Source organism: Melitaea cinxia, chromosome 3 (assembly GCF_905220565.1).
Source record: "Melitaea cinxia chromosome 3, ilMelCinx1.1, whole genome shotgun sequence".
Classification (NCBI taxonomy): domain Eukaryota; kingdom Metazoa; phylum Arthropoda; class Insecta; order Lepidoptera; family Nymphalidae; genus Melitaea; species Melitaea cinxia.
Window position 1 is genome coordinate 14,168,979 of NC_059396.1, and position 53,616 is coordinate 14,222,594.

The 53,616-nt window shown below is 33.5% G+C and overlaps 5 protein-coding genes across 8 annotated transcripts in view; 3 read left to right on the forward strand and 2 right to left on the reverse strand.

Moving 5' to 3' along the window:
- Positions 1–7,699: 7,699 nt before the first annotated feature.
- LOC123669548 (rab3 GTPase-activating protein catalytic subunit) lies at positions 7,700–31,171 on the reverse strand. The gene is made up of 4 exons (XM_045603148.1): positions 29,837–31,171; positions 29,548–29,732; positions 8,986–9,241; positions 7,700–8,907 (listed from the first exon to the last, which is right to left on the reverse strand). Exons 1-4 carry the CDS (start codon positions 31,076–31,078, stop codon positions 8,146–8,148), a joined length of 2,445 nt encoding a protein of 814 aa, XP_045459104.1. The 5' UTR covers positions 31,079–31,171; the 3' UTR covers positions 7,700–8,145.
- LOC123669549 (leucine-rich repeat and immunoglobulin-like domain-containing nogo receptor-interacting protein 1) lies at positions 17,218–28,465 on the forward strand (the record flags this gene model as incomplete). Its single annotated transcript, XM_045603149.1, has 5 exons — positions 17,218–17,258; positions 25,561–25,696; positions 25,795–27,348; positions 27,452–27,992; positions 28,061–28,465. Coding segments are annotated over 5 exons (2,532 nt in total), but the record flags the coding sequence as incomplete, so codon positions are not given.
- A 665-nt stretch (positions 31,172–31,836) lies between the features above and the next one.
- LOC123669209 (protein FAM92A) lies at positions 31,837–38,321 on the forward strand. 2 transcript variants are annotated; one of them, XM_045602835.1, is made up of 8 exons: positions 31,837–31,903; positions 32,313–32,472; positions 32,853–33,002; positions 36,146–36,370; positions 36,488–36,526; positions 36,595–36,714; positions 36,982–37,092; positions 38,216–38,321. In XM_045602835.1, exons 2-8 carry the CDS (start codon positions 32,323–32,325, stop codon positions 38,273–38,275), a joined length of 855 nt encoding a protein of 284 aa, XP_045458791.1. In that variant the 5' UTR covers positions 31,837–31,903; positions 32,313–32,322; the 3' UTR covers positions 38,276–38,321. The 2 variants fall into 2 exon arrangements, with proteins under 2 accessions (XP_045458791.1, XP_045458792.1); XM_045602836.1 differs by lacking the exon at positions 36,488–36,526.
- A 1,606-nt stretch (positions 38,322–39,927) lies between these two features.
- Positions 39,928–41,606, reverse strand: LOC123669552 (heat shock factor-binding protein 1). 2 transcript variants are annotated; one of them, XM_045603154.1, is made up of 3 exons: positions 41,509–41,606; positions 41,070–41,253; positions 39,928–40,876 (listed from the first exon to the last, which is right to left on the reverse strand). In XM_045603154.1, the coding sequence occupies exons 2-3, from the start codon at positions 41,166–41,168 to the stop codon at positions 40,724–40,726; spliced, it is 252 nt and encodes an 83-aa protein (XP_045459110.1). In that variant the 5' UTR covers positions 41,169–41,253; positions 41,509–41,606; the 3' UTR covers positions 39,928–40,723. The 2 variants fall into 2 exon arrangements, with proteins under 2 accessions (XP_045459110.1, XP_045459109.1); XM_045603153.1 differs by having other exon boundaries at positions 41,505–41,606.
- An 8,273-nt stretch (positions 41,607–49,879) lies between these two features.
- The window catches only part of LOC123669550 (cell division cycle protein 23 homolog), a 3,948-nt gene continuing 211 nt past the window's right edge, over positions 49,880–53,616 (forward strand). The window contains exons 1-7 of one of the 2 annotated variants that reach the window (XM_045603151.1): positions 49,880–50,465; positions 50,611–50,959; positions 51,131–51,310; positions 51,633–51,797; positions 52,084–52,330; positions 52,706–52,892; positions 53,364–53,616. The exon at positions 53,364–53,616 is cut by the window's right edge and continues 4 nt beyond it. In XM_045603151.1, the coding sequence (XP_045459107.1) occupies positions 50,034–50,465; positions 50,611–50,959; positions 51,131–51,310; positions 51,633–51,797; positions 52,084–52,330; positions 52,706–52,892; positions 53,364–53,594 (1,791 nt within the window). In that variant the 5' untranslated portion in view covers positions 49,880–50,033 and the 3' untranslated portion in view covers positions 53,595–53,616. The remainder of the gene's footprint in view (positions 50,466–50,610; positions 50,960–51,130; positions 51,311–51,632; positions 51,798–52,083; positions 52,331–52,705; positions 52,893–53,363) is intronic. The other variant, XM_045603150.1, reaches the window with a different exon arrangement.

Consider the following 53,616-nt stretch of genomic DNA (forward strand, 5'->3'; position numbering starts at 1 on the left):
AAACAAAACAATAAAATAAAAATTAATTGAAACGGTGTACTGATTCATAAGTAACCGAAACAACATAGTCAAGAACGACTTCAATAAACATCTCTTGTATGTGGAGTTTGGTATAATCTTCTGTTTGAGTAGATACGCTTATGAATTTCAAAATGTCATAGAACTTCTAGATATTGGTTTCGTCAATAGGACAAATAGGTAATATTAATGTTTGATATACTTAATAAGAAATTGGTTTCAATGGTTTTATTTTTTATTTTATTTTTTTGTTTGAGTATACATATGAGTTAATTTTTTTATTTTTTGAATAGTCCGTTGGCGCAGTTTGTAGTGTCCCGCTTTCTGTTCCGCGCGTTGTGGGTTCGATATTTATATATGTATTATTTGTATATATATTTGTCGAAAAAAAATATTTAGCTATATCAGTCGGCTATTACCTATAATTTAAAACAAGAATTTACTTGCTTACCTTAGGAACAGACGAGCATGTGTGTATGTTATAGATATTTTATTTTTTCATTTAAATACTGATAATAGATTTATGTACGTATAAATACATAACAGTAAAATAATTGCTTAAAATCATAGGACATATAAAAACGGAAACAATTTTTAATTTGAAAAAATATATCGCCATCTATATGGTTATTGATTCCTTTAATATTTTCACTATATTTAATTCACAAATTCTTCAATAAAAGATCCCGCAGTAAACGCTGAAGTATAATTTTCATGATAATTTATTATCAGGCACATACAATTAACTCATGCATAAACATCGATCGTTTGGAGGGTCAACAAATTATGTCTATTTTATCTTTAAATATATTATATACTCACCTATATTGATAGCACCCGACAGCCAAAATCTCTGTAGGGATGAATCATTCCGGTATCTTGAGCCATTAAATAATTCAATAAATCACTGAATTTACACAAAAACAAAAGAAAAATCAGGTATATCCACTTATCATAACTGTAACCAATCGATAGTCACGGCAATCACTGAATAATTTAGTTTGATGGCTTATGCAAAATTTGATTGATTCGTTTTTAAAGAATTAGAGTATAATCACAAAACCCCAGAGGGCCAGGAATCGACCAGGCGTCCCGCCGCGCCACTGAACAAAAGCTGTGAGGCTCCCGGCCCGCGTCGCTGCGCGCATGCGCACTTCGACTTCGCGACACGCTATCGCAACAACGTATCCCGGTGCTCCTATAATTTCCTAATTTTTACAGTACTTATGTGGTCACGTAAAATTCCTTAATGAAGACACCCGATAGATCCTATAATTATATTCCTATCCGTATTGGAATCAAACGTTACACCTAACTATTCGATAGTCCAGTGGATAGTTGTATGTTGAATATAAACTAAGAGATTGTGGATTCGAATACAAAGGACTAATGATAATTCTATATTATCAGCAGGTAGTGCTGAAATATTCACTGAAATGTCGGTATCCTTATGATAAATTATATATAATTTATTAATTAATTATTAACAAAACTCTTTATAAAAACTTCAGACGTAGCTAAACAATTTTTTCAACACTAAATAGTCGACTGTGATTTAAATTTTACAGAGTGTGCATTATTATAAAAATAGTAAAGTGTTTGTCAGCTCCAATACGCGGTTTGAGTTTAACCCTTATGAACGACTACTAAGATATTTATAAATTAAAATACTTTATTAAATTAAAAAATAAATTAATTAATTAAAATTTTAAATAATTAAAACAACAATAAAACTCTAAAATCAAAACAGAATTGACGCTTGTTACTCATGTCAGTACAGTCAATGCTTGTAAACTGTTATAGTCTAAGATACGAACTAAACGTTATCTTCGCCCATCTACTTAGTGGATAAAAATTGACTAATTATCTTCTTTAGTATGTTAAAGATAAATCCCGAAAAAAAATTGCTAGAAAATTGCTGACCAGACTATATTATATTCGGCAACCGTTATACTCAAACTAGACTTTTTGCAGGCAACCCTATGTCAGCGTATTTGCAATGAAACAGCGCTCGTTTTGATGTAGGATTTATTTATTAAACAAGTGAGTGAAAGTAAATAGAACAATATTAAATAATTTACTGTTTATACCTGCCAACCCAGTACTTATGCCAGGAAAACAATAAACAACCCAACGTTTGTATTTTCTACAAAGTGTCGGTTGGTGTTAAATTTACTCTTTAAACTTGTAAATACAATTTAAAAAAAATCAATTTTTAAATTTTGAATTAAATATGGCCTGGTCAGGATTTTTTATTTAACCCTTTCGAGATTATTTTTCTAACATACCCTTTTAGTTAGAATAATCAGGAGAATATTGGCCGCATCGACTGAGCTGAAGTAACGTCATATTATTTTATCACTTTTTATATTTGATTACATTTATATTTATGGTATATTTCGTTGTATTATATTGTATTACAATTCATTATATTATGCTACGTTGTATTCTATTATTTTATTATATTACTATCGGACCCAGCAGACGTTGTCCTGCCTGGAAAACAGCTGCCGAATTTGATAACTTATGTACCGATAACAGCGCCACCTAACGGGTCCAATTGAGGAGATAATAGCTGACATATCTTCCAAGTTAGACAAAATTACACATGCTTACAAAGTTTGATAAAAATTATTTCAGTAGTTTCGGAGCTACATACAGATAGCAGCGCCACCTACCGGGTTCAATTGAGATAAAAACTACCATTTCTTCCAAGTCAGACCAAATTACAGATGCTTACAAAACTTGATAAAAATTGGTTCAGCAGTTTCGGATTTACATACCGATAGCAGCGCCACCAACCAGGTCCGATTGAGATAAAAACTACCCTATCTCCCAAGTTGGACCAAATTATAGATGCGTACAAAATTTGATAAAAATTGGTTCAGTAGTTTTGGAGTTGCATACCAATAGTAGGCCACCTATCGGGTCCAATTCAGATAAAAACTACCCGTCTCCCAAGTTGGACGAAATTACAGATGCTTAAAAAATTTGATAAAAATTGGTTCAGTAGTTTCGGAGTTACACACATTTAAAATTTCCATTGTTAACGCCCACCCCCGTAATCCTTCTTGGACATGAGTTATCCTAAAATCCGCTCATCGATCATTTCTACATCACATATAGGAGATACGTACCAAATTTGGAGTCGATAGTTTAAAAAGAGGAATTTTCCATTGTTAACGCCCCCGCAACAATATAATAGGTAATGTGAAATAGCTAGTTAATACCATTTTTACTGTATGTAAATTAAATTAAAATGCGGTCTACGAATAAGATCAATTTAATGATTAATAACTTACGTAAAATGCGCCCTAATATATTATTAAACATGAACTTCATTGTTTAAATTGACTTTACATTTTAGTTAGAAAACGTTTGTATGGGAAAAAGAAAAGGGCTGTAAACCTACACACCATACTTTCTTGCACATTGGTACCAAGGTTGGCTGGTAAAAAATGCATTAGCGTTAAACCCGCCTTTTGTACATTCTGTATTAGTGCATTTATTGTACAATAAAGAATTTATTTAATAATAATAAAATAAATATAAAATAATTTTTTATTTATTAAGCAGATGGGCGAAGTTCGTCTCTAGTCCACAGCTGGACGTAGGCCTCTTTTAATGCTCGCCACTCCATTCGGTCCTGTGCCCTCTGAATCCAGCGGCTTCCCGCTGTTTTCTTTTGGTTATCAGTCCACCTGGTTGGAGGGTGGCCTGTGCTTCTTTTGCCGAGACGTGGTCGCTGTTAGAGAATCTTTCCTCCTCATCAATTGTCGGTTTTCCTAACAATATGGCCTGCCCATTGCCACTTTAGTTTGCAGATTTTTAGAGCTATGCCGGTGACCTTTTTTCGTCTACGAATTTTATCGTTTCGGATTTTGGTGCGTAGCGAAATACCCAGCATAGCTCTCTCCATCACTCGCTGAGTGACCTTGAGCCGATGGAAAATTCTACCGGTAAAAGACCACGTCTCAGCGCCATAGGTCATCACTGACAGCACACACTGCTCAAATACCTTTGACTTCAGGCACTGCGATATATTGGACGAGAAGATACTTTGTAATTTCCCGAAACTCTGCCCAACGGAATTGGATTCTACGAGTTTCCTCTCTCTCAAAGTTGGACTTACCCATACAGATCAGTTATCCCAGATAGATGTATTCGTCGACAACTTCGAGAGTAGCGCCGTCACCAACGACGGGTATGGGTGTTACATGGGTATTAGACATAATCTTCGTCTTGTCCATGTTCATCTTAAGACCCACCCGTTGTGAGGCGCTATGGAGGTCACCTATCATAGTGTTGAGCTCCTCTAGGGACTCTGCCAGGATTACTATATCATCGGCAAATCGAAGGTGTGTGAGGTGTTTAAACACGTCTTCCTGTCAGCGACAAACAGACTTGGGGATATAACATCCCCCTGTCGAACTCCGCGCGGTAGTGGAATAGGTTCAGTGCTTCCGTCGTGTACTCGGACTGTCACGGTAGCGACTTTGTATATAGGTATACTTTAACACCACGATATACCGGTAGTCAATCTGGCACCGCTGGAGAGACTAGCACCGCCAGTGGCGTAGTTACAAAGAGGCAAGGCCTCCGCCTTGGGCAGTGCTCCGGGGCCCCTAAGCTCAGGGGGCACCTCGGACTCCGACATAAAAACTGTAAATGGAACTAATGAAAATTCCTCCCACATTCGGAATATAAATAAACCAGATTCCATGAACGCAAATTTAATAATGGTAACTTATCTGAAAAATTACAGAGGAATTCCCCAGCGTGTTTCAACATGCAAGGCGGGACCTATAAGAAATACTCGGAAAATAAAAAAAGATTTTGAAAAACTATCTTCAATTATCGATTACAAAACAGGAAAGATATATATATAAAGTTACTTTTTTCAATAATGTACTAGACACAATAATAACTAAGTCAAATGCTTTTTTATTCAATTCAATTCTCCAACAACTTTCTTCCGAAGCCTTGCATCTGATGCGGCGGAGACACGAGTTGCCCACTGCTCAAGCAGCTTCGCCAGGACAGAAGGCTCTCTGCAAGAGGATACGGAAACTTGTACGCCGAGACCTCCGTTGTTAAAATACCAGAGATAGATTACTACTCTTATTGAGCAGAATAGGGGGTTAAAAGTTTTCCAAAGACCATTGGGGAGAAGCCTTCTTACGCAGTGAGTCGACTGTATTACAATTCTGGAGTATGTCAAATTCGGACTTCGACGAAGACGGAACCGACCATTTTAAATAGTTTAGTTGGGGGCCTCGTTTATATTTTGCCCCGGGGCCTTTCGTTGCCTAGCTACGCCACTGAGCACCACTCAGGTCTCGATAGAACTGAAGGCTTTCTCATAGTCCACAGAGGTACGCAATACACAGCGGCAGATTATACTCCTCGGTCTTCTGTATAATCTGCCACAGCATATGTATGTGGTCCATGGTACTTATAGCCTTTTCGAAATCCGGCTTGACCGGGAGGCTGAAAGCCACCTAACCTGCGAGTAATGCAATTAGTAAGAACCCTCGAAAACAGCTAATAGACGTGGCTCAGAAGTGCGATGAGTCAATAAATCTTCACACTAGAAAGAAAACACAAAGAACAAAATCATCACACTTCTGCTCCACGCCTCCGTGGTAGTTTCGTTACTGATGACGGTCTCCTACCATAATACTTACCTATATCTTGGAGAGAACGACTGACCAAGACTAGCTTTTTCTGATTTTTATAAATACCAATCACTATAATGTATTAAGATGTAATTCAGGTAACTTAAAAATAATGAATAAATATTGATGAACAAACTTAGCTATTATTATCAATATAAAGATACAATAATTATCTACTAATTTAATTTGTTTACATACTAGTAAAGTAAGCACACTATATAGACAGATTTTGATACATAAAAAAAATTGTGACGTTCTAAACTGAAAACAACTTCTAAAGCCACAAGATAAATAACTTCTTCCCATTATTGATTAGGATTTAAAAGTAAAATTATAAAACGGCAATATCGCCTTTTACTACCTCATAAAAAACATTTTACTCAATTTTTCCATTATCTCGCAAAATCACGAATATTGAAGTACTAGACAGTTATATATATTTTCGTTTTAATAAGATCGTTTTATTATTATGAAGACGTTTTATTTAGACCGACAAATATTGATGTAATAATATGAACAATCAATCTTGTTCCATTCCTAACATTTATCTGTCAAGAGATCTTCGTGTATTTTTTTCTTTGTCGTTTTGATTTGAAACTCGATGAAACGAAAATACATCAAGATAAAGAAACAAACACATAAATGTATAGGAAAGAATGAAATAGAATACATTACACGGTATTTTATATTTTAAAAACCTTCGAAATTGTTAAATAAATTCATAAAAATTTTCGTAAACCACATTTTTGTATACCTATAGATAGAAAAGTCGTTTTACCAACGATATCTTACAAATGTTACTCATTTACCTTTTTTCATTTCATTTTTCATTTTTCATTTTTTTTTTTTTTTTAGATGAGAATATTCTTTTATGATTTGGTCCGTTTTATAGAGTGCAAGAACGTCAAAGATATAAGTCGGAAAATCTTCTTCCTATTTACTTCCTTAATATGTATACAAATTAATAATATGAGAAGTTAAAATTAGATGAACCTATTCTTTAACCGACTGCAAAAAAGGAGAAGGTTCTCAATTCGATTGTATTTTTTTATGTCTGTTGTGGTTACCTCAGAACTTTTGATTAGGTGGACCGATTTTGACAATTTTTTTTAATCGAAAGGAAGTGCGTGTCGTTTGGGCCCATTTAAATTTAATTGAGATCTAACAAGTACTTTTTGAGTTATATCTAATAATACGTATTTACTTGACTATTTTTTCATCTTCCCACGTTGTATTATACCGCAAAACTTTCCACTGGGTATACCGATTATAATGATTTTTGTTTTAACTACGTAGTTAAGCTGATCTTCCTTGTAGTCCCATTTAAATTTGATCGAAATCTGGTGACTACTTTTTCAGTAATCTTTGATAACGCGTATTTACTTAACAAATTTTTTCATTTACTTACGTTGTATCACTTCATTATGTAATTGAAGTTTGTTTTTTTCATTTGCGAGCAAACACGATTACTTCTGTTCTGTTATTTCTAATTGTGCCTGTGTGTAAAGGTTAAAGTGATTTAGTCGTTTCCTCCTGAGTTATTAAAAATATTTGAAGTAACATTTTTATATGTAATAAAATAAGTTTCATAAACTTAAAAGTGTCATGAAGTTTGTCATGTACTTGACTTAAAATCACGACTAAATTATATAATTATACTTATGATATGATTATTTACACCAAATCAGCAAAATATGCTCTGATAGGTAGGTACTTTAATTTTTATTATACCTTAACTATCAAAGATTACTTACTAGCTATCACACAAAACTGGAAAAATTACATGCCCGTAAATAATACAAGGACTTTTTTTTTATTAAATAAAATTACGTAAATAATTATAAAGTAATAGGTTGTATTTAATTATTGTTTTTGTATAAAATTTAATTCATATAACATTGCTTTTATAATTATTTAATTAATATATTACTAATTCATAGAATATATAGTATACTTATAATTATGCTTTTCGAATTGAAATCAAATATATAAAGAACAAACAATCACGAAACAATCAATATATTTTAATAATAAATCATATAGAACGTTCTCCTTACAAAATATCAGCTATTTCACAACAATTAACGTTTTACGTATATCCCGCAATCCCAACAATACTTCTACTTATTTTAATCAATAATCTTATTATCAAGCTAGCCATTCTAATTAATAATATTATTGATATCTATCTAATTTATTGACTCTTTTATTGTAACTAGACATAAAGTAGACTAAAAAGATTTGTAGTTGTGTTTACTTAATTTTGTCAAATGTTTTTATTTCGCAAAGAATTAATGAAAATCTGACATATGATTATTATAAAAAAGATAAATGTACAAAAATTATCAATTCCAGTAGAAAAAGCAAAATTTTAATCGGAATAGAAATCACTAAAATTGACCTTGGAATTACTCAAATAAATTATGTCTCATAACAGCTATAACAGGGTCTATAAGCAAACGGTACGTTCAGTGAAAGCTCCTACAATCGTCATGTCATTAGAGAGAGCTGCGCGCATCACTTGCGGAGCGACTTCGTCTTTTACCCTCAACGTGAATTCACGACGCGTAGGCGCAGGTAAAGCGCCGCCCATGGCAGATAAAATTCTCGTTCTACCGGCAGCGTCTAAAGGCTGACCTTCTGCACTACTACCTAACACTTTTCGCATACAAATAGATCGACAGGCTTCTTTTTCGGCATCAAATAACTCTCTTGCTGCAATTTCAAAAGTACGTCTTTTATCGACACCTCCAATTGAAGAGCTTGTTGCAGTGACTCCTTCCGAAATAGCTTTTAATGCACCGGCCTTCAATATAGCGGGTAGTAGAAGTTCTGCTACCGCTCCTACTGTCCGCGATCGAAGAAAATGTAAAACTTGCTCTGCTTCTCGCGTTTCATCGAACAGACGTCGTTGTCTTGCTGCTGGAACCGGTCGCGCTACATTCCAAGCTTCAACCCAAGGATTTCCCGGTAAAAGCATGCGGTCTCCCAAGGAACCACCATTGTCCGGTTTCCAATCCCTGGGAGAATACCAACGCACAAAGTCACAAAGCTCTGAACCAGGATTAGCAGCTTTAAAAGCTTCCATGTCTGAAAGAAGGGAGGCGCTCATCATCTTAGCACGAAGTTCTGATGCCTTAGCATCGTCACCTAATCTAACCATTAATTCGGCATCTTCTTCTAATTGATCTTCGGTTTTGGGAGCCGGATCCTGAGTACAAAATTTATTGATTTACATATTAATGTGATTTAAATTTAAAAAACAAAATTAAAATGTCTACCAATTTACCTGAGTACGAGGAATGTACAATGGCGCTCCATTTTTTAAAGTAACGTCTTCAAGTCGATGCAGACGCCCAACCGGTCGGTCCCAAGGTAATTGATCATCTATTTCTTCATTCTCTGAGCAGTCGAAAAACTCTTCATCAGATGAATTTCCTGTAGTATTGTTAGACCCGCCTTGAGCTCGTTTAATGCAACAATTTAAAAGCTGTAACTTCTGATGCAACAAACATGTCCGAGCGTTAGGTTCACCTTCGACGACCCTAGTAAAATCAATAAGCAATTAGTTGATAGGTATAGAAATATTAAAGATACTTAGTTAATAGAATATTGTTAACCAATTAATACACTTTACACAGATATTACTATATACTACATCTTAAAATATTGACCTTTACTTAAAAGAATTTAATTTTAACTTTCACAAAAAATAAAACTTTAAAATATAAAATAAAGAAATGACCTCGAAAAGAAAGCGAATAAATCAAAAGAATGCGCATCGGCACAGTTTCTCTTTCGTGTATGTAAATTTGCCACTAAACAAGTTGTTCGTTATTCAAAGCCTAAGAATATTTACAATTAAATATGTAGATTTATATTAAAACAATTTCTATTAGTTTATCTTTAAACAACATCTCTATAGATATACACGTCTGTGGTTTTACGCTATTACCATAGTATGAAATAAATAAAGTGCTTGAGCTGTTCGAAAACCGTTATCTTTATTGAATAATAAATATGAAGCGCAACTGGAGAGCACGAGCGGACTTCAGAAGAGCACTTTTTTTAAGATTTTTAACGCCTAATCGGTCGCTGAACCGTTTGTTTACCGAAGCCGATGCGGCCACAGCAACTGTGTGTAGGTCAGGGCGATGTGGTGGGGCTGCGCGCGGGACAGTCCGTCGTCAACGAGTGACGCGCGCGCATCCATCCCACAGTCATGGGGCTAAACCGACCTAACCCTGCTTAACACCATTACCAAAAGCTCGAATGCCTCGAAAGTGACCCCTTTCCCACTGTTGTGAAATAATTATGACAGACATCTGTGATTAAACGAAATTTAAACGTGACAGTGATTGTAAAAAGTGGTCAGTTTCAAAGGATATTTGGAAAAGTGAAAAGGAATTTCGCAAGATGGTAAGATCCTATATTAATTAATATTCAATAAAATAATTACTCAAACCAAGTACAAAAAGTAAACAAATACCTTTCTTTAATTAAAAATATAAATTAATTTGTGAAGAACTCTAAATTTAATTTATAATATAGGACGTTAACGTCAATTAAACACATTTATCATTAAAAAAACGCTTAGGTATCGTAAAATATAAAAGTTATGAATTAACGGAATTCTAAAGTGAGTCAACATATTCAATCAGTTACCTACTGCTCATGTTTACTGATAGGTAGGTACGATAATTTGGTTCACTAAAAGCTTTTAATATGAGCTGTCATAACTCTGTTAACTCCATTAAGTTATGTACTTACATACATACTATGTAATCAGATTACTACTATTATATTAAAAAATTATTTCAATAACCATAAAATTTCTAAGTGACAAAAATTTATGACTATTAGAAAAAATAAAAAGTTTTAGGTATAAAAAAATTAGTATATAAAATAAGTATTTTATTAGCATATGTGAGAATTTCATTAGTATTTTTACAAGAAAACATAAAATATTTTAACGAATTTGAATATAAATACTTACATAAGCAATAAAAACAAGTGTGTAACAATTTATAAGTTATATAGGTATTATTATTTTAGGTTGACATAAGAAGTTTGTTATAGACAAAGTTTGATCGTATGTCAACGAGTAAACTAACAAAGTAATCTTGTCAACTAAAATACAGTTAGACGGTGCACTAGATCATCGTAATGAGTTTCAACAAAACTGTTCCAAAGCTTTACTTTTCAATTTGTAATATAATTTATTGTTGTTATTTATTTAATATAAATTTTAATGAATTCAGTTCAATTTACAATCGTTATTTTTATCGACCACATGTATTTAAAAGCATAACTTTTAAACGTTATTCGTTTGCTTTAATGCGAGGGAAGGCACTCACTCGCTTCTAATAAAGAGGGGCCAAACATTCTAATCGTAAGAAAAGTGAGGCCCACGTTAACGACTTTGTAGAAATTTACTTTTTTCGAAAAGATTTCTTGACGCAATATTTCAAGTCACCAAAATTATACCGCAGCATTAAGAGGCAATGGTGATAGTATAAAAAAGTAACATCTACCATGGCGTATTTCATAAATGGCTCCTCAAATTCCGAGACAGTTTCTGACTGTTTCAATTAGCTTATCGTCTATGAAAGTCAATGAACGGGAAATGTGAAGGCTACCAACTGTCTTACTTCTTATAAAGCGTCGATAGCTTTTCATTCATTCATCAATGTCGATATATTTCCGCAAATTTCACTAAAGATTCGCTAACAGACAAAAACCCTAAGGCGTCGAACCCGAGACAATAGACGGGGTAACTGTGTCGGCGTGTACTCGACTAACGATTTAGCGGCGCCTACGCCACCGTGGGATCGCTATTGTAACTCGCGTAGATAACCTTTATAGTAGGTACAGCATTTACATTATATTCATATTTTCTTTCATTACAAACACTTAGTGGTGTTCATTGAAATTATTTTATCTATTCAAAGTAGGTTAATGAATAATGTAGTTTTTCTTTACATTTCTCTAATTAATACGAGTGTCTAGAACTCATTTACTGTACATTTTTCTACGAGACTTGAGACGTACAGCATCTAATCTAAATATCATAATTATATAGTTATTGAATATAAAGAATGGTGTCAATTTATTATTTTTGTGATGACTTCAGATAAACACATCTATATGTTTCATCTATACATACATATTTACTGGGTCCTGTTAAAGACATCGATAGCGGCATTAACAATTTTAAATTATTTTATTCAAAAGCAAGACAAACATTACGATTCAGTGATCTGTCATCTTCACAACCCGCAATATTGTATTTCATGAAAAGTGAACAGTAAAGGCTGTCGCGAGCTTAGTATAGAAGTCGAGACTATGTCCATCAATCTTTTATGACACCTTCTGGGAAAGTAACGACTCATAAAATCGCGCAAACTACCACCATACTTAATTAAATTTATATAAACAAATACTTTAAGTAATACTAACAGTTTTTATTGTTAGCGCTACTCGTTTTACTACACGACAGACACATAGAGATCTATATACTACATATACTTGCATTCAATATACCATATAATTTATACATTTTGTTACTATGTTGAATTAATAAGAAAAAAATCAGGGTTACATTAAACAAGATAATTTTTATCGACTTCTTAAAAGTGATAGACAAACGAAATTAAAAATGTATAGAAATACATTCAAAATTTCGAGAAGAAACCCGATTTAAAATTTTAGAAAACAGATATGAGAGAAATTCTTTCGTTTACCAACTTGTTTTATTTTATGTCAATATAAAATAACTTTTTCATTTACCGATGTAGAACTACATAATAGTTTCTAGTATTTTAATCTGTTTAAATTCTCAAACAGATTACTCGTATGATAGTAAAGTTTTCTAAAGCATATTTATGTTGACTTTAGATAAGTAATTTTATTCGGTACACGCTCACACGTTGGTAATTATAATAAAATTATATTCTAGTAGATGAGTATCCCACCAAAAACATTTTCATGTAAAATGTTGCCAAGACGAGATCATATGGCTCGCACTGTCAAAAAGTTATCAGATCTCATGTAGAACCAAGCTTCTAACTCTACACGCCCTAACTCTGCAAACCCTAACTTTACAAACTCTACACCTTAGTCAAAATATGTGGCTTGGCCGTTTCGCTACCGTCACGTGGTAAGGTGAAAAATTTATTCACTGTTTATTACGTTTCTGTTATACAATAGTTCTATTAAAGAAAAAATAAAAAGAAGAAGAATAATTGATAAACATATAATAAAAAATATACATATATATAAATGAGACAGGAAAGTCGTCATCTACAACATCGGCAGCCGGTAGTAACGAAACGGCCAAGCCACATATTTTGACTAAGGTGTAGAGTTTGTAAAGTTAGGGTTTGCAGAGTTAGGGCGTGTAGAGTTAGAAGCTTGGTTCTACATGAGATCTGATAACTTTTTGACAGTGCGAGCCATATGATCTCGTCTTGGCAACATTTTACATGAAAATGTTTTTGGTGGGATTTCACTTCTTTTTGTAAGTTGCTTATGACAATATTATAGATGCATTTTAGCTCCGACACATTTTATACCATAAATATCATCCAATCTTCACAATATTCGGTTTAAGCACGCTGTTTTTGATTTTATGTTGAACTGATATGCAAACGGTGACCTCCGCCAAAACTTAAATAGCAAAATTACAAAATGTAAATTTTCGACATAAACTAATAACCGATTTTTATTTTTTATATATTTTATTATTATTATTAATAACAAGGAGTCCCTATATCAATTTTCAGACCTCTAGCATCAAAATTTGCGGAAGTCTCATACAAACTTCCATCTCCTAGTTTAAGGGGTTGGGGGGTAAAAGTTCTAAGTTTTAGAATTTTTTTTGTTGTTTGTGTACTAATACTAGCTTACATACCAAGTTTCAGCTTTCTGGGACTTCAGGAAGTACTCTATGAATTTTGATGATCATCAGTGAGTGACGAAATCGGGGTTTTTTAGGTATCAATAAAATCTAAAGTATAAGAGCTATGCAATTGAAACTTTATATGTTTAATAAATTCGCTATTGACATCATATCCCCAGAATTTTGTTTATCTGGTATAATCCAAACCCAAGTTATGAGGGTTCAAAAAAACGACGAAGCGCTTCGAGAAAAGATAGGTAGTGCTTTTCGTTTTTTTTTTTTTTTTTTGTTTCGTCTTGGCGGGGGCACTACCGTGCCCCCAGATCTTTATGCAGTAGTAGTGAGATGAACTCTAATATTATAGGTACCTACTGTAACTATTAAACTTATAGAACTGTTACGATATTTTATTGAGAAATGTAAGTATATACAGGATGTGGCGTAAATAGTGGTCCACCGTTAAGGATTCGATAAACCAGGTAATTTACTATAACATATTACAATTTTATCCCTTTTTACCCAAAGGTTCCGGAAATATTTTTATTTTTTATTTTTTTACGATATTTGTACCCCTTGTTACAAATTTGGTTGTAGTTTTAACAAATACCATTATTTTTTCATTTTGATTACTGGTAATTACTGCTGAACACTAGAGCTATCGTTTAATAACATGTTTTTAATGTAAACTTAAGGCTTTTCAAGAAAAAAATTGGTTTTACTCTACTTTAAACCCAAATTTTTAACATATCATGCTAATTCAAGAGCGATTTTTGTAAAAAAAATGTACTAAGCTGTCAGTGCCCATTCATTTAAAAATATGCCTACCAAATACCAATTTCAAAATGGTATCACAATAGCAGATCCTATTGTTTAACAGAAAGATATCCAATTTTAATTGAAGAAAGGAAGATTTTCATTAAAATACATTTTAAAATTTAGTTGCGTCAATACTTATGATTTTTGTAAAAAAAGTAACTACACTGTCAGTACCTGTTCATTTTAAAATATTCCTACTAAACACAGATTTTAAAACGATTTGCCATCCCATTAATAAAAAAAATTATTGCAACTTTAATTGAAAAAGACTTAAAATTAAAATAAAAAATTACTACTGTTACAGAGTGATCTTGGCATAACTTGTAAATTAGAACAAGGCATTAAAAAATAATTGTGTTTGCTCACAAACGAAAAAAAAACCGACTTCAATTACATCGACGAGTAATACAACGTAGATCGACGAAAAAATAGTCAAGTAACTATGCGTTATCAAAGATTACTCAAAAAGTAGTTATCAGATCTCAATAAAATTTATATGTGACCACATGATAAACATTAGCTTTCGATTAAATTAAAAATTATCAAAATCGGTACATCCAGTAAAAAGTTATTGCAGATTTTCGAGAGTTTCCCTCGATTTCTCTGGGATCCCATCATCATATCTTAGTTTTCTTAGCATGGTACTAAACTAGGGATATCCCCTTTCCAACAAAAAAATAATTATCAAAATCGGTACATCCAGTAGAAAGTTATGCGGTTAAATACACCGTAGGTCGACGAAAAAAGCGTCAAGTAAAAATGCATTATTAGATATAGCTCGAAAAGTAATTGTTAGATCTCAAATAAATTTAAATGGGCCCAATTGACACACACCACCTTTCGATTAAAAAAAAATTCTCGAAATCGGTCCACACGGTCAAAAGTTCTGATGTAACATACATTAAAAAAAAAATACAGTCGAATTGAGAACCTTCTCCTTTTTGGAAGTCGGTTAAAAACAAGTCATAACGATGACATCGTTTATTATTATTCTTTGACATGATTACAAACACTGTATATTCGACGTTGCAGAGCATGTATAGCTGCAAATGGGGGCCATTTCGAGCATTTGGTGTAATTTTTAGAGTGTTTGTAATCATGTCAAAAAATTATAATAAACGATGACAGTATGACTTGTTTTTTTTTTAATAACTTGTTCTAATTTACAAGTTAGGCCAAGATCACTCTGTAACAGTAGTAATTTTTTGTTTTAATTTTAAGTCTTTTTCAATTAAAGTTGCAATAATTTTTTTTATTAATGGGATGGCAAATCGTTTTAAAATCTGTGTTTAGTAGGAATATTTTAAAATGAACAGGCACTGACAGTGTAGTTACTTTTTTTACAAAAATCATAAGTATTGACGCAACTAAATTTTAAAATGTATTTTAATGAAAATCTTCCTTTCTTCAATTAAAATTGGATATCTTTCTGTTAAACAATAGGATCTGCTATTGTGATACCATTTTGAAATTGGTATTTAGTAGGCATATTTTTAAATGAATGGGCACTGACAGCTTAGTACATTTTTTTTACAAAAATCGCTCTTGAATTAGCATGATATGTTAAAAATTTGGGTTTAAAGTAGAGTAAAACCAATTTTTTTCTTCAAAAGCCTTAAATTTACATTAAAAACATGTTATTTAACGATAGCTCTAGTGTTCAGCAGTAATTGCCAGAAATCAAAATGAAAAAATAATGGTATTTGTTATAACTACAACCAAATTTGTAACAAGGGGTACAAATATCGTAAAAAAAATAAAAAATAAAAATATTTCCGGAACCTTTGGGTAAAAATTGATAAAATTGTAATATGTTATAGGAAATTACCTGGTTTATCGAATCCTTAACGGTGGACCACTATTTACGCCACACCCTGTATAATTATATATGTGATAAATAGTATTTACCTAGTTTTTAATTATGTTAAAATATTGTCTTAGGCACAAGATTTCATCTTACTGTCACAAGTCCGTAAATATGAATTGGTCTTAGTATAATCCTCTTAACGAAAAGCTATGGAACCGATTTTATACAAATACTCAAACGCTTGAATGTACTGATTAATCAATTTTGAATATTTAAGATGATCTCAACAATGTCTAAAGATTCGAATCGTTCGGCTTTCTAACAGTCCAAGGCGCTAAGTAAAGTAGCAGGTTATCCATGAGTAAGATCGAGCCGGTGGATGACACTCCTGTAGCAAATCACTTGTAATTTAAACAATTGTAATCATTCAAATTAATTGTCCAATGTATATCATATCAGATACGAAATAATTATCGTACATTTCGTCGTAAACCGACGTGATAGTTTGATTGAAGTTAACAGTATTTTAAGTAAATTTCTACACATTTATTTCTAACAGTCACGAATCGACATCAATCAGTTCAAAATATTCAAAACATACCAATAGTCGATGCAATTAACGCACGTAAATATATATTTGATGTCGTGAATTATATGAAATAACTACAAATGATAAGGAATGTTTTAATAGTTTATTGAACTGGACAGGTGCGAAGCGCACCGCCGCTACTCAACCTTGTCACGCTCGCCTTACAAGATCGATAGCCACCGGTCATTGCAGTCATTATTAGCGTTAAGTTACAGAAAACGGTTTTATCTCGCTACGCTTTATGTGCTGTGTGGCTACGGCACTAAAGAATTTAGCCACCCCCTCTCTTCCCGTGGGTGTCGTAAGAAGCGACTAAGGGATAACAAGGTTCCACAACCACCTTGGAACTTAAGAAGCCGACCGATGGCGGGATAACCATCCAACTGCTGGCTTTGAAATACACAGGCCGAAGACGGGCAGCAGCGTCTTCGGTGCGACAAAGCCAGTACTGCGGTCACCAACCCGCCTGCCCAGCGTGGTGACTATGGGCAAATAACACATGAGTTCACGTTATTTTTAGTTTAAACCATACCATCTTAGTTTAAACCATATTTTTTTTTTTTTTTCTTAAGATAAATATTTATAAATCTAATTAAAATTGTCTCAATAATAAGTACTCAAAAAAGAAAACAAACATGATCGTGCAAATATCAGTATCCGCACAAAATTGTCAATAACGCGTTAAATCTGTTTAAACAGGTCGTAGAAAGTTATTTTCATAATTATGACCCTCACTTTCTCACCTTCATTTGAGATGAAACCGTTCTAACGTGTTTGAATCTTTAGTTTTATAAAATTTTATTTATTTATATTTGAAGTAAAACTTCTTGATACACGCTTGACTTGGGGAGTAAACTGATGAATGCGTGACGAGAGCGTTACTAAAAATGTGATCGGGCGAGACGAACGGAAGTAGAGAGGGAGACATTTTAGGGAAAATAGAAAGAGAAAGACGTTACCTTTCGTATATTACTGTAGGAGCAACTAAAGAAGTTTTACTTCAGTTGTGTGGTTTAAAGCACACTCGCTTTTTTATACTTTTAGTAATTTTAACTAAAATACTTAATATAGAATCAATCTATCAAAAATCTATGACTCTTACAGGTATAAATAAAATTAAATCGCCGAAATATACGTACCGCGATACTAGTGGACGAGTACAACAAATTGTATCATGTAATGCTTTTCGTGTTCCTTATTGTATAAACAAGGTTTGTATAGAAGAAAATTAGAAAAAAGTGTGTGTGTACAATCAACATACGGCAGAAGTGAAACTTCTGAAAAGTCGTAAGAAGGTAGGCTACTGGCTAAGGTAGGAACTGAACTATACTATAATCCTAAGTCCTGACAACGCGTTGGCGCAACGGTACAGCACTGGTTTGTCCTGTTACGCTGGCAGTTGGGGCTTCGATTCACGCACATGAAAAACATTTGTATTGGTCATACAGATGTTTGTCGTGGTCTGGGTATTTGTACAATCCTTGTGGGTCTCCCTTCTATGCTTTGGAGAGCACGTTAAGCCGTCGGTCTCGGTTGTTATCATGTACACCTGATAGCTATTGTTACTCATAGTAGGGAATATATCCGCCTCTGATTTTTCTCCTACATGGGGAAAGAGGTCTATGCCCAGAAGTGGGATATTAAAGGCTGAAGCGTCAAACGTAAACTATAATCCTGAAAACGTCACACTGCTGAGTAAATGCCTCTCTCCCGTACAGGAGAGGACGTTCTTTCCTTTATCACACAAAAAAACTATAAATAACAAATAAGAATAATTATTTAACTACCAAATTTTATCTATTCACACGTGGTTCTGTATCACGATATAATTCAGTAGACATTCGTTAGTTGTTAAATAAAAAGTAGTCCACGTAGTTATAGAACTTTTAAGACAGCAAAGTGGCACACGAAAACGACATGATTAGAACTGGTTTACTAACAAAGCCAACGACTTTTAGAAGATGTACTCGAAGACGTAGTATCATGTCGGTATAATTATGTGAACGGTAAGACGAAATGGTCGCGCGTCGCTCGTCATCGCGGCCGCGGCTTTTACGCCAGGCCCCCACTCGTCATTAACGCATCGTCGCATGCCGAGGTTTTTACTCACATTCCTATGACTAACGAACGTATGCCATTTTTGTTTCTTTTCCTATTTTAAAGAAAGAAATTAAAAAGTGTGTATGTCAACAACGACACGCGACTGAAGTTGAGTCCTTAATATCGATTACATGGATATTTAAAAATTAAAATGTTCTATTACTAAACCTATATCTCAAAACATAAATCGACGCTTGCTTTTTTTTTGTATCGGTGCAGTAAATCTTGGTATACAATTGTATCTATATCTTGTTACAGCTAAATACATAAAGCGTCACTGGTTTCGTTGTTGCAGCCTGTAATATCCCACTTCTGGGCATAGTTCTCTTCCCCATGTAGGAGAAGAATCAGAGTTTAATCTATGACGCTGCTCCAATGCGGGTTGGCGGATATATTCCCTCCTATGAGTAACGATCGCTATCAGGTAACAACCGGGACTGACGGCTTAACGTGCTCTACGAGGCACACTGGGGAGACCCACAAAGACTGCACAAACACTCAGACCACGGCAAACATCTGCTTGGCCAATAAAAATGTTTGTCATGTGCGAGGATCGAACCCGCAACCGCCAATACAACAGCCTCAAACCAGTGTTGTGAGTTGTGACCGTTGCGTATGTTTTTTTTATAATGTGCGCCTTATATCGTTTCTTATGGAATAAACTTCAATGAATGGCATTTTGCGTGACCACTTGTGTTTATTATTGATAATTATAACGTAAAATCTTTAATTGATGTGTATTCAATACAGACATTTAAAAAAGGCCCGTATCGTATTAAACAAACGGAAGATAACATTAGTGTGTTAACATAGTGTAACATTAAAAATATACTCAAATATTCAAACCATCGGCTTCGCCTTGTAGTAAATATTAATAATTGTAACTAATACACATAACAACTTGTTATCGATTAATTAATATTTTTAACTGTATACTGATTTATAATAAGAACCACGCTTTGTTTATCGCCAAATTTATCATCTAATTAGGTATACTAAAAATATTGAAAAGGATATTGCACAAAATAAAAATCGGCGAAATCTATAAAACTTCCCGTCAGTTAAATCAGAATTAATTGCACGTTTACGTACGAGTTAGATTATCAGATTTATTATGTCCATTAGCAACGACCGGTCATACAATTGCATACATACACTATTTAAAATATTAAATTTAATATTATAATTATTGATAATATAGATAATTACAATTTCATGCATAAAAAAATCATCAAGGCGAAACTTTTGCCGTTATAACAAAAATAACCAATTATATAAAATTGTTGACTTAAAATTCACTTCCAAAATAAATTGACCATTCATTTACTAAACAATGATGTTAAGTGTGGGTCAGGTCAATTTAAAAACCCCTTCTCTATGTAATCTTATAGAAATGTTAGATGAGAAAATGATTTGTTTAATGATAATGTGCTTTTAGTTTGAAATAATCATTATACTCGCATATAATTTTATATGATATATTAGAAACTTTAGTGTAATAAGCTAAAATTAATGTTACAACAAAATATCGACATCTATTGTTAAGGTAGGTCAAAATCACAAATATGTAATTATGATGATTTCAGACATTCATGAAACAAATAAAACAAAATGTTAAAAAAAGAACTAAAAACGATTATAAAGTTTTATTTGAAGAAGACACCTTTTGCTATTTTCAAGAAGACACCTTTTGCTATTTTGAAGAAGACACCTTTTGCTATTTTCAAGACACAAAGTTTATTATATGTTTTTAATAGGTATAAGGCACTGTACCTGTAAACCTATTTACGAAATTGATTTTTTTTTATACATAGATAGGCTGGCGTTTGACCGCTATTTCACCTGATGATAAGTGAAAATGCGGTCTAAGATGCTCCAGCACGCTTACCTAGAAGTAACCTATTCACTCGCGACTTAAAGATTCCCAGGTCATAGCTTTCGGGAAACACAGACGCTGATAGAGAGTTCCATTTTTTGGCCGTACAGATCAAGAATGTACTAGCGAATCGCTTAGTGCGTATAGGGGGAATGTCAACCATATAAGGGTAACGTAACGCAGAGCGTCTGGTTGTACGATGATAGAAGGGGGAGGGGGGAATCAGGTCATGGAGTTCTTGCGCACACTCTCCGAAGTGTATCCGATAAAAAACCGACAGGCCGGCCACCCTACGCCGATGATGCAAGCTTTGCAGCTTTGTGGCGACCAGTGCATCATCTCACCTTCGACAGGACGCCCAGTTTTTTGGCAGCTGTTTCAGCTTTTGCCTCTATGTATGGGCCAAAATTGAGGGTGGATGATAAAGTAACGCCAAGAAGGTCCAGGTGGCCGGATATGGGCACGGGCACACCTCGGAAAGAGGGAGTCAGTTGGAAAGGACTCCGTTTTGCCGAGAAGAGACACGCCTGGGTCTTAGAGACGTTGAACTTGACCAGGTTTGCGTCACCCCAATCAGAGACGGCTTTAAGGGACAAGTTCAGTCGCTGAATCATGGCTTAAATAATGGTTTTAACATAAAAGTGAAATTGTTCCTTTTATTTAACATGTAGTCTTCTAAATCTCCGCAGCCTAATCATATCTGATTATTTACATGCTAGTATGCAAATACATCAATTAAATCACATTCTTGATACAAACAGAACACAGTGGTGTCTAGGGAGTCGCGCTTTCTAAGCATTCTTTGTATCAAAACTATGTACAGGCAATCGTTACTATTTTGTAAGAAGAAAAACTAATATTGATTAAAAAACAATACGGATTGTTATATCTACTCAATTCCATTGGATTATATTAACGAACCGTTAATTTTTGTGTTTTTTTTTCTCTCTACATGAAAATACCGTGATTATTTTTTGCAATATAATTTGACTTATTAGGTTATCTATTATGTTTTCAGTAAAAAGGTCTGCCTTATTTTAAGGTCTAAAAGACTGAAAAATTTCGTCTACTGACGTTAGCTGACGTAGATTATACAGAAAAAACACAATATTTTCTTGGTTATCCAAGTTATTGTAATTGGTAATCTAGATTATTATAAAATCATAACTAATTAATATTGTAGAGAATTTGAAACACTAAGACATAAGAAAATTTCAAATTGCACTCAAAAGCAGGCATTTGCCACAAACCTTATATTTTTCTTTGTGCGTGTTTTTTTTAGCAGAGAACTTTCTTGGCAGATCATTTTAATAGTCCTAGCGACTTTAGACCTTAGTGAAGCACAGGCATTATTTGTAACAACCTTGCACAAATTGCCTATAATGTTTATTCGTCATGTCTAAAGTTTGTGATCGAAGACAATTCGCATTTAGCGTTTTTTTGTTATTAGAGAGAGTATTATTAAAAGCAATAATTTAAAATGTTGTTATAATTACTAAAATAATAATCTTTTCCAAATTTGGTGTCTCGAATTCGCCAGTCCACAACAGTTTTGTCAGACTAATTTGCTTGGACACTCATGTTCACGCAACGGTGCCGCTGGCTACTAGCGATTTAAAATATTTTACCTAGATACTAGGAATACTAAAATAGTTAATGTTTTAATTAATTTTCTAATGACGATATTAATAAATTATCATTTTAAAACACTCGTACAACAAAAGATAAGTGTAGGACGAACCCTCCGTTGTGCGTTTCGAGTTTTAATTGTGCTGGTGTTTCTGGACCCGAGACAAATGCTTTTATCCTTTCTATTGTGGACCGTTGATTTAAGGTGTATTTTTTATATTATATCATTGTTATATAAGTATTAAAACCTCGACGTAAATAAATTTGTAGCAACAATCTCAGTTCGTTTATTTCATAACAGATGGCGCTGCAAGTACTTTGAATCGCGCTATGGTTTGGTTCACCTGCTTACTATAGATTACATTTTGAAACCGATAAGGTTGATCTTTCTAAAGGTTAAACGGGGAATGATGATCGGGTTCATCACGCGTCTGCGTGATGTCCGCCACCGATTGTTACGCATTCAGGCGGGCTAAAATCCTTCTGACCCCTAAACCTAACATTACAGTAATACTTGCTGTGATCAATTAGAAAGATCCATAAAGAAAATAAATTGAAATATAAATTAGTCTCAATGAGAATTTCTAGCTATCTGTAGAATTATAATTAAGAATTAATTCAAAATTCAGTATATTGTTCTTACGTGCCAAATCTAAATTTCTTATCACGCAGTCAGCGGTTAACATACTTTTTTAAAATATCGCGTTCAAACTTCAAATGTTATTTATAAACAACACGCCAATCAGGCAACGCAATACTCAAATCACTCGTTAAATTGAAGTATTTACAGCAAGAGAGCTACTTTGCACTCGAAATAATTACTGTAAAAATAATAATTGATTTCCGATATGTAAGGAATGTAATGATAGATGGAAAAACAAACATTACAAATATTTAATTCTGATGCACCGGAAAATTCAATGAACGCGATAAAATAATAAGTGAGATAACATTGAATCATTAATTTAAAATGTTAAGTTTCTATGTGCGATGAAAATGCGTCGAGTAATATTTTTAAACACCTATGATTCTTAAAATTCATCACTTTCATTTTTTTTTATACAATCAGCAATTTGTCTTTTATACGCTCAAGTAGATTATAGTCATGTTATAAGCACTACTTTTAGGTATCATTATATTATATTATAGGTATTATATTATTATTAGTTTTCCAAAACATGGCCATTCAAAAAGGTCTATATACAATCAATAGGAATAAAATAACTATAAAATTATAGATTAACTGTCAAAAAATATAAAAAAAATGTATGCGCAAGCAATGTATGACAAGGTAACAAAATATAATCGATAAAAAAAGTGGATAATTTAAATCCACAAAACTGAATTATCAACATCTGGCTCTCACATAGCTTCGACGTCTGAGTAGAGTACCGTTATCGGCGAAATCGGATGACGGTTCTGTTGACTCAACAAAATAGGCTAGTAGTACAACTGTACAAGCTTTACGGCTCCATCCATATCAACGAAATTTTTACTTAAATATTTAAAGAAAATAAAAAGCAAATTCTCAAATAATTTCAAAAATATAAAATAATTTAGATTCAAGAGGAAATATTTTTACTTATTTAAATGAATTTATTTCCAACTCGATAGGACTACTCAGGTGTAGTCCTGCGTGTAGGCAACTAAAACACCGACGGTTTACGGGTTCGATTATTACTCGGAATAGATATTTGTATTTGTACAAATATTCCTGTCGGGTTTCGATGTCTGCCTTGCCTCGGAGACCACGTTAAGCCGTCGGTCCCTGTTGTTATCATAAATACCTGATAGCGGCCGTTACTCATGTTAGGGAATATATGCGCCAACTCACAGTGGAGCAGCGTGGTGAATTAAGCTCCGATTCTTCTCCTATATGGAGAAGAATCGGCCCAGTGGGATGTTACAGGATTTAGCGAATGAATGCCTACTAGTTTAGACTGTTCAACAGAAGATCAGGTTTTTTTAATGCAGATACCATTCTTGAATTTAAATAACAAATTGTGACTTTTAACAGCGAATTTAAAATAGACACAAATATAACTTTCGTTTCTTCTCATTTCTATTATCGATAATAAAACCTTCAACGAAAACAATAGTCCAGGCATGGTCTGCTAAACAATAGTCACGTATTAAACATTACACGCGCAGGGAAAGCCAGTTTTCCGGACTAGTAAAGTAAGAAAAGGTTATCTTTATCTTTTGTTTGGAACACATTACGCTAGGATCGAATAGGATAGTAAGGATCAATATTCTACATTGTACACAAAGATCAGTTATAAGTATAAAGTAATTTAACTGTACAAATATCATTTATTACAAATTTAACACTTAATAAATGTGAAAAAGGTACAACTCAAAAGTTATTTTCGTAAGATAAATTCAAAATAAAATAGGTATTTACCAAAAATACTAAAATGTATATTGAAAGAAAATGTTTTACTCTACAAAAGAGAAGTTGAATCTAACCCAAATAGTTTACGAACAAGTTTTTTTTTAATCTCGTTTTTCCCCCGTGTAAAATGATGCTTCTCGACTTTTATCACTTGTCACAGGAGACATAGAATTAACTGAGGTAGGGCACAGCAGGAATTTCCTGCTCAAAATGTGGAGCAGCCTGACTGGGGTAGTACCTCGACCTTACAGAAGATCACAGCTAAATAATACTGCTTTCAAGCAGTATTGTGTTCCTGTTGATGAGTAAGGTGACCAGAGCTCCTGAGGGGGATTGGGGATTGGGTCGGCAACGCGCTTGCGATGCTTTGGTGTTGCAGGCGTCTATAAGCTACGGTAATCTCTTGCCTTCTCTCTCTTTATTAGGTGAGCCGTACGCTTGTTTGCCGAACTAGTAATATAAAAAAAAACTTATACATAGACTGACGTAATAAAACTGTAGAATACCTACAAGTATCTTATTTTAACTATTTTAATAATTTAAATTGAATCAAATTTAATTAATGTAAAGATTCCACTTAATACACCTACAGTTAAAGGGGTATATATTTTACATATAACTTATTGTATATGTAACATCATGCAATGATTCAATAGTGTAAAGGCGAAAGCTATCCAACAAGTACATATTTAAAATAATGTTTCAAAAGAAATTTTTTATTTTTTTCAGAAATACACATACATGCAATTCCGGTTGCTGTTTCCAGTGCTAATGGCAATTTTTCATTGCTCTCAAGCACAATGCCCTTGGAACGACAAGCCAGATTTACAGGCCACTTGTGTTTGCGCCTTTAATCTAGCCAGACAGATGTCTGTACAATGTGATCAGGTATGTATTATGAAAAATCATAATTAGTATTATGTTATGCCTAAATATTGATATTATCATGTAAAAATTATTATTAAAGTACTCTTTTTCTTTTACAGGTTGAATTTTCAACTTTATTATCTACACTGAATTCAAGTGCAAGAAAAATAGCGATAGACCTTCTATACATTAATAATTCTACAATTCATTTAATAACGGACGATATGTTCCAGAACTTAGCGATACATAATTTACAAATATCAGGATGCAAAGTAAAAAAAATTGAAAATAATGCATTTAAAAGTCAAGGTCCATATCTAAAAAACTTAAACTTACAAGACAATGAGCTGACAGAGGTACCTGTAAAAGCACTGAGAATTTTAACAAATTTATCTTTGTTGGACCTTTCCAAAAATAAAATCACATACATAGAAAACTATTCTTTTTCAACTTTGCAAGAGTTGACGACCCTCAAATTATCTGACAATAATGTGACATTGTCACCACACGCATTTTCTGGATTAGAAAATTCACTGAAAAACTTGAACCTTAAGGGAACAAAACAAAAAACTGTACCAGAGTGTATAAGAAGACTACGTAGTCTGGCTTTTCTCGATCTATCTCAAAACAGCATAAGACAACTACCGGGACCCGACGGTGCACTTACTTTCGATGGTTTAGATTCATTAACTGCACTCAACTTAGAAAGGAATTTACTTGTTAATTTAGAAAAAGAAGCGTTTTATGGGATAAAGAGCACACTAAGTTCGTTAAGTTTACTGAACAACCTGTTACCAGAGTTTCCTACTGAAGCAATAGCCACATTATCTGATTTAAGGGTGTTGGATATAGGATTTAATCTACTTAACAAATTACCGTCAGATGCTTTTCTAAAAAATCCTTCAATAACTTTACTAGCATTAGACGGCAATCCATTACGAACAGTCGAAGAAAAAGCTTTAATTCATCTTCACCATAGCCTAAGAGGTTTAAGTCTCGGTGGGCGATTTTTAAATTGCGATTGTCGTTTACGATGGATCATCGAATGGATTCGTAACGGAGAGCTCCAAGTTACTTCACGTGAGCGAAACCCTCAATTTTGCGGTAGTCCACCCCAATTCCGTGATCGTGGATTTTATAGTTTTGAACCAAATGAACTTATCTGCGATAACGACTCAAATTCCACAATAACTTCAGATACGACTTCTACGAGTGAAATAAACATAATTCAAACCACAACAGTAATGCCTCCTTCGTCAACTAATATACAATCGACTATTTCGAGCTCAACTACAATAGGTACAACGACAAGTAATAATACCAGTGAAACTACGACTTTTAAAATTACAACACCTACGACTATTTCCAGTAAAACAGGTAAAACTCCCTCTGTGCGCCCGGCTGCACCTACGTGGCGACATGCTCCTCATCAAAGACCACCTTTAGTCATGAACTTTCCTCAACAAAAACCAATAGTAGATGATTCAAATGAAGTAATTGTAAAAAATGCTTATAGACAGGATAACTCAGTTATAATACAATGGGATTCAAATGTCGCAAATATACTAGGTTTTCGTGTAGTCTATCGACTCTTTGGAGATAAAAGCTTTAAACAGGGGCCACCGCTTGAAGCTAGTGAAAGAGAATTTAAAATTAAGAATGTTCCGTCTCAGGTATTATAATATAAATATTTAGTTAAAGTTTAATATTTTTGCCATTCTTATTTTTAATTATTTATTTGAATGTCTTAATACACACATACGAATATATTTTCAGGAATGTATCGTAGTCTGCGTAATTTCATTAGAAGAAGTTCACGTAACCCCTGAAACGGTCCCGTATACACAGTGCCGTGAAGTACGCACAGTATCCGCTGCAGCAACTAACATGGACAAAATCACAATAGCAGCTAGTGCTGCAATATGTGGAACAATAGTAGTAGCCGTCCTCGTGTTTGCTGCAGCCTCACGTCGTAGATCACGAACTGTACACCGGTTACATACTCAGCTACCAGAAAAAATTCCAAACCCATGCTGTGGAGGACTCACAGGAACACCAAGTCCAAGCGGGCCGTTATCTTCACTAGCCACGATAGGCGCTTTTGGAAAACAACGTGAATGGGACCAGGTTTCGGCTTATAGCGCACGATCGATACCCAGAGCCCGTTCCTATACTGAACCTGCTGCTCCTGAACCATTACCTGGTCGACCAGGAAGAGCTAGATCTTTAGCTGATGGGCAATCACAGCACAGTTATTCGCACTCGGCTCGATATGGAGCTCCTGCTTATCCTGGAAGCTTATTGGGATCTAGAACTGGTATGTTCAATACTTATTTTTTCCTACTGAATAATAATGATAATTATTAAATATGCTATTCATTTTAGATCTACGACAATCTCGTCAATCTTTGGGGGCAGCATCCGAACGAGCTTCACGTTTATCACTAAGTGGAGCAGCTGGTGGTGCTACTAGTGGCACTGCAGGTTCTAGAAGAAGACCTAGGTCAAGATCACGTCCTGCCAGTCGATATAGTGTAGGTTCAATAGGATTAGGTTACTGCGACACTTCTGACAACTGGACGGACCACGATATGGACATATACATGGCGCGAAATCCAACCAGAGGTGGTTTGGTGCCATTATAGCGCGCAAGAAATACGGTGTGGGGAAATCTAATGGGGAATAAACAACCTATAGGTAAAACTATCAAAATCTCAAAATGCGGTCATGTGGCTCACACCTGCCCCCGCCGGCATATTCACCGTCACAGCCACAAACATCGAAGTAAATGCAAAAAAAATAATACGATAAGAGTAACATAACCTATCTACAAACGAAACCTACAACACAAAAATGTATACAACGCCTTAGTGAAAAGAGATTACAATTAATGTTATACATTTTTAACTATTGTAATATGAAGCTAAAATGAAACCATGATACATACTCCATATTCTGATAGTTTGTTTGCCAATTGTTTAGGTAGTCTATAAAAGTATGAAATATATTAAGGGGTAAGACTTTTTTCATTGACATATTAGGCTTGTAACAAATGTAACATTAAAAACTTATCATGTTTTATAGCACTCTGACATTTTTAAAGAAAAAAAAAGTTAATAATTTGTCCTAATGAACGTGTTAACAGGATGTAAGTTACAATAAGTTACAAAAATGTTAACACTAAAATCAATCAGTGCTAAACCTTACCTTATATATTCTACTAAATATTAAATATTTTAGGCAATTGTCTAGTTTATTTATATTGTTAATTATATTTTAGAATTTTTCAATAATTGTACCTAATCAACTAATGGTACTTGAAGATAAATAATATAAATACGAAGGTAGCATTGTTTTTCAATAATAAGCATATTATGTCAACAGAGGTCTACTAAGACTTAGACTTAGAGTCTTAGTAGAATTGAAATGGAATCTAAAAATAATTAGGTAAATATAATAATACCCAACATTATTTCAATATTTGCTCCAAGCCTAGTCTACATTTACAATGAAAAAAGTTGTAAGTAGAAATAAAAAAATCTAAATTGTTGTAAATAGTATACCTAGACATTAAATATAATAATGTTAAATACATTGAATAAAACCAATTGAAGCTCAATCCAAATGGTGCTAATGAATGTTAAGCAATTATTTATTATACTGTATTGTTGTAAATAAATATATTGTTAAACGTACACCTCAGAAAATAACTGATTATTTGCTGGGTAAATGCAAATTACATTATTAGTGTAAGTATAATATAAATAAATTATATGAGTCTTATTTATTCACCTTAACCCAACAATAATAACCAAATATCTTAGTATGGATGGCTCTTTAAAGTAGTAAAAACTATTTTCATATTTACATACCCTGGCACAAGTACTCTGTGCTCCCACCTATACCGGAGCTCTTGTATAAACTCATACCAGAAATGAGCTAAATACGGGAGTCCACCTGCATCCATTAACCGAGCAGCGGTTACAGACAACCTCCAAACAAGACCATCTTTGGGACTTGTTTTCACATAACTGCACAGTTTTGGTTCATTGCTATCCTGCAAGTATTATGTAAAAGATATTTAAAATAGTAGACGTAGAGATAGCTTGAGATAAGTAACATTTAAAAGAATATTGTATTAAAAGTAAACTTAATACCAACCTTTTTGGAATCAATTTCTAGATTATCAGAATAAGAAAAGTTATTGTCTTCAACTGCATCAGGAAATACATAATATAACAATGGCATTAACAAATCATCTGAAATTGGACCCTTGAATTCAGATGTTTGAGTATTTCTTCCTACAGCAGCTTTAACCAGCTTTGATATTGTTATGGGAGCTTCTGTAATCTTATTTAATGGATTCACTAAACCTAAACTTTTACTTAACCCCAATGTGTCCATAAGGAGATAGTTATTATCTAATAATCCCATCACTTTTCCAATAATTTCTGACAGTTGACAACTTAAATCATTTTTTAATTTTAAAGTAATTGTCCATGTAGGTGCCATAATAGGATCTATATCAGAAAATTTGGAAGATTCAACTATAGCACATTCAAGGAAACGAGGCCATATTGCATTAAGAAATGCACTTTGTAGTGGATTGTTTTCTGATCCAAAAGGGAGCTCTATTAACTTTTTAACATCAAAGCCATCAATTGACAAAAATTCATTTGAGAAACTTTCTCTTTTCCAAGCAAAAGAATCCAAATCTTTTAACTCGTATGAAAACTTAGTAGCTAACACCACAGCATCAAGAGGAACTGGTGAAGCTATTTTAGACTTAAACAAGCTGACAAGGCCACTGAGATGAGAGCACTGATTTGATATACGCTTTAGATGTATTGTATTAAAACTTACTTTGTGTTCATTATCTTCAAATATACCTAAATAGGAATGTTGCCAATGCTCTCTTACTTTGACAAAGAATGCAACACCACAGTCTATATTTGCAAACGCTATATTAACAGAGCTCATAATAAGCCTAATAAGACTCCCATCAACAAGGGGTGACTCTGGGCACAACATAAGATATCTTTTTAACCCAAACCATTGAGATACAGGAAAGGGGCTGCCGTCTGAATCGTCCATAAAATTTGCTGTCGAGTTCCAAAGACCTTCGTGTAATTCTGATAACAAAGACTTTTCATCATTTCCTACATTTTCACTTTTACTAGGTTCGAGTGCATGGTATGAAAGAGTATAACGTGATCCCCGAAATATTATTTCTTCTGATTTGGTAATCCACTTTTTTGTATATTCGGACCTTTTAAGCAGTTTAGATTTAGCCAGGCGCCATTCGAAAACTATCTCTTCTATACGCGCAATGAGTACTTCCCAGTCTGATGCAGTAGTAAAATCTTGATGATAAATATCATATTCATCTATTTCTTCATTCATTTTCTTAAATCGTTTCTATTGGTGAAAATAGAAATTGATAAATTATAAAGATAGAGTTGTGGATAAACAATTTACAGCTGTGAACTGACGTTGACAACTGACAAGTGTTTCAAGTGTTTCTATATGAAAAACTTAAGTGCTGTGTAGCATAAATAGGCAGCTCATAATGACAAATATCAAATATTTTATAAGGCTTATCGTATTCAATTCAAAATATATTTCAAACATATTTTTTTATTAAAGTATAAAATAGACTTGTAATATTAATCTTAAATGCATGGATGTGTAGTACAAATGCCTTAACTGCTATACCACAATAAATTAAATTGTTTGTATGAACAACTGTTACCAAGACAACGGTGGTCAATACAAAAGTAAAAACAAAACTTTAATATTAAAGTAACAAACTTTGTTAAAGTAAAATGTTCAGAGGAGAAAATTCGCATTCCATAAGCTATGAACAACAGGCTAAGTTCATTCAAGATCGCATAACTAATGTAGAAAAAAATTTTGGTGAATTATGTGTCGGTTTTGGTAATTATACAAGAAAAACGGCTAGGTAACATAAATTATAGTAAATTTATTAAATATACTACAATGAAACAGAAAAACGTTTTTATATGTAATAAAAGTGTAGCATAAATCGTAGTAGGACAATTTTTATACATTGAATATTTTTCTGAAACAAATACTTTTACCTGCGTATTACATATGCTTCTGTGACCAAAACAATTTTTATACTGACTGTAATACTGGTTCTGTTTTGACGAAATATTGACGTCTGACCCATTCTCATGGACCATTCCGTGCAACAAAATTTATTAAGTAACTTGAACTTTGTCGGCGTATTCTTTGATAGCTATTTATCTTCCGAATTAATATTGTTTGCTCTAGAAGCACAATGAATACACCCATTATCATAAATTTTAAAATAGGTAAACCATGACTATTATGCGGTAGAAACCGAATGTGGCTAATCGTAACGACTTTTATAACTTCTAGGAGGATCCCTACTAGAGTTCTGCTAATACGGCCACTGAATTACTGTTTATACTAGTCGATGACCGAAAAATAATAATGTTAAACGCGATCAAATAGAACTAACGTAAACGCACAATTTGCGTGATTATAGATATCCATGTAGCTTGTATACCTGGTTATAACTTAGGCTATAAAAAAACCACACTAAACTCATACACACACGAAAAAATCGGATAAAATACATTATTTTCAGATTACGTGACATGGGCGATGAACTAGCCAAAGTAATAAAGGAGTATTCCAATAATGAAATCGTTAACAAGTCCCTGAGTTCTGGCCTTGAAAATTTATCCATAACTCTTACAGCAATCGAAGAGTACCGAAACTGTGAAGTTCAAAGATTAGAAGCTAAGGTACCAAATCTGAATTCACTGGAATGCATTTTTTAAGCTATTTTACCTACTTGTATAGTTATAGGTATACTTTTTCTATATATAAGAATCTTTGTTGTAGTTGGTAAATGAAGATGCTGAATTAGTATAGCTATTTGTTTTTCAATTTTCATTGTAATCTGAATAAGTTTCTTAAACAATATATAAGTTATTTAAGTAGGTAAAACCTAAAAGGTCAGCCAGCTTAGTATACGTAGTAATTTACATTATAAAAAAAAAACATTTTGAATGCTAAAATCTTTAAAAAATTCAATCCCACTTAGATAATAAATAGAAACGTGTATTTATATTTCATTTTTCTGGTGACATGTAGTGGTACGATCTTGATATTGTTTCCACAGGTTATAGGAGAGCTTTGTCAATATGAAACTATCTGTAAGCATGCGAGGGAGGAATTGAAGCACACTATGAACGTAAGGGAAAAAGAAATGTCGAGGAAAAAAGTATTAGACAAGGCTAAAGAAAGACAACCCTTCAATAGGCAGCAAATAGTACGTTTATTGATTTTTTCATTACAATATATGTACTTTGTTTGGTATATATTATAGATATACGTAGTAAACTTTAGCAATACTAAATATTTAACGCACTACAAATTATGCAATGCCTATTTGTTAAAAGAAACCATTACAAATAAGCATAGTTAGTATCCTATCCTAGAAGTAAGTACCGATATAGGTAGGTATAGGTACTACTTTTTGCTTTAAAATATTCCTCGTCAGTTACGTTATGCCCTGTCAAATAAGTTACACAAAGGTAATATATTTCAATCAGTAAAACTTAGGTCAATAATAATATGTTAAGTTTTATCAAGGTCTTATAAAACTATGAAAATACCGAAAAATACGTGGTAATTATTTACACTACAGTTATTTTAAAAATATCCAAAAAGGACTAAGAATTTCTACTGACACACGAAGGGAATGCTGTAGCCTCAATATCGAGAGATCCCGTCTTCCGTCCGATCTCCTGGGGGGATTGGGGATTGGGTCGGCAACGCGCTTGCGATGCTTCGTGTTGTAGGCGTCTATAAGCTACGGTAATCGCTTACCATCAGGTGAGCCGTACGCTTGTTTGCCGACCTAGTGACATAAAAAAAAATCCCGTTTAATTTATACGGCAGTTATAAATTACGATATCTTATCTTATCGGATCTTTTATTAATTTTCAAATTCAATTGATAGGATAAAATGCTGCATAATAACTTCGAGTATGTGATTAAGTAGTATAATTTAAAAAAAAAAACCATTCAGAGTAATTTTCGATTTCTTAAAATCAAATACTTGACACCTTTAATTGCAAACATATATTCTAGTACGTTACCATACTAATAGTATAGAACTCAAAGATACTAAATCAAATATCTTATAAGATCACTATTACACATAGAAAAATATGATATTATTTTTACAAATATAAGAAAATGGAAAACAAATAACTTTTTATTAAAACAACTTTTTCGAATTTTATCGCAGTTTATTAAGCTTTTTAGATACCCGACGTTTCCTTTACCTGTTTGCTAAATAATTGTGTTTCTAGCAAACGAAAAAAAAACCAACTTGAATTACAAAAGTAGTTATCAGATCTCGATCAAAGTTAAATGGGACCACAAGACATTTAACATCAGCTTTCGATTAAATCAAGAATTATAAAAATTATTTATAAACAATAAACTGGCACTGCCCTCTACTGGATAATATAGCTAATTGTAAGTACGTTATAATATAGTTCGAACCGAAGTAGTTACTAATAGCCTTAACGAAAAAATAAGTCACGACAACGACGCGTACGCACCGTTACATAAATACACGTCATCAAAGATTACTCATTATATCACGATCAAATTTAAACGAAACTACATCAAAACAAGAATTATTAGAATCGGTGAACCCAGTGAAAAGTTATGCCTTATAATACAAACGTAAATCGACGAAAAAATTGTCCAGTAAATTCTTATTATTAGATATAACTTGAAAAGTACTTGTTAGATCTCAATTTAATTTTAATGGGGCCACGTGACACGCACCACCTTTCGGTTAAAGAATCATCGAAATCGATCCATTCGGTAAAAAGTTCTGAGGTAGCATACATAAAAAAATACAGACGAATTGAGAAACTCCTCCTTTTTTGGATGTCGGTAAACAAAAAAATATATGCGCGCAATGCAAGTTGAAACTTGTCCTACACGTCATCACGGCGGACGTGACGTTAACTATCGTTTTCAGGTCACGCGCCGACACCAATTGAGTGAGTAAATAAAGATCCGTATCCGTATCCGTATCTGCGGATCTTGACAGTAAATATCCGTATCCGGATCCGTATCCGCGGTTTATGACGATCCGGCACATCACTAGTACCTACCTACTTAAATACTACAACTTACAACAACAGCTGTTTACACAACAATAACTTTACGAAGAGTGACTTGATTATTATTACTTCAATGAAATTTAAAGTTCGACTCAATAAAATCGCTTTTAACAATAATGTGTTTTGTTATTTGTTCTTATTAAATTACAAGCATTTAGGCCACATTGCTTTTACGAATCTTAAAAGTTTAATGTAGTAGTACCTAAATCTTCCAAGAGAGAGATATCTCCAAAAATTATCAACACATATAATAAATCTAATATAAGTTAATGACATTGTTTAATAATTATGTTTGAATTAAATTATTGTCAACTAGCGACCCGTCCCGGCTTCGCACGGTTGCTAAAACTATCAGTGTTCCTCTACTATATTGTGCGTGTATTATACATATAAACCTTCCTCTGGAATTACTCTATTTACCAAGGAAAATCACGTCAACGGATTACCGTTGCGTAATTTTAAAGATCTAAGCATACGGACAGCGGGAAGCGACTTTGTTTTATACTATGTAATGATTCATAATTAGGTATATTCTTATCTAAGGATATAGTTCGCGTCATGTAAAAAGAACGCTGGCCTTGAAGCTGCGCAGAAGCGATTTATCGGTCTATTTGGTGGTACGGGGTAGGGGGACGGGAGTGTTTATCATGTGTCGCATGCTTGCCGGTGTGCTATTGGTTGACAGCGGTTGACAGTTCGACGTCGACTCAAATTATTATCGCGCACAAAAGTTTTAAATTACAAAATTCTCCATTTACTATTTATTTCACTAAAAAACAATTATCAATTTATCATTTTAAACACATAAAAACTATTAAGATACGACTATCGAGAGTACAGATAATTATTATTTTTGAATACGACATTTCAATAACTAAAAAAAATTGTTATTGCTTTTGTTTAAAAAAAAAATTGTGATTTTGTAAAGTGATAATTATTATACTTATTTAGTCCGAATAATTCGCACTGGTATTTCTAGTATTTTTTAATGTACCTACCAATAACCATTATACGAAGCCGCGAGTGAAAGCCTAATTAAAAAATAAAACAGTAGTACTTGTGCGCGAGTATACCCATGCGCAAACGCACCCCCTCCAGTTTCTTTCAGCGTTCTTTTTACATGACGCGAACTATACCTCACTTCGGCACTACTGCAATGATGTAGTATGCCTATTGAAAAACAAAATAAAAATAAACTAAGAACTTAAAACTAGGTGTCTACTTCTTTCTTATACTTATTATTTGATATATTAATTTTGACTAGACATACGCCGAATCGGAACTAATAAAAGCTTCAGCGGAAATGTCCCGCACAGCTAAAAGTCTAAGCGAACAAACGGAATTCTTTGAAAGACGCAAACTTCAACAGCTTAAGACTCTGCTCTCGGACTTCGTGATGATCGAGATGACATTCCACTCGAAAGCAGTGGAATTGCTCACCGTCGCCTATAAACAGATTGCTAATATTAACGAAAAAGCTGATTTGGAGGTAAAAAATTTACCATGTCTCTCATACATGAATATTTAAGTAAAAATAATATGCATAATATTTACATTGATAAAGGTTTTATATATTGATGATATGAAAATTTGTTTTTTCCATAAGCTCTTAGTAACAGGTCTTTCAGATCAAGAGGAACAAACGGTAAATATTATTTTACGTTAATGTGTAAAATTTCAATAATATTTTTAAAAAGTTTTTTTAACGTTTAGAATTTCAAAAGAAAACTAAGATCGCCAGAAAAGCAAGTCAGTACTGGTATATCAGCGAGATCGTCATCTATTGCATCTCTTATGAATCAACAATCGCCGATAAGGGATGACAACTCAATGGTAAACGCCTTGGTCTATTAGTGAAAATCTAATTGTATAAAAGTAAAAAATCTAAAGGCAGAAGTAGGTTTAACAATTTCGTTTTACTTTTATCTCGGAAGTTGGCATGAATTAAGGTTCAACTAATTGAAATAAATAAGTAGAAAAAAAAAAACAAAAACAATAAATTTTTAAAAAATTTTGATCAAATGAACTTGTGAATGAAATTTTGAAATATAGTTTTAAATTTTAGGCACTTCAATTAATAAGCTGTTAATATTTTTGTAGAATCTGGGAAAAATTCGTTCACCAGAAAATACATCAGCTGGCAAAGGAAGGTCAAGCTCTTTGGCTGCTTTAATAAGTCATTCTTCATCTAAAGATGATGACGAAACATCGGTAACATTACCTTACATTAGTAATTAAATATAACTTCACAAATTAAGAAATGGAAAAAAATGACTCCAATGCGGTTACCCCCGATAGATATGATGATGATGATGATGATATGAAGATGTCGCAGACTTTTACATCTACTTCTCTTTTATTTTTATAGAGCATTGTATTAATGCATCGCTTAACATTTATACCTTGCGATGCCGCGTTGGCGCAACCGTCACAACACTGGTTTGTGGCTGATGCGCTGGAAGTTGCAGATTCGATCCCCGCACATGCCAAACATTTGTATTGGCCATATAGATATTTGCCGTGGTCCGCGTGTTTCTGCAGTTCTTGTTGGTCTCCCCACCGTGTCTCAGAGATCACGTTAAGCCTTCGCTCCCGGTTGTTATCATGTACACATGATAGCGATCGTTTCTCATGGTAGGGAATATATCAGCCAACCCGCATTGGAGCAGCGTGGTGGACTAAGCTCTGATCCTTCTCCTACATGAGGAAAGAGGCATATGCCTTGCAGTGGGATATTACAGGCTGAAGCGAAGCGCGTATCGTTAACATTACCTATACCTACGTCAACGTAAGCGGCCGTAGTGTTAGTGGTTTATCATCGAACTTGATTTATATTTTTCTAACTTAAAACTCATTATTACGAAAATGAAACACAACATATTACGAAACTCAGAAAAGTAAAGCAAAAGGAATTTTAAAATCAGTTCAGTATTCCCAATATTATCATAAGTCAACCCACAAATATTAGGTACAGTTAAATAATATGAGCATTTGATGTCACTTCAATAGCCCGAATATATATACTTATAATAATCCTTACGTTTTACAACTTTCCGTATTTAATTTTAAGTAACAAAGCCATTTACAGTCATTGTTAATTTCGAACTTGACCAGTATTCACTCGATAAATCTTTGGCAAGTTCATATATGTCAGGTTTACTTCAGTGATTGTTAAGACCTAACACGGCCTAATAAAATTCAAAATGTTTTATGAATTCGGAAACACGTCCGCCTGCTGGACAAAGCTTGAGCTATGTTCCTGTTTTGTATGCTAAATAAATCAAGACGCTTATGTTAGTATTAAAATAAAAATACTATGTTATTATATTATCAGGGTTCCGATGTCACTGAAGATGAAGATCATAGTACTTCTGAAGAAACAGAATCACGTTAATGCACTTTGTAATTTTAAGTTAAATAAATATGCGTATGAATATCAATTTTGTTTTACTACCAAGTCATGACGTATGTATTTATTTATCGTTAGTAGTGGACTGCATTATGGAAACCCGAATCTAGTTATAATCCGGCGAATCCCACATAATTTTACACTTACCGGATCCGGCGACAAATTGCCGGATCCGGTGATGGCATTTTTTGAGAAAATGACTGCACAGTATTAGTTCTCTAGTTTTCGAGACCTTTGACATTGAGATAAAAGACTTGATTGATCGTTTGCAGCCATTTATGTTAGTTATATTTAGATGATATGAAGCCTCACAACAGTAATCGAAAATATCGGGTATCCGAAATAAAAATGTATCTGTTGTATGTGTATTTAACCGTAACATACACCGATGTGAGTATAAATGATATGACTTAACTGAGGTAGGGCACAGCATAACTGAGGTAGGGCACAGCATAACTGAGGTAGGGCACAGCATAACTGAGGTAGGGCACAGCATAACTGAGGTAGGGCACAGCATAACTGAGGTAGGGCACAGCATAACTGAGGTAGAGCACAGCATAACTGAGGTAGGGCACAGCAGGAATTTCCTGCTCAAAATCTGGAGCAGCCCGACTGGGGTAATTACCTCGACCTTACAGAAGGCCACAGCTAAATAATACTGTTTTCAAGCAGTATTGTGTTCCTGTTGGTGAGTAAGGTGACCAGAGCTCCTGGGGGGATTGGGGATTGGGTCGACAACGCGCTTGCGATGCTTCTGGTGTTGCAGGTGTCTATAAGCTACTGTAATCTCTTACCATCAGGTGAGCCGTACGCTTGTTTGCCGACCTAGTGATATAAAAAAAAAGACATCTATACAAATAGATAAAATTGGAGTGTCTGTTTGTAACATTAAAATAACGGCTTTTTGCTACTAAACGCATATCGAATTTTTGTCTGTCTATATCTATTTGTTTGTTCCGGCTAATCTCTGAAATGGCTAGACGATTTTGACTTTCACTGGCGGATAGACGATGTAGTAAAGAGTAACTTAATTTATTTATTTTATAGCTGGGAGAACTGAACAAAAACTTTTTTGTTCATAATATCTTCATAAATGCAAACACATTTTAGTGTTTAATATATTATAAAAGAATAATAGATAACAAAAATACATACTAACTCATGTTAAAAATATTATATAACTTTTACCTACAGTTTCGTTTGTGCAAAGCTTAGATTGGGTACCTTTTTCCCTAATGCACTATTCTAAGTATTCTAACATTTAATCAAAACCAAATGACAATACAAAATAATGTAAATTAAACAATGACTGTTATATTAGCAACTTTAGTTCTAGAAATCTTGACGGTATAATAAAGAAAAAGCATAACAGGTTTAAGTTACGATTGGAAATACAAGTGACGGTGGTCATGTGGATCATTTCCTACATCCAAAACTCATGATTACTCATTATAATTCTATTATTATCAGACCTATTTGGAAGACAGCAAAAGTATAAGTCGGAAGTTGTTGTTTAAATAAGGTACATACTTAAGAATGATTTCCTTAATAATCTTATAAGGGAGAAATGGTCTTATGAGTCTTGTTCAGTTAATTTTTTCTTTTGTTAGGGTAAAAATTAAAAAAAAAAACAATAATTATCGCAACAGTGCAAAACTTATTTTATTAAGTAATAGTGGTTTCCTGAACCAAAGGCAACATACACTTAATGTTTTCTTCCTCATATTTTAATATAAGAATCTGATTGAATGTTCTTTCCAAACAATATCAGAGACTGTCACATACGAGAACAAAATATTGATTTCAAACAGTAACTTTTTGTACCAGGCAGTTCTTGGCGCATTTTAATCAATACATAACTCACCCTAAACATGAACATAAACTGTACATCAGGATTAGATAGATGATGATACAATAGTGATCAAATTCACTTTATTTAACCTTACAATAAAAAATTAATTTTACCTATATCGTAAGCTAGAACTTATACATCTTACATTACACATGATATAAAATATGCTAATTATATCGGTTCTCATCAGGATTTCAGATTGAATTTTTTTTTTCCAAATAAAGATTATTTTAAATAGTCAAAATAATTGACTTGCCATTTGTAAATTAAAAAAATAAATGTAGTGTTTGATTGAAAAGTGTTGTCAGATAAAATTTTAAAAGTACCAGTAATAACTTCCTAGAAGTTATTAATAATATCATTAATATAACTGTAGAATTAAATGGCAATGACATTAATAAGAATTAAAATTATTACTAAAAGTCCTGTCTATTTTTAAAAATTTTTGTTCAAAAACATTTTTAGAAATGTATGGATTGTTATCTAGTTAAAGTTTATGCTTCATATTTTATATTCAGGCACATAATTATCTTTGGGTGATTATGACATAAGCGACAATCTAGTTATGTTAATACCTATCCCTACTTTTCATTCTCTACTCCGGCTTGTGTCATAAGATCTGTTACATTTTTCTCAAGCTCGTCCACTCTTGATCCCATCTCGTCTATTCTGTTAATTATCTGATCAGACATACTTTGAAATTTGTCTTGCATATTTTGTAATAGTGACTGAACCTGTAACAATAATTGAATACTTAAATACAAACAAACTTTTATTCAAATTATCAAAGATTACTTTATTCTAGCTATACAGAGCCAAGATATCAGTTTAGAAAATAGATTCTGCTGACAAGAAATAACAAGAAACTCGGATTCCAATAAACAAAAATAAAAGATGTGATTAATACACCTGACAGTTGATACTTACATACTGTGTTACTTCTTGCATGTTTTTAAGGTCATTAGCCGGTGTAGTGTAACTGTTCTCCCCATCATTAGTCGTAGGTTCAGTGTTTTGTTCTGACATTTTAAAACTTATCCACAACTGGTGAATTAAGCCCTTATTATATCTTCTTTATACAATAAACCGCTATTACTTTAGAATCACAATTCTGTAACATAGTTTTGTTTTTTATATAGAAATATTTAGACGTTCCACGAATAGATAAATGACAATAAATTGAGCTATTTATGATTTCCGTGTTTGAACAATAAATTAAATGAAATTGTTCCTAATTTTTCTTTTAAATAAAAAATAGATTATCAATCGGTAATTTTTCGTAAATTTATTGTTAAAAAATGTATATTTAACATTACTTGTAGTTTACACTTAATCTTTTTTAACTACAAACCAAGAACGTACCTACTTAATAAGGCTCTGAAATGCACTGTAACTCGCAGTTTCGCAAATCGCAATCACGCAATGTCGGGATAATATCGTATAACAATACAACTTTACTATATAGATAGCAGTGTTGCCAACTCCAGCATAGAGTTAAACTGTAGATATGCCAGAAAAAAACTGTAGAAAACTGTAAATGTCAAATTAAAAAACAGTAAATCTACAGCTTTGTCTTTTTATTACCCGACTGCCAAGGAAGGGTTATGTTTTTCGCGCGTATCTTGTATGTATGTAAGTAATATTCTTTACTACCTCATATTTCCAGAACCACTGAACGGATTTACATAATTGAGGTATCGTTAGGTTCGTTTTAGCTGCCCAAGTGTTCTTAGATAGGTGACATTAAAAAAATCAAACATGGCGGCTGCGCGAAGCCATTAATAAAAAAATTTTTTTTTTCTCGAATACTACAATATGGGTATCAAATAAAGTGCACAATACAAGCATTTTAAAAAGGTATATCATGATTATTATTACCTATATATATATAATAAAGAAATACAATATTAAAGTTTAAAAAATGTGGACTTTGCTCTTTCCCACGCCTATGCCATGCCAAACTCGCCTCGTAGGCGACGATCAACTTCAGGGTGCCTTTCCAATAAAATACAATGGTTAAAAAAAACATACAATTAAAATTACAAATAAAAATTAATAAATGTCACACCAATTTACAATTACATTAATAAAATCAATAACAAATACATAATACCAAATACAAACAAATAATTTTAATAATAATTTCATTATATTAAAACTAATAGTTGTTGACTTAAGCAGTCACCTATTTGCTAAAGGTCAGGCTTACGTTGCTTTGAGCAGAGTGAGATCTTTCTCCGGGCTTGCTATCAGTTCTCTTGACCCTAAAAAATTACTTAATCAACCACATGATGTAAACTGTTTTAATGAATTTAACCGATTACGTAATTTGTCTGACTAAAAAGACATAAATAAAATAATAATTAAAAAAAAAACCCGCCTGCGTGAAGAACATCTAATAGAAAATCAATTGAAAAAGCTGGAACAAGATAAAAATTTAATATGCACACAAAGTCAGCGAAATAAATAGAAACAATATCAAACATTTTGTGCTGTACATTTAAAATATATTAATACGGTAGTCCTTCGAAACTTTATGCAACGTCGTAGATAATATGCAGTCGGAGGCATGAAATTGAAGGATAAGTCAAATCATTCTCAAACGCGCATTTACGATCACAGTCGCATGCAGAGCAATAAAAATATGTGTTGCCTTTTTTACTTTTTGCAAGCCATCCGCTAAACTTTTCATCGTTGAGCCAAGAGTCAATAAATTTTTGCTCGTATCTCACTGTTTTCTTCTTTCTTGCTGGGGATTTGTCAACATCTGACTCACTATCACTACTACAGCTATGCATATTCGTAACTTTTTGGTCAACTCACAACGTTAACCGAACAATCAGACGAATGACTGAATACACGGTCAAGTACATATATCTCGACAGTCAAAGCATTCGCGGGGATTTCCCAGTAAGAAAAACAAAATGTCGGTAAAACTAACATCGACCGAAACAATCTAAGACTGTCTACTAATAACGCCATCTATTAAATTGATTGATGACCATTACCTCCGGTTCGATGATAGTAGGTTTTACTTAAGCTGACTTAGTGCACGAACTACTACGTAGCAAACAAAATGGATGGCGCTAGCATCTTAAGCAAAAAACTGTAGATTTTAAGGCCTAAACTAAAAACTGAGAGAATTTCCAAAAAACTGTAGATCTACGGTTAAAACTGTAAAGTTGGCTACACAGATAGATAGTAAATGTAAAACGTAGTAGGGCAGACACCAAATATCGATATATCGAAATATCGATATTTTTTCAAAAAAATATCGATAAATATCGCCGATATTTTTAATTTCAAAATATCGATAATCGATATTTATTTTTGAATATCGAAGTCGATATTTTTTTTTAAATGGATATCACAAATGTCACTTACAATTCTAATAAATATAATATTATAAATTATAAAAATAAATAGTTAAGCTATATTTAACAGATAAATTACATTAAACTAAAAAAAAAATTAATCATCTATGAATATAATTTTTTAAATTATATTCATAGATGAAGTAAAAAAATTTTTACTTGATCTATGATTATATTATATTTTAAATGAATTATGTATTCTACTTTTATTTCAACATATGGTCCGTTTTATCTGTAAATGAATAACTGTAACAGCGCGCGAGAGTTTGCGAGTTTTGGTATTAGTGCTGTCTATATCCCTCTGTAGTTTGTGAACACAACCAAAAAACATGTCTATGGGTAGTTTCTTTAGACTTAATTTAAGTGTGATCAAATACCAAAGTGTGTGGCTACGGTACTAAAGAATATAGCCACCCCCTTTCTTCCCGCGGGTGTCGTAAGAGACGACTAAGGGATAACACAGTTTCGCTACCACCTTGGAACTTAAAAAGCCGACCGATGGCGGGATAACCATCCAACTGCTGGCTTTGAAATACACAGGCCTAAGACGGGCAGCAGCGTCTTCAGTTCGACAAAGCCAGTACTGCGGTCACCAACCCGCCTGCCCAGCGTGGTGACTATGGGCAAAACACATGAGTTCACGTTATTTTTGGCGTTAACTTGTGGAGGCCTATGTTCCTACGCTACCCCTGGTACCACTGTCACACCTCAGAACCCCATGGTTATGGAGATATCCATGGTTAAAGTTTTGAGGTTAGAAGAGGAATTTCGTAGCTTTCACACGTTATTTTCACATTTCACACGCGTTTTTTCAAATTAATCTACCACCTTTAAAGTTAGAGGAACGCTTGGCTCCGGCGCTGCGGGAAGTGCAGCCCTTCCGCCCTTGCGTGCGAAAGCACCGCTACCCTCCCTCCGCGCCTCCGCGGCACAAAAAAACACTCTAGGGGTAAGACAGACCAAGACCACGTGGACAGTGGTGTGCTCCGATTCGGTTTTGGGTATTTTTCGAATTTCTAAACCTATATTCTAGCACGCAATGTTACTAATTTTATTAGAATATTATGTCTGACGCGTTATTTTGTTTAAAAGTGTCGATTTGTCACACAATGCAAACAGTACGAGCTCAAAGGTATTATAATAGCTTTAAATTCTTCTTCTAACCTCAAAACTTTAACCATGGATATCTCCATAACCATGGGGTTTTGAGGTGTGACAGTGTTACCTTGTATAGATTCCCCTACACCCTCCACCCTCCACACCCAAAAACCCCATAATTCGGTTTTTCTAATTCGGTTTTTCCTAGCCTAGATCTTAGGCCAGCCGAATATATGTAAAAGCAGCAATGAGTGACTCATGTTAATTTAAATTTTGGTAAACACTCAAGAGTGCGAAGGTAATTAAATAACATGTAACCTTCATGCTTAACAAGGAGATCACATCAGTCAGATAGTCACAAAAAGGCTTCAACAAGCTGTTATATATGGACATATTGAAGCATTATTTAAAAACTTTGGCCTTCTAAGCAAACAAGCACAGATATCTGTTGAGCCCTTATTCCAAATTCACTAACTGTGAAGTGGGCGTTGGGGATACATTGATTGATGTGAATTTTTTATTTGAAGATGAAAATAATGACAATATTAATCACAACATAATACCATCTACTTCACAGGAAGGTCATTCCAAAAAATATGTGTGTGAGTCTATAGCGAAAGAAGAAGTAATCCTAGAAAAAATAAAAGTCCAATGCTCAGCCTATACTGCAGGATACATTTGCCGAAAAATGACGAAAAATGTTAAATGTAAAATGTGCTTGGAGACATACACAAGTAGCTCTACAGAGAATAATATTTATTCTTATATCCGTCATAGAGAATACAAATTGTTAAAAAATAATAATTTAGTATATCCTAATCCTAAACTCCTAATGTTATATCGAGCTGTAAGTTCATATATACATAACTAGCTGTGCCCGCGGCTTCGCCCGCGTTGTAATCAGTGTGTCACAAAGTTTTGCCGGCAAACTTCCAGTGAAACTCTCATCAAAATGGGCTTAGCTTCCTCTTGAAGCCCTCTCTCCATTGGTGAAACCGCATGAAAATCCGTTCAGTAGATTTTGAGGGAATCGATCACATACACTCTTAGGGACTTTGTTTTATAATACACTAACTGTTGCCCGCGACTACGTCCGCGTGGTTGCAGATGATATATATGAAGATATGCATTACTTTTAAGATGTTTAACGCAAATTATTTTTTTATTTCAGTCACTTGAAATGCTTATCACACTGAGTAACTTTTTAAAAGGCACAATTTAGTATGCTTTAATGGTTATTTTTAAAAAACCTCTCTATTCACCACATTTTTAGTTTTATTTTCAGGCTGCAGTAAAAATAGCCTATCAGGCGAACTTATAGCTGCTGTATATGTGTCATACAAACTATCAACCCCAATTAAACCCCCTTAGCGGTGGAATATCACAAAATCTGTTCTTAGCGGAAGTCTACTAACTATAATCTACCTCCCTGCCCAATTTCACCTGTCTTTGTCCATCCTGGTTGGATGGGACCATCTAGCGGTTTTTGAGTTCTCGTGATGAGTGAGTCAGTGACCTTTCCCTTATATATATAATATTACAATGCATTATTTGGACAACTCCTCAGCATCTATAGAGCATACATTTTAATTTCAAGTCTCTTACTTCAAAAATATAGGACTTTCATACAAACTTCCAACCCCCGTTTTATCCCCTTGGGGGTTAAGTTTCGTAAAATCCGTTCTTAGCGAATGTTTACGCCCTAGAAGGAACCTATCTGCCAAATTTCAAGTTTGTAACTGTTATAGTTTCGGAGATTTTGTGATGAGTGAGTCAACCTACCATCCCCTGTTTTAACCCCAAGAGGGAGTTGATTTCTAAAGATACATTATTTAGACACTTTCTCACCACCTATAGAGCATACATTTTTAAATTTCAACTTTCTTACTTCAAAAACATAGATCGTTCATACAAATTTCCAACCCCCGTTTTACCCGCTTAGGGGTCGAGTTTCGTAAAATCCGTTCTTAACGGATGTCTACGTCCTTTAAGAAGCCTAGCTGCAAAATTTCAAGTTTGTAGGTGTTACAGTTTCGGAGATTTCGTGATGAGCGAGTCAACCTACCATCCCCCGTTTTAACCCCAAGAGGGGGTTGATTTCTAAAGATACATTATTTAAACACCTTCTTACCATCTATAGAGCATACATTTTTAAATTTCAACTCTCTTACTTCAAAAACATAGGACGTTCATACAAACTTCCAACCCCCGTTTTACCCACTTAGGGGTCGAGTTTCGTAAAATCCGTTCTTAGTGGATGTTTACGTCCTTTAAGAAGCCTAGCTGCCAAATTTCAAGTTTGTAAGTGTTATAGTTTCGGAGATTTCGTGATGAGCGAGTCAACGTACCATCCCCCGTTTTAACCCCAAGAGGGGGTTGATTACTAAAGATACATTATTTAGACACCTTCTTACCATCGATAGAGCTTACATTTTAAATTTCAACTCTCTTACTTCAAAAACATAGGACGTTCATACAAACTTCCAACCCCCGTTTTACCCCCTTAGGGGTCGAGTTTCGTAAAATCCGTTCTTAACGGATGTCTACGTCCTTTAAGAAGCCTAGCTGCCAAATTTCAAGTTTGTGAGTGTTATAGTTTCGGAGATTTCGTGATGAGCGAGTCAACGTACCATCCCCCGTTTTAACCCCAAGAGGGGGTTGATTACTAAAGATACATTATTTAGACACCTTCTTACCATCTATAGAGCTTACATTTTAAATTTCAACTCTCTTACTTCAAAAACATAGGACGTTCATACAAACTTCCAACCCCCGTTTTACCCTCTTAGGGGTCGAGTTTCGTAAAATCCGTTCTTAGCAGGTGTCTACGTCCTTTAAGAAGCCTACTTGCCAAATTTCAAGTTTGTAGGTGTTATAGTTTCGGAGATTTCGTGATCAGTGAATCAACGTACCATCCCCCGTTTCAACCCCAAAAAGGGGTTGATTTCTAAAGATACATTATTTGGACACTTTCTCACCATCTATAGGGCATACATTTTAAATTTCAGGTCTCTTGCTTCAAAAACATAGGACTTTCATACAAACTTCCAACCCCCGTTTTACCCCCTTAGGGGTCGAGTTTCGTAAAATCCGTTCTTAGCGGATGTCTACGTCCTATAAGGAGCCTACCTGCCAAATTTCAAGTTTGTAGGTGTTATAGTTTCGGAGATTTCGTGATGAGTGAGTGACCTTTCGCTTTTATATATATTATAGATTATTTAAATAAAAATGCTTGCCAGCAGAAAATTGCAATAAATTTGAAAAAAAAATTAAAAAGTCTAAAGTTTTCGTGGTCAGAACAACCGTGGAACAACCATTCAGATTTATTAAAAAATATATTTTTAAAATATGTAATCAGGCTTCATGTTCACAACTGGTGCAATATTTTAAATAAAATTTTAAAGGGAGATGTTGAAGAAAAGTATACATTAAAAATGTCAGACATTCATAAAACTGCTTATGTCAAATATAAAATCATAAATTAAGAAAAAAAAGCAATAAAAAAAGGAAAAATCTATAACCTGTTTTTAATTTTTAAGTAAAAATTTAAAATAATTAGCTATAAACCTACCTGCCTACACAAACATTTGATCGATAGAATAGGCATCTCACTTAAACATTGATAACTGGATTATCGACTGTTTCAAGCACTATGCAATTTGTACTGTCAAAATGAAGGAGGCTACAGTGGCGCCAAACCGGAACAACTGGAAACTAGGGAATACATCACTGTCGCATCATGGTCGCATCTGTTACATAGTAACCATTAGTAACTAATACTTAATCTGTGGTCAGTCCTGAACAGAAAAACACCTACTAATTACAAGTATCATTATTTTGCAGGCTGGGGTGGGGTAGTTCAGAAAATCGAGGATAAAGTGTAAAATAACTTGCTTAAACAGAACGAGGAGTAATTCAAAATTCAAATATAGCCGACTAACGAACGATGGGCCTCAATAATATTGCCACGGTGAAAAATATTGGAGATAAATTAAAATATATTTATATTTTATAATATATCTTTTTATACCTATGAATCATACAAAACATGTTTGAATGATTGATGATTATTTAAATTAATTATATTTGCAAAAATTCTCGACTCTACTGCTGCTACTGCCCTCTATTTTCGACACATTAATATATCACATCGAACTCACCCTCCTCGTCCAAGAGATGGCGTTAGTTTGTATGACTATTTCTGAATTACGATAATGTAGGCGAGTTTCACACCCGTGGTAGCGATGTTTTATACAAAAATTGTATACCCTTTGGTATAATGCAAGAAGCTTATACAAATATAAGCTTCTTGGTATAGTGTATACCTACTCAAAGCATACTCTTTGGGTCTTTGGTTTCCTCTATGAGCATTCCGCAATGAAACTTTTGACGTACAATCATTTTGATTTACGCAGATTTACGGTCTTTGATTACATTTTGACATTTCAATGTTGTCGTCTGAAACAATCGAAGAGAAGTTATATACTACATTTAGTTCGAAATTTAACAATATTATATAAATCTACAATTCGAAACTAAAGAATTAAATATTTACAAATAATTCCGGTAAAAATCATATCCGAGAGGAATGGTACCAAGAATGCTTGCACCATTTCGCCGTTCAATTGCTATGCCAATTCTCTAAACAATAAAATGCACCAGCACTCTTGTCCCCAATGGAGGCAATCAAGAAGCTTATAGAGGCAATAAGACGAGGAGTCAAAAATCTATCGGTTCGACTACTAACGGCACAAAGATGTAAATAATTTGGAATTAGTGGTGAATTTTTGTGCCATTTAGTCGTTTACGCTGTTTTCGCCGCGGAGAATACAATAAATACAAGCAAAATGTGCCTAAATTATTACCTAAAACCTATTTAATTTCAAATATACTAAGTATCGGTATTCTCATTCATTCGTTTTGACTAGCCTGTTGGTGCAGTTTATGTTGGCCCTGTTTTCTGCTCCACGGGTTGCGGGTTAGATTCTCACCTGAGTTTGGGTGCCCCTTAATTCAAACATCAATATAATAGGTACCTAACTAGCCTAATGGCGAGTTCATAAGAGTACTGTCCGAGTGACTATGGTTCAGTAGTAATTTTATATTTTTATTTCTTTTTTTTTGCAATCGTTGAAATTTATGAAATAGTTGGTATTTAAGTATTTTATACAAAATATTGAAACAAATATAGTCTATGCGCATTCCGCAATAAAACTTACGACGACTATTTGGTCAGTAACTAATACTTAATCTGTGATTTGGTCAAAACTTCAAAAGTGTCAAAATCAAGTCAAAATAATCAAATGATTGAAGATTCTAATGTTTTATTATTAAACATTAACAATAAATTTCAAGATATAACGTACGAGCTAAATACGTATTTTACAGCCAACCTTTTAGGTATAAACCTTACAAAACCATGCAACCTTTACTTAGCACCAAAGCTGATATTCAAATAGATTTAAATCAAGTTAAATTAGATGTGTTAAACGGCATCCGAGAATGTAATGATCGAGGATTAACACAAACAGTCAAATGGCTGTCCGAACTTAATTATGCACTTAAAGATCATAAGCTTCCTCCTAATATAGAAAGCCGTAATTCGTTTGATAATGAAATCATAGCAGAAGAAAAAGAGGCATATACTTTGGCTAAAAGTTACTTCGATTGTCAAGAATACGACAGAGCTGCACATTTTCTCGAAAGCACCACCAGTTCAAAATGTGTATTTCTGCATAGATATTCACAATATATGTCAAGCGAAAAAAAAAGATCTGATAATGCTACGGATACTGGATCTGAGAATACTGATTCAACTCAAGTATTGTTAGACCTGTTGTCTTTTTTTAAGGTTCTTATACAGTTTTATAGAACAATATTAGAATATTAATTCAAATTAATTACATAATGTAATAAAAGATTTTTTTTCTACCTTCGACTTTGTGTTTCAAATAATTTGGTATAAATTAGTTTATTATAATAATTTAACTTTTCAGACCAATCATAATTCTCTTGATGGATACCTTTTATATTTGGAAGGTGTTGTTTTAAAGAAATTAGATTTACGAAGTCGTGCAGTAACAGTGCTGCAGGCAGCTGTTGCAGCAGCACCAACATTGTGGGCAGCATGGGTTGAACTCGCAGGACTTGCTAACGAGTATGAGGCTTTAGATTCTTTACAACTGCCAAAACATTGGATGATGTACTTTTTTGCCGCTCATGCTTTTGTAGAACTAAAACTGTCAGATCAAGCTTTAGAAGCTTACATGGTTTTAGCAGCTGCAGGGTTTGAGAAGAGTACATACATTACTGCTCAAATGGCTATTGCACATCATGATAGAAGAGGTACTTATTATTATATTGCTATATTTGCAAATACATTATATACAATGAAGTTTGGCAAAAGCCATTATTTAAAATTATCTTGACCAGTCAACCCAACAACTAAGTTGTGTGTAAATAAAAAAATATTTCACATATAATATTTTAAACTATTACTTTTTAATTGAATTTCAGATGTAGACTCATCGCTAACCCTATTTCGAGAACTATATAAAAATGACCCATACCGTTTAGATAATTGGGATGTATACTCCCACCTCTTGTATCTAAAGGAAAAACGAATGGAATTAGCAAATCTTGCACAGAAAGCTGTTTCAATTGATAAGTATAGAGTTGAGACATGTTGTGTTATAGGTAAGATGATTGTGATGTACAAAATATTTATAATGTAATATTTAAGTCTTCACCAAGGGTCACAATTTTTTATGGTATCTCTTTATGATATTTGCAGTATAGGCAGTTACCCATATTTCTGTTAAATTAATTTATATTATTGTTAAACAGATTATACTAAGAAGTTGTTAGTAACTTTTATTAGTTACTTATATCATAAACAAGGATAAACAATATGAATAAAATTTAAATATGATAAAATCTATTTTTTGTTTTAAGTTATACTTTGTTAAACCAATTATCTCCATATTCTTTGACTATAATTATATTTGTATTTTTCTAGGTAATTATTATAGTTTAAGAAGTGAACATCAAAAAGCAGTTTTATATTTTCAAAGAGCTTTATCATTGGACCCTCAGTACTTATCAGCTTGGATCCTAATGGGTCATGAATTTATTGAGTTACAAAATTCAAATGCTGCAATACAGTGTTATAGACAAGCTATTGGTATGACTCACTTAATTACAGTTCCCATATTTTTTGTATTATTATTGTTAATGCCTTACATGAAAGTTTATTATAAAATGTTCAAAACTAATTTTAAAATTAACACTATTTAAAACTAATTTAATAATTTAAAAATTTCAACTTTTATAATTTCATATACACATTTATTTCATTCTTATTTTTTTTTAATAAGACTTAATCAGCAAACTGTGTCACAAAAATATTAATTATTAATTGGACAGACAATTTATGAAGGTAAGATATAAATAAATTTCCTATATTTTAGATGTAAATAGAAACGATTATAGAGCCTGGAATGGTCTAGGACAGGCTTATGAGATATTGGGTCTCAATGGTTATTGTATATATTACTATTCAAGAGCGGCACAACTGAAGCCAGATGATTCAAGAATGTTAGTGTCTCTTGGTGAAGCTTATGAAAAAATGGATAAAATTCCTAATGCACTTAAATGTTATTATAAAGCGCACAGTACAGGAGATATTGAAGGAATGGCATTGTTTAAATTAGCAAAGTGAGTAATTTTATCTTCATCATTCAATTAAAGTTCTAATTAAAATCATAAACTTGGATAACTATTATGACTGTCTGAAAAGACAAATCAGCGAGATCATGAGAAATCAACAAATAGATAAATTATAATTTAATATGTGATAAATATAACAAATGTGAGGGACATGGGAAATGCCTAGATTCCTCTAATTTCCGTTCAGATTTATTAGTAGATAAGTTGACCGCTGAAACATTGCAGATCCAAAAAATGTACTCCTAGTACTTCTATTTCAGCTGCAGACGCTTTAGCTACAAGCTTAATATTTATGCAAAGCATTATGTATAAAAAATAATTTATGAACTAATTTCAAGTATAAAAATAATTTATTAATTGCAGGTTGTATGAGAAGTCGAACATGCCGAACAGCGCGGCTGCCGCTTACACGGCGGCGTGTCAAGAGCCTGCCAACGCTGGTAGTAAGGAACTACCCGCGGCGCAACGCTACCTCGCGCAGTACTACCTCCGGTTCTCGCTACTCGACCACGCCTCTCACTACGCTTACAAATGCCTCGAACATGAAAGCGTATGTTATGTTTTATGCACTATATTTCGAGTTTTTTTTTTTATAATTATTTATTTTACAGAAAAAAAAATACTATTAATATGATAGACAGTGCTACGAAAACGATGTACCTACAGTTTAATAGTGCACTGTTTCTAGAATAGTATATATTGTGATCCTAAAGGCTTAACTTAAAATCTTGACACTGTCTTTCTCAAAATGAACTTATTACTTTTAAACATGTTTTATATAAAAATGGCACCCCAGTGAACAAATAGCTATAAGATTAAGACTAATAATATATATGTAAATCGCTTAATTGTATTAAATTTTTGATCATAATGCTTTTTTGCACTGGTGTGTGCACATTTCACTTATCTGTTTTATATGAAATATAGCATATATTCTTACCATAATTTTTTTTTTAATATTTAGGGCTGAGGGATTTAAAATTATATTCTAATTTATATATGTATTTCCAATCCCTAACAGACTAAAGAAGCTGGAAAGAACATATTAAAAACGATATCAGAAAAGCGCTTAGCTCCATCAACCTCGTCACAAGCTGTCAATTTACCAGAAGACTTGCCAGATGCGATTAGGAACGCTTCCACGTCGTTAACTCAAGACACTCCCAAAACACCATTTCCTAGCCCCAACATTACCCCGGATAACTTTTCCACTCCAATGTTTTCGAGAAGAAACAATAAATATAAAATGTGACAGGTGTTTTTCTCAAACTGCA

Excerpts from the sequence above, each read along its gene's own strand:
- LOC123669548 (XM_045603148.1), bottom strand. The coding sequence starts at position 31,078 with ATGAATGAAGAAATAGATGAATATGATATTTATCATCAAGATTTTACT. Across the intron at positions 9,242-29,547 it reads CACAGAGTACTTGTGCCAGG|GGTCGTCGAAGGTGAACCTA; the intron begins GTATGTAAATAT and ends TGATTTTACTAG. Across the intron at positions 8,908-8,985 it reads TGTACATTCCTCGTACTCAG|GATCCGGCTCCCAAAACCGA; the intron begins GTAAATTGGTAG and ends TTTTGTACTCAG.
- LOC123669209 (XM_045602835.1), top strand. The coding sequence starts at position 32,323 with ATGGGCGATGAACTAGCCAAAGTAATAAAGGAGTATTCCAATAATGAA. Across the intron at positions 36,371-36,487 it reads ACGAAAAAGCTGATTTGGAG|CTCTTAGTAACAGGTCTTTC; the intron begins GTAAAAAATTTA and ends TTTTTCCATAAG. Across the intron at positions 36,527-36,594 it reads CAGATCAAGAGGAACAAACG|AATTTCAAAAGAAAACTAAG; the intron begins GTAAATATTATT and ends TTTAACGTTTAG.
- LOC123669552 (XM_045603154.1), bottom strand. The coding sequence starts at position 41,168 with ATGTCAGAACAAAACACTGAACCTACGACTAATGATGGGGAGAACAGT. Across the intron at positions 40,877-41,069 it reads TGCAAGAAGTAACACAGTAT|GTTCAGTCACTATTACAAAA; the intron begins GTAAGTATCAAC and ends TTATTGTTACAG.